Here is a 52,156-nt window from a genome sequence, read left to right as displayed (position 1 = left end):
ATGCAATTGCCAATTCAGCACTGAGGAAACTCTTCAAGTAAAAAACTTGCACTCCCTCCTGTATTCCTACTACCTACTGCAGCAAACTCAAGTAATGCTAGTTGCAAAACATTACCAACCAAAGGCAGGATTTTGTAATGCAGTTTTAAAGCACCTTACTCAAATATTAGGTTTTCTAGCAAAAAGAACATTAATGCAAACAATCCACTATTATACAGTTCTGGTTCAGTGGCCACTATTACAAATGGAAGGACTAACCGTGTCTTCAAAAGACTGAATCAGACTTCAAGAGTGTAATATTCTCCTTAATATTATGTATTTGTAAGACAAAAGTCTTCAGAGAAGTCTTCATAGAGAAATCATAAAAGTAGTAAAGTGATTCACCCTGCTTGAAATAGCTGACATTTCATTTTTGCAGTTCAGATATTCAGACTTTATCTCCCACTTATTATAAAATGTAAATTGGTATGTATCACAAAAAACTCCAGCATGGTTCCGTGGGGGGTTTCTTTATATATATACACATTAGAGAGGCACATTCTTTGTTAGAAATCAGCAGGAAATTCTTCTGTAGGAACTTGAACACTTCCCTTTCACAGAAATTTTTCCATGAAACTATGCTCTTCACATAAAGCGGTCGAATGTAGTTAAGCAAAACATTCAGTTTGCATAAAATTAGAACCACAATTAGCTTATGATGTATTTTCAAAATACATGTGTCATCAATTCCATTACAGAAAAATAAGCAAGATACCTCTTTTACAGCCTTCATTTTGACATTCTATTAAAATTTAATAAGGGCACAAATGGAATTTGTAACTTGTTAGTACAAAATGCTCTAGCTCTTCTAAGAGTATATACAGTGCAAAGACTTTCTTACAGTAACATCACAAAGTAACACCAGGTCTTTCAAAGGGACTCTAGCAATTGTTGCTCATTGCTAAGAATGGCATATATCCAACATACTCACAATTGGCAACAGAGCCTAGAGTATTACAGTTTTATTGCTGCTACTGTAATGAAAAGAGGTGAGGTTGTGATGATTAATTTTCACTTGTGATGATTAATTTTCACGTTAAGTTGTAGGGAACTCTTAATTCATTTTATCAGGTTTATTATTTCTTAGCTTTGTCATAAGCTCCAAGAAAATTAAAAATAGAGAAAAGTTACCTATTTGCATTTTCTCCTATAGAAATGGTGGATACTAAAATAAAGTATGAAATTTGCTGGCTTCAGGTTAGTTATTTAAAAACGTGTGTATCAGTTCAACTTGAGTCAAGCTGCCTTGGTTTGTACTAGCTATATGTAAAGGCTGATTGAATGAAATTCCTTTCATCATACAGGCGCTGCTACCTTTGCTGCAATAGTAGAGGCACACTTTGATAGCCAGGATAGCTTCAGCTGATAGACAGCTCCCTGGTAACTGAAAGGGAATGACAGTTTGACAGGAAACATCCTTTATTTCTCCAGAGAGAAGCTGTCCTTGAAGCAACCAGGTATTATCTGTAAAAGAACAAGAAATTTAATGATTAAGATATTTAACACCATGTCTGAAACCCATAGAACACACTAGTTTTACCTATAAGACAACATGGACTTCCCATATGCAACTTTAGGAGAAATTTTCCTCCTGATTTTTCCAGTTGTGGACAGTAACAGGAAAGTAATTTACAAATGCTTCTAGCAGTCATTTAAGGATGGAGAGATACATAGCTCTGCTTCAGAACTATAAGTATACATATAGTAGAATCACAGAAGAGTTAGGGTTACAAAGGACCTTAAGATCATCTAGTAGATCTTACTTAAAGGCACTGGATCTATAATTTCTCCTATATGTTCTTCAGAGGATATTAAAATTTATTCTGAGATATGCAAGCAAAACTCCTTAAATTAACAAGTTTCTAAACATTCGTATCAAACACTCCAGGCAAGATATCTGCCATACACGCATAAAACTGCAGGTAAATGATGGCATTTCCAAACAGAAGTGTTAGTTTTATGAGTGGGTTGCTGCAATTTAGCAGTGTTCAGGCTGTTACCACAGACTCTGAGTTTCACATTTATTTAAATATGCAAGAGTACGTGAGCTGAAAAATGAACTGCACAATAAATGTACCTAGCTCCTTGCATTGTAGTCTGTATTTTACTGTGAGTGAGATGGATGAAGTGCTCTTTTTGGCACTTTTCAGAAAATAGCTAGAATTTGGCTCTAGGATTTATGAGCTTGAAATGACTCGTTGAGGTTAGGTTGCTTATAGTCTCCAGTTTTACTAGCACTTGAAGCAATCACATATATCTTTGCTTCAACAACATTTGGAGATTCTCTAGGCCAAAAAGTGTGCTGACTCTCCTGGAAATAGACTATTTGTACTCCAAAAGCACAAATTCCGATGAGAAAATACTTTAAATCATAAGGCATATAAAAAAATTGTAATGCCTGCACAATATTTGTTGACTGCTTTTAAATATGAACATATCAATTATAACAAAGTAGGTTTAAAGTGGTTAGGTATAAATGTACCTCAAATACTTTTTTGGAAGAGACAAAAGCACAAAAAAGGAATCTCTTTTAGGAGTATGCTACAGCTTCAAGGTGAGCTTTCTGAAACATGCAGTAGGGCTGAGATAAGCTATTCATGGAGACAAAGTGAAGAGGGCAAGCCCTCACTGGCAGCTAATTCCAAGAAAGTAGAAGCAAATAAAGATGATGCAGCAGGTATTAATTCAAGCAAAAGACAGCATATCAGGTGTTTTGGCTTTTTTTAATCTTCACACTCCAGCTGTTAAATGTATCAACTCTAAATAACATGTATTGCATCACAAGGTCAAACAGGAACACAGGACTGGGAGGGACATTCAAATTCATCAGGCTGAGATCCCTGTATTGCAGGCACATCACGATATAACCCACTCTGTGTCACACCTAATCCTGTTCAACTAATAAATGAACACAGGCACTTCACCTTCTGCTGTGATAAACCAGGAGTTGGGTGCTTCTTCATTCAGTTTTGAATCTGGAGGAAGAGTCAACTTTAACAAAAACTTAATTGTCTGGCCAGGAGCTACTGTGAGTGAAGGAAGTTGAACATTTGGTGCAGACTTAGGCAGCTTTGGAAGGCTTGTCATTCTCTCCCTTTGCACAGGCAGGTTATCTGGAACATCGCCTACTTCTGGATTCAGGATAGGCAACTATCAGTGGAAATCAAACAAAGTATTCATTTGTACTGAAAGCAAAGAGGCTTTCACAATGCAATCACAGTTTCGAAGCTGATATGGACTAGGAAAGCTAACGTGATAATATGGCTACTGGACTAAAACTTTCTGACTGTTAACAATACTATGTCAACAAAGACACAGACAAAATGCTTTTTGAAAACTAGTATTAAAAACTTAGTATTAAATCCACAAAATTAAAAACTAGTAATAAATCCACAAAAAACCTAATATTGAAAACTTAGTATTAAATCCACAACTACTCTAGATAATCATTTAATTTAAAATTTTACCAGTTGAATTGTATGTTTACTTTAAATGAAATTTATAGGTATTTTCTTTTAATCTGGTGGTAAACTGCATGCTTCAGTAATAAAATCTGAGACTTTTGCCATGCAGATTGCACAGTAAGTGGTAATTTCCCAAAAAAAGCCATCAACACGTTATATGATAGGAGAATTTGAAAACACATTAAGATTTGTACTATTACACAGGATGACAGTTGAAACATTATGTCGCATACAGATGTATGTTTACATGAAAACATTAAGACACAGTGTCATTGTAAGATGAATAGGAGAACAAATTCGTTTTGCCTTCATATTTATATGCAAATACAGCACTGCTCAGTTATGACAGTGGCTTGATTTGACAATCTGGAAGCCTGCTATGTATCCCACTTCAAGTCACTGATCCCCCAAAATCATCCCCTTCAGCTTTATTACAGGACTTAGTAATCAATTTCAAACTCCACTTGTTACAAAGTGCACATGAAATCCTTTTCATACTGAGAAAGTGGGCTGCATTTTTAATAACGCACATTTCTGCACTGCTCTTTTCTAGAGGATCATTTTCTGTTTTCATGCAAAAAATGTCTTTCCAAAAACTAAGCTTTCAACAACTGTGCTATCGTAACAACAGGTAATCTTTATTTGTCAGCTCATCACAAAACATTCTGTGAATATAGTTACTGTATCCTGTATGATTTTTATTATACTACTTGCTAAAGCCTGCAATAGCAATTTGTATCAAGAAACACCACTATCAGACTGTCAAATAAGTATTACTTGCCGTGGAAAGAATTCTTGTTTCCAAATCCAGCACTTTAATCTGATGATTATTTGTGTCTGCGACATACATCAAGCGGCCACTTTCTTCAACACACAAACCTCCTGGTTCATTAAATGTTGACTGTGTAAAGCTGGAACCTATGACGTTGCTTGCTTCTCCCGTGCCTGCCAGGGTAGCACAGTTCTTCATCTTGGGATCTACAACCTTAATCTAGGATGAAAACAATAGCAAAAAAAAGTGCTCTGAAAAAACCCCACCAGGATTTAGTTCTCCATTATCTTTTGCCCCACATTTCCAGAAGCGAGCATTAACTTTCAGTACCTTAGCTACCAACAGTGCTTCCTAGAATCTAAGTTATCATACTTTCATCAAATGACATGTCCCATCATCTCCATCCCCCATTCCTTGCTGGACTCTACTTCTGCCTTTGGTCTTCATTGAGTGCTCCCTTTCATAATAATGAAAGCAAGTAATCCTCTGCTATAAAAGTACGCTGAATGGCTTGTTTTCCCAATGTGTATTGCCTTTCTGGAATCATTTCCAAAAGAGTAAGAGCATAACAAAATTGGCATGCTGTTTTTTAACCCCTAAAAATAGGCTATTTTTTTCCTTAAAACAATAGCAAAAAAGTTAATAATGCTTTATACAATACCTGAAACAAAAATTCATTTGCCATGTCATTTTCAGTAAGCACTTAGTGTTACATACTTTAGTCTTCAAATTAAAACAAATCACTTTTCTTTTAATGCATTTAATGAATATACAGTTAACATCCTGTCATGGTTTAAGCGTGGTTTAAGGACACAACCTTCTAATCATGAAAGCTTATGCCATACTGCATAAGAACAATCATGCAAAACAATCTCAGTTATCTCAGAGTTCCGCAGAGGCAACCCACAATACATCTTCTCAAAACTTGGGTGGCTTTTTTAAGGGAAAAACAAGTCTTGGTCTCCTGGTTTTACCAAACCTCCAGTATTCCTAAGCACTTCTAATTCTTTTCCTCTAGGTCAGCATCTTCAGGAGGTGGTATGTAAAGGGTCTTCAGTCCAAACTGTAACTTGAAATTCACCTCCTCCAAGAGACCATCATATCAATACAAAAACATGTGACAGCAAAATGATGGTAAAGAGAGGAACCCACAAGTGAAGGAAGAAAAGAAAAAACCCCTAAAGAAACTCGTACTCACATTGTATGAGGTATTTCTGCCCAAGGCAGGGGGTTGGAACTAAATGATATTAAGGTCTTTTTCAACCCAAACCATTCCATGATTCTATGACTTGTTTCCTCAGCTTAACTGAACCAAGCACAATCTTTTTATGTTCCTCAAATAATCTTTTGTACTGTTAATAACACAAGCTCCTATATGCTTACCTTATGATTGTAGGAATCTGCCACATACAGCAGTTTTCTTTTCTTGTCCCATGTTACTCCTAAGGGATGCTGCAGCTTTGCATTTATGCCTGCTCCATCCACATCACCAAAGGCAAACAAATTCTAGAAGAGTGTTATTTTATTAAATTAATACATTTGCTTATTCAACATTGACATGAATTTAAATGATTGTAATTAAATGGAAATTCACTGACTTAAAAAATCAAAAAAACTTCAAAACAAGGATACTGAAAACTGGGAAGTGTGGATGCTAACCATGAAAATGGAAACTCTCACATTTATTTGCAGTATGAATGCAGCTGGCTTTAGTGACCACACAATGCTGAATTGAGTCAGCTATTTAAAAATAAAAGAAGTAATTTATTATCTGAGGAGCATCAATCTGCACTACAACCCGAGTGTCACAACTGGCACACATTTGCATTCCAAGCAGTGAAGTTAAGAAATTGATGGCCATGGAAACTGATTTACCCTCTCACCCCAAAAGTGGCTCCTCCAGGTCAGGCTTGAGGAATATTAGTAGGGCAGTGTAGGGAAGTTTGAAGTGATTACCAATGGATCTCTCTCTCCTCCTACAAGGTGCTTCACTGCTCCATCTTTCAGGGAGATGGTTCGCACAGTGCTGCTCTCGCTGTCTGCTACAAAAAGGCAGTTCCATGGTTCCTCAGAAGCCAGAGAGAGACCAGAAGGCTGTGCAAAGCCTGCCTTATGTGGGTATGCGTTGTTTCTGTTCTCCTCATTCCCGCTTCCAGCAAATCGAAGGCAGACTCCTTTCTTTAAATCACTAGAGGAAAACAGCACCCAAGAACAGGAATGAGTCTGAACTACTTCAAATGTCATGCATAAACAGAAGCTACAGGACAAGCACTTGTGAGTTATGAATCCAACTTTACTGTAGCACAGGGAATTAATCAATGCCTTTCTGCTACCTTGTATTTCATCTCAGTGTATCATTCCTCGCTAGATAATTCAGCAAATGCAATGAAAAGTACCATTCAATTATATGAATGTATTCTACCAAGTCATAGTTTTATAGCAAAAGTAGCATCTTCAATTCCATCTAACGGATGTGGGGAAAAAACAGGCAGACTTTAAAGGACACACAACTTTTAAACCTAATCAGAAGCAGCAAGCTTGAAGCTATGCACAGTCAAGAAAAATTACTTTTAACTTGATTATCTCTCTCTTTGAGATTTGAAAACTGTTTACCAAGACAAACAGCAACTTCACGTGTCTCTTATTAGTTGCTTACCTTCCTTTTGGTAGTTTTCCATCTTCCAGCATCAGTGCCCATATCTGGTGAGTGCCTGCCATTGCTATCCATAAAACATCATCTTCCTGGGTCCCTGAAACTTTAAAATGAATGTGTAAAAATGGAGGAATAAACCCCAACAATACCTTGGGAATGCTTTGTAAAACAAAGAAATCAACAAATCAATCCTGCTATCACCTCTACTCCAGCTCACCTTTTCCCATGAGAAAGACAAAAAACACCCTCAATCAAAAAAACAGCAAGAGAAGGAGAGAAAATGTCTTTCTATGAAAAATTCTATTTTATTTCTGCTCTTTCCAAGATATAAAAATAGTATTTTAAATAATGCTACCTAAGGACAATACTTCAAATGGGATTTGCTGTTCACAACATTAAGTCCATGTTTCACCTATGATTTTTGGATTCATACTAGCCAACAAAGATGTACTCATCTTTGTTAAGCATGGTTTGGGCAGTGGGGGATATACGTTTTGGGTTTTTTTACTATGTTATGAGAAAATTAGATATTTCAAAAAGCTACTGGCAGTGTTGACAGGCTTGGAGAGAAATAACTGTGGCAGTACATTACATACAGAGCACATAACGTTTTTAAGATAAGGGTAACTGACGTTTGTGCATCATGTAGATTTACGCTCTGGAGCACAATTGCTGCTGTCTATTCAAACATCACATGTGATGTGGGCAATTACTCATTTCCCCTTCCACTGTCCATCCAGTTTCCAAGTTGTTCTCCCTTTGCACATGTACGTGTATTACCATAAATACAAGACACAGATCTGTGCAATAGTGACCTTTTATCAAGAAGTGTTCAACTATGCTGCAAGTAGCTATTTTTTTAAACTCAAAGTATAAAATTACTATTCACCAATCCAAATCTATAAATTACATGAAGCTTGCCCAGGTAATACTTCACAAATAAAATGATATGAACAGAAAGTGAAGAACATGTAAGTGCTCTATAGCTTTAAACACAGCACATTACAGTGTAAGGAAGAATATATGAAGACAAATTGTGAAAGAGCACTAAAACCCAAGAAACCCCAAAGAAATTTACTTCTCTTAGCCTCTTCTGAAAAGGAACAGAAAATTGACATTTAAGAACCGCATTAAAATACAGACACTTATCTAAGTGTCGATACTGTATTAGCCTACACACACTGTATACAATTGTCTGGTCTAGTCAGAGACAAGATACATTCATTTCTGAATAAATGTATCAGGTATTGGAATAACTATTAGCCACTCAAAAATACCTTCAAATTGCTCACAGAATCTTTATTCACATGAACTTTTAAAACATCTCATAGGTATTTCTGCAAACAATCTAGTGGATACCTCCCCCCCACACTATTTTGGGAGCTTCAAAATAAAAACAATTCTATGCAATACGCTTGTAAGCATTTTAAACCTGAGAAGTTAGTCCAAATCAATCTTCCTAAAATGAAATTACCACCATTCCCCCAACAGAGATCCTGCTGTTTTTCTTTTAATCCTAAACCTTTCCCACTTCACACACTGCAAGAGGGGAAAAAACCATCCTTCTTTCTCCAGAATTAATTTCCTCATACTGTGAGCCCCCTTCAGAACAGTACTGGTATGATTTTAACATTGTTTATCTTCATCCCTTTCTGTTCCCTGGATCAAGACACAAGTTTCTAAGACTGTTGTCAAAGGAACCTGTTGACTCGCTCCTGCACCTCTACGTGGCTCCATTTTTATGTAAACTAGAGCTCCAAGAATAAAAGTCCAACTTCCAAAGCATCTAAAGGTTTTTTGTTGAGCAGAAAGGTTTGCAAAATGAGTTGGAAAACACACATTTTGTGAGTCAGTCACCATAGGTGTTACCAAAATCCAAACCACCCCAATAAAAAAAACAAACCAAAACACCCCCCCTCACAGTACCACCTTTGATTAGAGGTTGCTTCTAAGAGATCTAAATTGAGAAGATGGCCTAAAAAATCATCTCACTACTTCCTATATAGTACATGTTCAACTTCAGCATTTTATGTTTCCACGATGCACACTGCACTCTTCAGATGCTATTTTGAGCACCCCAGAATGAATAATGCTAAAATCACTAGTCAATTCAGAATGTGAGTTTTTAATCTTGCTATACTGTGCAGTTTGTTATGAGGGATGTCAAAAAGTGCTTTGTTAATTATTTAATATTCACCCACCAAAGAAATGAAGGAGTAAGGCTTGAACTGAGCACTTTAGAAAGATCTATTCCATTCATCTATCCAAGTCTCTAATTCCATACACTGAAAACTCCCTTGTGACGGCTAGATGTTGAAAAATGGAAAAGGTTTCTTACTTTAGTTCTGCACACTAAAAAGCTTAAATATGAGGCACAGCAAAAAAGTATCAATATTAATTAATTCCAAACTTTACTGAAAATGTAAGAACAACAGAGAGAAAATCCTTTCTTCAACTAGAGAACAAGGCAATAAAAATAAAAGCTCCATAACCATTACAGCTTTTAGTGCAACGTAAGTATTTTCTACTAGCTGGCCATTAGAACAAAGAGAACGGATGCAAACATGGAAACAACACAAGCATAGTGACTTGTGGGAAATATGTCAGGACTTTAACAAAAAAACATTATATGAACCCTAAAAATAATGCCTGTAGTTGCACTGCTAAGGTATTTTATAAGACAATGGGCCTGACACTACAGAGTTTAATGCTTTATGTTCTGAAGCATAAGACAGAAAATCCTCTTCTTTCAGGATACAACACTTTGAGAACATGCCACCACTGTCATCCTTGCACTGTTCTCACATGAGAAGTGGGCCAGGGAGAACTAGCATCCTAAAATTATGCTAGTGCCATCATTATCATAACTCCTTATCATCCTTGAATGGAAAGAATTTATTTTTAAAGAATTTATTATAAAACAACATAAAAGAACAAAGCAATTCTTTTACATTCATTCAATTAAGCACCACATTCCAAACTATCTTGAGCTGTTTCAAAAATCCAGTGTAGTTTCTCCTTATTAGGGTATGTGCTTTCTTATCTTTAGTGCTGCCCCTATCAAAGCAAAGTATGGCTGGCAAATGTGACATACTTACATTATAAAGATTCACTAATAATGAACTAGGCGTTCCATATTATACAACACTTCAGTTACTATACAATGATTAGCTCTTCAGTCTATGTATGTGTTGTAAGATTTAACAGACCTATACACAACTTTAAACAGTTCATTAACACTGCTGACCATTAACTGTGAGTCAATCTGGACACACAGAAAAGAGTTTATTTCATAACAGCCAAAGGCAGTATCTGTTCGAAGAGATTCCATTCCCAGGACTACCCACTCTTCCCACTTCCCTGGCTGGGGACTGCATGCTTACTTCCAGTCTGGGAATTAAAAGCCTGGGAATCAGTTAGATTTTGCGGCTGGCACCACTGACATTTTCTAAATAGACTGAAGTTTGAAAATATTATTCTTGTCTACTAACTATTAAAAAAAATAACAAGGAAGAAGTCTGTTGGTACACTCATCCTCTGCAAAATCACAAGCAGTAAAAAGGGCTCCACAAAACACTTTCCAGTTTACAGACAGGCACACTGCCTATGTGCATTTGTGAGTGCAAGTCGCGCCTACGCTAAGTCAGTGGTAGTTTAGCAAATGTGACTGGCAGAACAACTAGAGAATTGTTCTTCTTCAGTGAGACAGAGAGAGCAAAGCCCCAGAGGAATGCTTTAGCACTGTCAGCCTGGACTGTTACAAGTACACATCATCCTTTTTGGAGGAGTAAAAAGTCATTTTCTTCTTTTTCCTGCACTACCTCTTTCACATAGTGTTCCATCATGCAAACAGCATAACCCTTTATGAAACAAAATGCTTCTGGAGTTTTCCTCCTTAGCTAACATACCTACCTTCTCATCAGGGGAAATCCCCGGACACAGTGGATACCAAGGGGATGTCATGCAATGGGAGGTAACAGGGAGCTAAAAATAGTTAATTTAATATTTTCTCTTTCTGACTCTGGCCTTCTGACTGTAATGTCAGTAAATACTTAAGAAAAAAAATCCAAAGTAGAAATGACAGTATCTGTTAACATGAAAGAATGGATTTAGATTATTTAGTGTTGGGATACATCACTGTAAGTACAGACAGAGCTAAGTCTGGTTATGCATTTTATTCATTCCTACTTAAGCACAGCAAACATGTACACATGAGGATATTTAGCACTGCAGTCTCCCCTGATCCCCAACACACACATTCCATATTCAGCTCTTTCAGCATCAAACGAGAACAGTTAAAAACTGTGTCTCATTCTGAGCCGTGCATGTCTCTGTTAGACTTGTAAAGGATGTTTATTGCCAGCAGCTCTGCATCTGGAATTCTGCATTAAACCCAGTTACCTCAACCAGTATTCAGAATTCTGATTTGTAGTTTTAAGTTCTTTATCATGAGCATAGATCTAATTCACAGAACAAGACTACAGACTGTAGAACAAAGAGAATGAGAAATCACGATTTCAAGTACAAATAACATAACTGAGGACAGTTTGAAGTTACGGACTTCAAAATGTTACTAAGTTTGACATCTGTTAAGATGGTAACTGCTAATTCAAATGCTTCTTTTTACTGCAGAAAGTAATCATCACCATCCATTCTGTCAAGATGTAGAGAAGTCCAATTTACTAGAAGAGTAATCTGCCAAATTAAATTGTGTGGGATTACTGCTGGATATTCAGTCACAACTCTCATTACATCATTATGTTAAGACTCTAGACTTCATATGTTTCTGTTAAAGGCATGTTTATAATAAAATACTAACAACTAATTTTTTTACCTACTTCTATAGCAAACATGTGAAATAATAATAATTTCTGTTGCTATTGCTATTAGGAATACAATAAGCTCCTTAATCTCTCAGTTTTGGCTTAGAATACAGAATTCGAGCATTCAGTCAACAGTTTAACAAGTACAAGGTTCCTGTAGAGATAAAATCTGGTGGGCTGATAGCACAGAAGGCTACTAGTTCTGAAAGTTTATCCCTCCTTAGTTTTCTCTCAAATGTTTAAAGGAAAAAATGCCAGGTTAGGAGCAGGAATGAAAGCTGCTGAGGGTTCACAGAACCCATACCTAAATTGCACATGTGAAAACCTCAGTCGCATTTAATTGTTCCTCTCTGTGATTCTGCCTACAGTATGAAGGTGGTTGACCCACTCAGATAGTATCTAGAATTAAACAGTGTGCTTCAGAAGTCCTCCCAAAGCAAGACTGGGTAATGTCCTACTTCACTGCAGTCCTTTGCGGTAACTTCTTAATGTCACATTTCCCAAAAGACTTTTTCCCCTTAAACAGTTCTCACATAGGAATAAAATGCTATAATCAGTCTTTCATTTTACTTCAGGCCTATCTTCAATGAAGAAGATACTTTTTCTTTGAAATGCCAAATATTTAAAGTAAAAATAATTACCATTTACAAGTAAATTTAAGATCTAGTTCGACAAGAGAAGTCAGGTGATGCTGTTTCATGTCAGTTATGTCTCTGACACAATTTTCTGTGGAAGTGAACTTCAAGGGCAGATGCAGCTCAAAGCTGAATGGGGTATTACTGAGTTTATACTTTGCATAGGAGACTGCTAAAGAGATGAGAAGGCCTTTTGCATTGAAATTCTCTATATTGCTATACCATGCAGTCATATTACATAACATAGAGTAACTTAAAGTTTTGAGCTGTCCACAAAAACAATACATAACTAATCTCTGATGATTACAAGAGCGGTTCTTTAATTTTCAGCTATTACCAAGGAAAATTCCTTTCACAGGATAGCAAAGGCCAGAGCCCCAGTGCCAGAATGAGACTAGCCTTGAAGGAGAAAGAAAGGCAACATGTAGAAAGCATACTTTCAAGATACAGACAGTTCAGACATAAACAGTTCATACATGGTGTGAGCTCATTCAGGAGGTAGGAACTGCTTATTGCTGAAGTAATTATTTCTTTATTCCTTTGCAAAATTGAGTAAGAATCACCGTAAGTAATTCAGAAAAAAAGGAAGTGTTTTCCTCTGGAATGCTGTGGTACCAAATAACCCTCTAGCAGAGACACTCAGAGAGAAAAAAATAATCTTACATACTTTTGCCTTTTAAGGGCTATAAAAATTGTAGCAGTATGATAAGATACAGTACTTTCATTTAAATAATAACTATGTAAAACCTAAACTGACGTAAAAATTTCCAACTAGTTTACTGAAAGCATGGTCAACACTGTTCTTGGGAGTTGCTATAAATAGATTACAATCATGCAATTTAAGACCAGATTTTGGAATGTGCATCACACAGTTATGTCACCAAGAGCAGGCCATTGTCCTGTTCCTACCAGCAAGAATGCAGCTATCAAGAACATTTCACGCTCAGATCAACTGTGCATTTAAGTATCACTTGCTTTCAACACCCACTGAATAAAAATAGAAAGGGACAACAGAGAAAGCTAAAAAAGCAGAGAGTAATTTAACGATGTATTTTTAAGCTGCTGGCCCGCCTCTGTATTTCCTGCACAATCTGTATCAGTGCAAACTTCAGCACCAACTTCAACAAAGCCAGAACTTAATCCACAGAGTTCATTCAAGAATTTTAAAAGTGAAGGGTACAACTCAAGCTCAGTGGCCACAACTAAGGAAATAAATAACAAAGAAGAATACTGTCTGCCTGAATCCTAGCATGTGTTTTATCTCCATTAACTCCCCTACCTTAAAGAGACTTGTGCCAACTTTCTTTTAAAGGGTAATTCACAGTCACTTAATCTCTTTGCCTCAGACTTCAGCATCTGTATAAAACAGGGAAACAAAAGCCTATTATCTCATGGAAATAATATAAGGATGCTTAAAAGCATGCTACTTAGTAGTATCTGTTCTGCATATTAACTTATATGAGCCTTCATAAACCTTTTTCCCTTCAATATTTTTAATTTCACAACAAACTATAAATTCACATTTTAAAATGTCTCCTCCCTGGAGATATTCAAGAGCTGTCTGGAGACAACCCTAGAGAGTCATCTGCTTTGGGTGACCCTGCTTGAGCAGGGAGGTTGGACCAGATGACCCCCAGCCTCAACCATTCTGTGATACTGGAACACATAGTCTGTGTTAGGAGCAAAACCAAGAAATGTCAAGAAATATAAATGGTACTGAATTTTCTCTTAAGAGGTAACGTTTCCCTTTGAGACTTTGAAGAAGGTCAACATAAACTGTTCAAGACTACCTAGTGTAGTACATAAACAGCTTAAACATTTAAACTTCTTTTCTTCTCCCTGTCATGTTCTGGATAACATGGCTTTTGAATGTTGAAAGGAAACTCACAAAAGCATCACTTGTTTAAAACATATAAAATCCATACATCTATCTTCTGAAAAGAAAAATATGCTTCTTGTACACTATGCAAGCTACATAGCTCTAAGGAAAACAGGAAAGTACAGTGTTATTTCCCATATGCCACACCAGTTAACACAGAAGTCAAACTTACTGTAATAACCCACCTGTGTTGCTGAAGTGTCTATTACACTCTGCAACTTGCACAGAGACACATATAAACACATGTAAAAAACGTGTCCTGCTATGTGGATATGAACCAAAGCAATTTCTGAAACTCATCAATTACTGTACCCATCCATATGCACACACAGACACTGGCATGCCAGTTTTAACAAATGACAGCAGGGTATCTACTTGTGAGACAGCACACTGAGAATCACCAACAGAAGGCTGGGTGTCTGCCCAGGAGAGTGAAGATTTCCTACAAAACTGAAGATTTCCTACATTTACTGAATAACTAATACATACTATCCATAGTATAAGGGATAGTAATGGAAGATCCTACTAGGTTCAAGCAACCTGCAGTAACAACACAACTTTGACAAACTCTGCTGCAGTGTTGACAAACTATTTTGACAGCTGGCAATACATTTAAAGAACTCACTGCAGCTCATGGCAGTATCTATGCTGCAAGACAAATCCACTGCAGACTACAAGACACAACCTTCGTTCCTCATGCTCTGAGACAGACTCCTGTCAGCATTTTAATCAGCATAATCCCCTGTTTTGACATCTCTCTCTGGTTACAGTTTTTAAAGGAATTTTATATAGCTATTACAGATATTTTCATTTTTCCTTGCTTATTTTACTCACACAAAGCCATATTAAAAAAAAGCCTTAAAAAGAATCTGAAAACACACAACCCAGCCCCATTGTATCTCTTTGGCCTACCACCCTCTCAAAAAAGGAATTTAATCTCTTTGTAAGTGACAGGTTATATTTTGTAGAGCTCTAAATAGGCAATCTACTGGTAGGTTCTAATTGAATCGGAAAGGATTTTACTGGTCTGAAGAGAGTGTGCTCAGAAGATCAGATTTTTACGTAAATGCTGATAAAAATTCAGTTGTGTTGAAGAGTGCAGATGACTAATCCTCTACAGGTGAATCATTCAGTGATTACTATGTTCATGTTGATAACAATCCTATCAATTAACATTTAACAAGCAGAGCTCTCAAAAACAGAGAGTATCAACAGAAATTCAACTACTGGCAAAAGCAGAAGAAAGCATCATGAAAAGTAAAATTATAGGCTATTTTGAATAGTTCTGTTAACCAGCTGAGGTTTCTGAAGCATCGATTAGTTACTTGTTTCCTCCTTTGCTGATCTGTGAAACAGCTCTGCAGTAACATCCCATGGAAATCAGCTTGCTGGTTCAAGTCACCTTGAAAACCATACCAGCTAGTCAAACAATAGTCTACTGGCTGACAAAAAGAAAATCAGATTGGATAAAATTCAGCTAAACTCATGCTTTCATTAACAGCAACCCACATCCAGTGAGATTCAAATACTCCTCCTTCCTCTTGCAAGTAGAAATCCGTATGCTTAACACAAATTGTAAGCGTCATTGGCAAAGCATTTGGGATAAAGTGACCTTTGTAAAATTTAATTTATTTTCATTTCATTTTTATGTGGAAGACATGCTATTAAAAGTTTTAAATCTAAAAATTAATAACAGCTGCTTATTTAAGTAGTCAAGGCTGCTGGTGGTACAATGCCTATACTGACAATCTATATGAGAAGACATCTATATGAGCTAGCTTCATGTTCCTCTAAACTTGAGTGTGTTTTCCTCTCTCAGAACTGACCCAAGATTATAACAAATGCTTCCAGGTCAGTAAAATATTCTCATTTACTGATTTTGCAAAGCATTTCTAATTTAAAACTGTTAGATTTAAATCATGCTACTTTCCCACCCCATTATCTGCAGATTCAAGAAATCCTGATTTTGGAAGTCAATTTTTATGTTTGAAATCGTGACCTAAGGGTTTTATTTCACACTAAAGCACTATTCTGTCATTGTTCAAAAACTGACAGCTGTAACCCCTGAATTATAGTTAAACGGAAACATGAAAAAAGAATCAACTCACAGTTAATATCAGTTGAAACCTGGCGGTTATGTGATGTCAAGCTCAGGTGTGTGTTATGTGAATCAGGAAAGCAAGCTACTTAAATCTTCAGAAGCTGATTCTTGCATACCATAATGCAAAGATTTCACTCTTACACACTGATGCTTGCAAGGTTTTTTCTGAGGTATTCCTCACCTATCTGATTGACTCTATCATCATCTTGAATCTAATGATTTTATGTCACCTAAACAGGAATAAACAGAGGCCCCCAACTAAAATTACTTTTATTTCCTAAACTCAAATATTTACAAGTGGTCAAACATGTCTGTATAGTCAAGGAAAGGAACTTCTAGACAATGCTCACTTCCTGTAAAATGTAGCTGCTTAAGTGATCCTGCCATAAAAAGCACTGGCTTAACAAAAGCAATCACAATTTCCTCCTGTATTTGGACCCAGTAACTATATAGCTCATTACAAAAGAATTTTTCTGCCATCAGGTAACAGTTCATGCTTCCTTCAGGATCCAAAGCAGAACTGCAAGTCTTACTTGCAAATGAAACCACTGTTTTTTAGACCCAGTTGTAAGGTGAATTTTAACTTTTTCCTATCTCAGATTATTACCAAAACAGGAAAATATTTAGCAAACTGCCATGCATGTGTAAATATGAGATGATAAAGGCTCAAGTGATACAGTACTTGAATTTCCAAAGACCACATCCCACGGAGAGCTGATAGGCTGTTCTTCTCCTTTTGCTCCACCTTCCTTATCGACACCTTGTATCCCAATGCCTGCTACAGTGGTCACCATCTCTAACTCCAGGTCAATCTACAAGGAGCAAAATTACACACACACCGAATGTACAAAATTAACTTGACTGAAGTTACAATTTGAGCTAGATGTCAAAACCAGAGTTTTTGCTGACAAATAAAAAACAAATCCTAACAAATGTAGGAAGATAATGAATTTTACCACAATGCTAGCTGATGGGGGCAGGAAGCAGCAGGAAAACCCACAAGCCTGGAATTCTCTTCAACAAAAATTAACACTGTTTTGTCAGGGTTTGCCCAACAGCTGCAGAAGCAAGCACCAAAATTTTGTAAAGAAATACTCAGATGATGGATGTGGATGTTTTACTTTAAACTTCTATAGGACTATGACATAGAAATTCAGATACTGTAACAGTATCTCCCATCTCATTTAATTTGTAGAAAGCAAATTATTTTTACAGTTCATTTCATGCCTTTGGGAAAAAAAAAGATTTAATTTCTGCACCTTAATTCCCTTTATTTTTCTTTCCCTTCTGCTTATTTTCAAAGTTACTTCCAATACTGCTCATGCATTTATAATGATGATCATGTAAAAAGGGAGTCTTCCACACTTTCTTCTAACTTTTGTAGCAGTAAATGTGCTTTTTTCAAGGCCCATGGCTTGCACAAGCATTTGAATACATGGCCTATAGCTGTTTATTCTATTAAGTCCTGGATACCCTCATGGCACATTTAGATGAAAGGGAAAAGCTAATTATCACCAAAAATGCTGATGCAGTGTGATACTGATCTTCAGATGTTTCTTTGCTGTCTTTGCTACCTGCAACACTTCATATCCTGCGGTCACCACACTGCAGTGATGAGGGTCTGTAAGATGAGGACCCTGGACCAAACTGCTAATTTTTAGTACACAATGTTTCTCTACCTACTGGGAGCCTTGGTCATTTTCAGAACAAAATCTGGTAGCCAACTCAAATGATACTGTCCAGGGAGTTCGTGGCCAAGTGCTTTGAAGTGAAACACACAATGAAACCACTTACCAATACAAAGGCACTTCAAACTGGGTAAGGATGTACTTCCTCGGATCATTAATCAGACATATTAGTGAGGATCCGAGGAGAAGTTCTTCTGAGATGCATAAAATATTTTTAATAATAAGGTAATTTACATTGCTTCAACCAATTTAACTTCTTCTTATTCTAAATTTGACCTAACCAAATGTAAGATCCAATGACTATATATAGAAAATATAATTCCTACACCCTAAAACAAGCTAAAATAAGTGTTTAATGAAAAAAATTCCACATGCAGACGATTCTGGTATTACAGCAGTTATCTGTAGGTACTTTAGAGACCCAAACAGCTAACTGAAGTTTAGAAAGTCAGTGAACCACAGTAGTACAATAACTTTAGATAAGAATCAGATACTACTGGAAGTGAAATAAAAACTATTCTGTTGTAGTACTAAGAATAGATGTTTCTCATAACAGGAAAGTAAGAGTCACTAGGAAAAACAAAATCAAATATGCTGCAGCAAGTAATGTATATCATCTTCATTTGAAAGGAAGCACAAAAGTATATGAAGCCTTTAAACAACAAACTGCACAACAGCATTTATTTGTAAGATACTATGCTGAATTTCCTTCCCAATGTGGAGGGAATTCAAAGAGTAAATAATGAGAGTAATAAACTTAGTGTAAATATTCACCTCTGTAAGTAGAATAAGGGATGAGCGATTAAATTTTGTATTTCCTTGCAGAAAATTTACCTTTCTAATGAGGTGATTTTCTGTATCCGCGACATAAATAACATCTTTCTTTATAGCAATCCCTTGTGGTGAATTGAAAGCTGCCTCTGAAAATCTTCCATCTCTTCTTCCACTGTTTGGACCTATAAATGAAACAAAGCAAAATCAAATGTAATTTTAGAAAAAAGCAAAACAAACCAAACCCCAAATTCATACATTTAACCTGTAAAAAAAATTACACATTCTAAGAGGTGCTTTCACAGCATCTTGTACATTTCACATTACTCGCCCACTGCAGTAGAGGATCAGGCTTGAGATATTCTTAGGAACCTGAATGTGCACAAGCCCATGGGACCTGATGAAATCCATCCGCGGGTCCTGAAGGAGCTGGCAAATGAAGCTGCTAAGCCACTGTCCATCATATCTGATAAATCATGGCAATTGGCTGAAGTTCCCAATGACTGGAAAAAGGGAAATATAACCCCCATTTTCAAGAAGGGGAAAATGGAAGACCCAGGGAACTACAGACCAGTCAGTCTCACCTCTGTGCCTGGCAAAATCCTGGAGCAGATTCTCCTGGAAGGCATGTTAGGGCACATGAAAAACAACAAGGTGCTTGGTGACAGCCAGCAGGGCCTCACTAAGGAGAAATCCTGCCTGACCTATTTGGTGGCCTTCTATGATGGAGCTATGGAACGGATGGACAGGGGTAGAGCAGTTGATGCCATCTACTTGGACTTGTGCAAAGCGTTCAACACTGTCCCACATGACATCCTTGTCTCTAAATTGGAGAGACATCAGTTTGATAAGATGGACCACTCGGTGGATAAAGAACTGGCTGGATGGCCACATGCAAAGAGTTGTGGTCAATGGCTCCATGTCCGGCTGGAGACCAGTAACGAGTAGTGTCCCTCAAGGATTGGTGTTGGGACCGGTCTTGTTCAACATCTTTGTCAGTGACACGGACAGTGGGGTTGAGTGCGCTCTCAGCAAGTTTGCTGACGACACCAAGCTGTGTGGTGCAGTTCATATGCTGGAGGGAAGGAATGCCATACAGAGGGACCTTGACACGCTTGTGAGGTGGGCTGATGAAAACCTCATGAAGTTCAACCAAGCCAAGTGCAAGGTCCTACACCTGGTTCAGAGCAATCCCAGGCACAGCTACAGGTCAGGCAAAGAAGAGATTCAGAGCAGCCCTGCAGAGAAGGACTTGGGGGTGTTGATCGATGAGAAAATGAACATGAGCCAGCTTCAGTGTGCGCTTGCAGCCCAGAAAGCCAACCGCATCCTGGGCTGCATCAAAAGGAGTATCTGCAGGGGGCCTATAGGGATGCTGTGGAGGGACTCTTCATTAGGGACTGTGGTGACAGGACAAGGGGTAATGGGTTAAAACTTAAACAGGGGAAGTTCAGATTGGATATAAGGAAGAAATTCTTTACTGTTAGGGTGGTGAGGTACTGGAATGGGTTGCCCAGGGAGGTTGTGAATGCTCCATCCCTGGCAGTGTTCAAGACCAGGTTGGACAGAGCCTTGGGTGACATGGTTTAGTGTGAGGTGTCCCTGCCCATGGCAGGAGGGTTGGAACTAGATGATCTTAAGGTGCTTTCCAACCCTAACTATTCTATGATTCTAAAGAGATTAAGTTTTTAAAGCTGAAATGTTACCAATATAAACTTGGTAACAAATGTAGCTAAATCTAAAAACTTCCACTATTTTCATAGCTGTTTTTACGTTACAGCTCAGTTTTGGTGACAACACAGGTCTTATCACATACACTAAAGCAACTTCATTTTCAGGTGCCTATGTATTAGTGCAATGCCACTGCCCTTAGTAATTCCTCCTTCCTCCAAAATCCTATAGAGGAATGCTCTTCATTTAAAAAAAACCCAACAACCAAGCTAAAAGTATACACCAAAAGCTTCCCTCCACACCACCACCACCAAGCATTCATGTCCTCTACTGAAAAGGGACACATTACTCTTTTCTTTTTCTCTACCTTGCTGCTGGCTGTAGATATATGTCACTTCAATCTAAAGCCATCCGCACTTTCATAAGAATACAAAATGTATTTTTTTGTAATTCATATTATACTATATATATAATTATACTAGTAGGCCCAGCAAACATCCTCTACTCCTCAACTAAAACTACTGTGACAAACTTATATACCCTTACCTCCAATAGTGTGTAAAATTTGTCCGTTTTTTCGAACCACCAATATCCTATGATGTCCAGTATCTGCTATGACCAGCCTTTCTCCTGAATGATCCACGGTCACTTTGCCAGGAAACAGCAGGGGAGAAGGCGGGAGTGAGTCTCTATATAGCTTTATTCCAATCTTGTTATCTTTGATTTGTCCTCTTTCCTTGTAGAATTTCAGTGTTATAGAAGTAAATAAAAACAACTTCTCTCTGTGTCCCTCTCCAACAAGTGAAAAGAGCATATTTCCACGAGGCCCCAGAATAACCAGAGTTGGCCAGCAGGATACTTCAAGTTCATGCCACAGTGTTGCATCTGGATCATTTACTACAGGGTGGACAATATTATACCTCAGAATGGCACTTTTAATGTTATCCAGAACTTTTTCATTTGGGAATTTTGCCGAATGGACTCCAACAATAATAAGACCATCTGAAAGGAAAAATAAAGTTGTGCACTGAAACATATTTGTAGTTGAATAAAAAGTAAAACTGAAGCACAGTTATCTCACAATGTGACTGATTGCTTTCCAGAATAAAAGGGTTTGAACAAACAAAAAGCAATTGCATCTCAGTAGGACTATAAATAGCCGTGTAGACATAATACTGAAACTCAGAAATAACATTTCAGTAAAATGACTGAACTTTAAGACCATTACTTCCCCAGCTGGTTGACATTTAATGTCAGAAATTGTTCTTAGTTTCTGAACCTCTACTTACTAAGGTAGAAAATACTTTCAAAATAATTATGGATAAGTTGTAGCAGTTCAACTCATACTTTGTTTTTTTTCAGATATTTCAAATAGCAGCATTGACAGGTTGACAAAATGACAGCACTTGGCAGAAACCTGGAAGGCTTGAATCTATTCCCTTAAAATACAATTAAAAAAGGAGTAAGAGAGGATTAAATCACTGACTTTTGCACCTCCCCTTAAAATGTTTAACTTACTTCTATATGTGATTAGGAACGACAATGAAGACTGCACTTGAAATCCTGGTATGAAGGTGTTGCATAAGCATGAAGTAATATAAGTCTGCTTCTATACAATGCATACATAATTAGCAATCCTTTAATTATTTTCATAGTTTTATGAAATTTGAACACAGAAACAAAAATCTATGCCTCAGACTTGAGCTGCTTGTCCCTTGTGATGAGAAATAAATCTGCTTCCACCTGAATGTAAACAATTATGTAAGCAGCCCCAAATTTTCCACTCCCCTATCCTACCCAACAGAAAAAGAATTAAGAGCCTTTCTTCCATCAAAAGACTTTTCAGTACTTTCTAGGAGCTAAAAAAAAGAGGAAAACAAAACCAAAACCCACTACAACCTTTTTCAGGGCTTTAAATTATGTTTTACTAGCATAATCTCCACCAAATGAAGCAAAATGTGCATTGACATCAATACCATACTTTATCTCACTTTGTACTTGAAGAATACTACTAGCTGTAAGCATAGTTATAGTTGAAGTAACTTGTCAATTCTACCTGAACTAAGAATTTACCCTCTAAGTAAAGAAGGCAACAATAGTGACCATGAAGTTGTAGAAAGCTGCAGTACAATAATTTTAAACCAGAACTGTCAATCTAGTGGAAATGCTTAGACATTAACCTTACTACTTATCCAAATATTACTCATGTTTCTGGAAAGTGTAAGCATTTTCTAACCACAAATAACACCTGACATCTTTCTATTTCTTTGTGCAAGTAAAAGTTTCAAATTTTCATGTGATCTTTTTTGTTATTTGGAGGAGTGAAATTAAATGGGAAGGGAAAATGTCCTTAGAGTTGATAGCCGACTTGAGTCATATTTTACCATAGTATAAGAAATTATATAGTCTATAACATCATTTAGCATTTGTAAACACTTTTATCAGTACCATTCAAGTATCCATGGTGTTTCCTTCCTTCACAAATGTCTATAGGTGGATTCCTTACAGTACTGCATTTTTCAGTAATACGAGTAATTCCAGAAAGCAGACTTGGAGTCCATACAAAGTGGCATGGAGGAGGAATAGCCATTATCCAATCTAATCCAATTCTGATGATGCTTATACTCTGAAATATGAGTGTAGAACCTTGAAGAACTTTATATGGTTCTTAAATCTGACTAATTTGTGCTCATACATATACTCACTGCAATTGAAAATGTATTGTGCTACAACGGACAAAATAGGTTTGGCTGAACAGCTATTACATTTAGATAAGCAGGATACAATTTGGTTATAAAGGATAAAGGCAGATATGCAATGCGCATCTCTAAGTAAGCAAGTTCTGACACTTTGTGCTTACTCTAATATTGTTATATTTATCCTGAACAGCAGCCAACAGGAACAGCCCTCCTGAAAGGACACTCATCTGGAAAAGACTAGTTTTAAAATAAATGTTTGCTCAGAAAGGTTTTAAGAAGACTTGGGAGTAAGTTTCAGTTACTTGAATTTTTAAAAGGCAATTTTTTTCTCATTCAAATATAACCATTTCTTACAACAGGAAAATAGTCTAACCAGAACACAACCTGAATATTTGCAATCACTTTGCTAACACATTTATTTCCCATCTTCTAGCTTCATACAGTGCCTAGCACATCACTCCTCCTACCCAGTTTTCATCTCTTCATTCTTCTGGTTGCAACTGTAGTTACCAAAATCTAGTAATTAGTGCTCTCAGAAGGAAAGCCACACACAAACTTTTTGAGCTTGCATAATTCAACTTTCTCCTTATAAAATAATTTTATTTATTTAGCATTCTAGCATTTTAATTTTTAATCCATCAGAAGTGTGCTTTTTTTTCTGCAATAACTCACCTATCTAATATATTTTACTCCATTTGGCATCAACTGTTATGTGTCACACAAGTAATTCTAAACTGGAAATTTATGTATCAGATCACTACTTTTATTTGGTGTTTACTACCTGATCCATTAAAGGGCTTTACTGTTTAGAAAACTTCAAGCAAATACATCAAAATAAAATGCTTTTGTAAAACAGTCCTCTAAAAGCTCTGCAGTTAAGAGCCAGTGGAGTTTGCCACTGCAAGAATAGTGAAACCAGTCCTGTGATCAGAGAGTGCTTGAACCAGGGCCCAAAAAGTTATAATTGCAAATAATTTCATCCAAGGACATGGTTTGGAACAGAATGTAGTTTTTACCTTTATGCTTTTCTCCTACCTTTAAAGTAGAGGTGGAATCTGGCTAGTTGGACATCTTTGTTTTACCTTCAACTCTGCTTTTGTGTCAGAAATGTAATAAAGGCGATTATTACAGGTCTTAAACAGTTGTATTATTTAAGCTCAGATGAGTTTGTTTCCTTCCAGAAAAACTAATCTAAAGTTGGCTTTTTATTCAGTTACAAAGAAATGGAAAATTATTTTTTTCTTTTAGCTCTTCTCTCCAACCATGAAACAGTATTAATGGAGAAGAACATAATCTTCAATGTGACAATAGAAAAGGATAAAGTGCTGCACGACGAAAGACTTAATATAAGAATTTCACAGATATAGAATTATAAGACCATTGTATAGTCTTTACCAATCCTATACACACAGCATGTTGCAGTGTCAGATAGATGAAGTTGCAGTATCATGAACTGCTGTACTCCAAAGAGTAGGTCAAATATTTTAACTGTAACAGGATCAGCAGCAGCTCTTGTATTTGTCCTTCAACAATACCATTAAAACTAGAAAGGGAATTCTATATTGAACACCTGAACAGGACAAACAAGTTATAAGAAACCTCTTCTGGAAAGTGATGGATGAGATACCGAGATGTAAGAATATGCACACCATTTAAAACACTTTATTCAAAGGATTATAACAGAGCACAATACTGGATTTAGGCCAAGCTATTTCTGAATATTAAAAAGTACTCCCTCTTATAGAAGTCATTTCTGGACTGCTGATAACATGAACTGAATATGCACTGGAGTTTAAAATAACTTCCTGAATGCCACTTGAAAAACAGAAATAGCACCACTGAAGATAGCAGCGAGAACATATCTGATAAAGATGCTAGGTGACATTTAATCCTATGGAAAGCAGTCTTCATTTTGAAGCAGTCTTCTGAAGTTCCAGACAACAGAACTATGTGCATATGTACAATGACATATATATATGCACACACACATATATATAATAGTTAGGATCACCCTAAAAATACAGTTTCTTGTGTTCAGACTTCTCATGTCTGATTATCACACTTGAAATTTCAACATATTCCACATAAGAGGGTATGTGAACAGCATGAAAAACAAAGTAATCAGAGTATCAGAAACGATCATACACAATGTACAATCAAAAAAAGACATTACATCAGTATTGAGGTTTGTTCTTAGTTATGCAGCAAAACAAAGGCAACACACCTTCAAATACTCAAACAGGCCAAATACATTATGAGATATATGCTTTGTCAGATGCTTGTTTTGATCCTGACTAGTATTGTGTGCTAGGTCAGAACCCTCTGCCACTTCCATAGCATGGTATATACATGAAATGGGTAAATAAATGCCATATTTACAGATCTAAAGTTCAGTAAAGCTGCAGTTTCACTATATATTTCATTGACTCGCTGCTTCCAAAAGAAATCACGTCACTCATCTTTTGATGAGCCAAAATCAGGTTTTTTGTTATCACAAAAAAGGTGGCAAGATTTCGGAACTAACCCAACCAAAAGTGAAGGCACTTTCATTAAATAAAGAGCAGAATAAAATAGAATGAAACTCCAGAATAAGGCTGAAGAAATTCTTAAAATACTTTGTTATGTCCAATATCCACTCTACTTTTGTTTTCTTCTTCCAGTTTTCATCTTTCTCAAGTTTCTCAAGCCAGCAACTCTTCCCTCCTCTTTCTCCTAGTAACTGCCAAATGTCATTTACCTTTGGTGAAGAAGATGCATGTTAATATAATACCATCTGCTGAAGTATTTTTCTATGGCTTAAAACCCCACAACTCTTACTACCTTGATGTATTTATAAATATTACTGTAATGCTAAAATTTACACACTTAGCACAGCAAAGATAGATTAAATAATACTGAAATTGCTGAGGATCAAAATATGAAAAGATCAGAAAAAAACCAAAAGGAAGACCTATCGTGAAAAAAAACAATGAACCTTTCTTTTTGTTTTAACCTTCAAGCACCTTAATCTCTTCCTGAATCCAACTACTATCCTCTGTTTCCTAATGGATTAAATTAAAGATTAATGTTCCACACACCTGCTCTTCTTTCCTTTTACCTCCACCTTCATCCCACGTATCTTTTTTTAATCACTCCGGCTCCTGTAATAACAGGATAGCTCAAATGCAAGAAGAATTTATCACCTATCAGCAAAGGTACTTTCCTCAAGTAATAACTCCTGTGACAGGAAGTTTAATACAAGTCAAACAAAAAAAATGTGTCTCCAAGTGGAGCTTCAGTTTGGTTCAGAGTGCTACAGCCTCTTTTGCACCAGGAAAGAGATGCTCAAATACTTTAAAGAGAAAGCTTCTGGGGACAGGTTGTTAAAATGAGTATTTTGTTATCAACTGATTTAACAGCTTGCTCTTAAAAAACAGGTTAAGGATACGACAGCTATACTAATACAGTAACACTATGCTACAAAATGTTTGTAATTTAATGATATTCTTTACTATAGGATCAATATAATCTTCTGAAATCTACACCTTCTTCCCAGCATGGCTGGTATCTCCACTGCAGTCTACTTATAATTTGCTAATCACCTTCTACTTAAAAATGCCTCCCTCCCAAAAAAATGCCATGAGTTTTCCTTATTAAAGTTTCGTATATCTGAAACACTATACCTGACCTCCAGTTTCTCCAAAGCAAGCTGCTAAGCTTTCCAAGGCATAAAATTTAGTTTGAGTCTTCTGCCAAGCACTATGCAATCCTACAGTACATAAGTGAGCTACTTAAAGAACTTGAAATTTCAAAGACATTGTAATTTCTTTTTCTAGTGAAAGAAGACAGCAATAATAAATGCTGCCAAAATTAAAACCAATCAGAAACACCAATGGAGGATCAGAAACTTAACTGCATATATATATTTAATACAGTATTTTTAGTCTGAAAGTAACACTGTTCATCTCACTGTTCAGTCTATTAAAATATCCAAGATAAGCAAGCAGCTGATACATTCTGTGTAAGACCACAGCTTATCTCTGTCAAGTCATCATGATGACAACAGACTGCATTCTAAATAGTAATTACCCTATATTTTTATTCACTCAGAGAGATAAGATTCCATTTCAGATGTGACTTTCAAAAGCTTGATTCCCTCTCCAGAACACAGGACTACTAATAGTACATAACTTGATGCTAATGCAAAAAAAACTCTTTCTAAACCAAGCTTACATATTTTGTTAGTTAGAATGGAAAAAACCTCCACGTGATCTTAACTGCATCCATCCATTCTGCCATTTATATTCTTCCCAGAGTTAGTCCTTAAGTCAAGTGCAGAGGGTTACATATTTGTATTAACTTTGAACCCATATTTTACATCCTTGTGTAGCTTTTTGCAAATAGCCTTATTTATGAGGATACCAGATTTGGGGGTTGAGGACATATCCTGTTTCTTTAATTATACAGACACAACAGGTACCTTATTTAACCCCATTTAAAAATGTAATGGGAGTACACACAGTCACCTTTTTTAGGCTACTTAAAAGATTAGAGGACATTTTTAGGCACCCCTGAAATTCTGCCAGCTGTTTAGTAACCAGCAACAAAGTGACTCAGCTACTCCACCATCAACAGTGCCAGGAAATTCTATTCCAAGCGAGCCAAAGCACTTTTACCTTTATCAGAGAACTGGTGCTCTAATGCATGGAGATCAGGCAGCAGGTGCAAGCAGTTGATGCAGCAGTAAGTAAAGAAATCCAACACCACAACTTTTCCACAAAGGTCTTTCTGAAGAGAGATAGGACCTTCAGTGTTTAACCATTGTAGATCTGGAATTCAGAGAACAGTGATAAGACAGTTAGGGGAAGGGTAGGGAAAGGCAGACACTTAGAGCAAATTTGCACACCACCACACAACATCCCTGGTGCACTTAACCTTAGAGAGATGAAAAGTTCAACATCCCTTTCTACACAGGTAGAAAAGCAAACAAAAAGTCCTATATTTATCCAAGTCATCCATATGTCCCATGATTCTTCATAGAATCACAGAATAGTTTGAGCTGGAAAGGACCTTAAGCTCAACCAGTTCCAACCCCTGCCATGGGTAGGGACACCTTCCACTAGACCAGGTTGCTCCAAGCCCCATGCAACCTGGCTTTGAACACTGCCAGGGATGGGGCAGTCACAGCTTCTCTAGGCAACCTGTGTCAGTGTCTCACCACCCTCATAGTGAAGAATCATGAGATTTAATGTAATACATTAAATGTTTTTAATGTATAAAATTAATGTAATTAGTGAAACTGCAGCGTATATATTTTAATAGATACCTTTAAAGTGAAAGAACATGCAAGCCTCAAAACCATTTTTATACATTTAAAAACATGATCTATTTTATTCAACTCCTAATAATGTCATATGGGTAACATTATTTAAAACCCACATAAATGGTAGTAAACTAAAGAACTGTTAAACTCTTAGTTATTTTCCAACATGTTTGTAAAGGACTCTGAAAAGAGATGACTGAAATATTTTTGTGGTTAGTTTTGATCTTGATTTTCAAAGTTTGACATGACAGGTATAAATTAATCCCTTTAAACGGGAAGAAATACAGCCTTTCCAGATACACCTGGCAGCAACCCTGATCATTTATTTTAACCACTTGATCTGAAGCATGAAAGCATTCTTTTCTTACAGGTAACTGCTATCACTCTGATCGTGTTAGAAACTGATCTCAACCTAAGAAATAAATATCCTGTAATAGAATCTGCCATTTTTATCTCTTAACACTTCTGAAAATAAAGGGTATAGGGAAAGACAGATGTGATGTAAGGCAAAGCTAAACTAAATTTCTGAAGGCCTACTTAAAAAAAATGTATGCTGACTAATCCAAACATCTTCAAAACTTCCAATCCTAGAGTTTCAGCACATAAAGTTCTTACTGTCCCAGGAGAGATTACTGCTGCTGAAGCCAGCCGGAGGCTTGTTTTCAGTTTCACTAGGAGGAGGATTGAGCTCTACCTCCACGTATTTATAAACAGAAACTGATGCACACACTTTCAGATTTAGTGACTATAACAATTATATGCATTACTTCCATGGTATAAGGGTTCTGCTGTTTACATTTTAAAAAAGGGGATATTTATTTTCTGGCATTGTTTCTCTTTTCACTAGAATTAAAATACTTTTCATGAAATATACTGAAAGTAAAAAGCATCAACTACCTTTGTGAGCTCTTTTCAGAGGAGAAAATAAGCTTTGGCAGAACACAGAAAGTGAAACAGTGTGAAATACAAGAGTGAAAATTCAGCTCAGATGTACAAATCTAGACAGAAAGAGCATTCACTTTGCTCAAATGTTTACAAGTCAGAATTTGTTCCCATGACACAAGCTTACTCTGAAATCTCTGCTTTGCAGACAGATGTCAGCAGAGCTGCAGAGAGCCTCACTGAGGTTAAAAGAACCTGAGCAGGGCTTGTAAGATCTTACAAGACTTAACCTTTGATTTCACATTTAGCAGAAGAAGAGATACAGAAATGTGTGAAAGGGAAATGGGCACAACAGTGAAGGATGGCATCTCTAGGGCAGTCTGTGTTAACAGGGACACAAAACCTGACAAGGACAGGTAAGTCATAGGGATTGAGAGGTGGAAAACCCAACTGGCTGCAGTGAGACCAAGGGAACTTAGGATAAGGCTGTGAGAGCTCATAAAGTTCTTGCTATGACCAGAGAAGACAGATATTATCACAGTACAGAAGGCTTTATTAAAAAACAAAAAGGAGTGCAAATTAACAAAACCAGCACAGGTTTAGAAGAAAGGCTTTAAAGAACAGGTTTTTGCAACCAGTAACAGGGGGCGCATGTATAAAGAGATTCTTTTTTCTCGTCCTTTGCTCCTGGTGCTTTCAGGACTGACATTTCCTGTAACCAGAAGTGCCATAAAAAAAAAGAAAGAAAGAAAGAAAAGAAACAACAAAGTGGCCAACAGGGACGTAATTAAACGGCCCTCACAGCCAGCAGGACTTGACAGAAAACACCACACCAGAGTGTGGTGAGCACCAGAACTCAGCCACCTCTGCTGGAAGGCCCTGCAGCCGAACCGCGCTTCACCGCGGGGCCTGCCCTGCCACCCACCTCCGCCGAGCTCGGGCACCGTCAGGTCCCGCTCCCGGCTGTCCATCTTCTTCAAGTACTGGTAGACCAAGTTCTCCTTCTCCTGGGAAGTGTCGGCGTCCAGCAGGGCGTACTCCAGCTGGGTCTGGGCGGGCAGGAGCCCAGCCAGCCCCTCCGCCGCCATGACAGCTTCTGGGCGAGCCCAGACCGGTCGCTGTTTACCAGCCTGCTTTTCATCGCCGCACATTCGGCACGGCCCTCAAAGCCAACAACGAAAGTTGTAATTAATAATAATAATAATAACAATGATAAAAGTTAAGCACAAACAAGCATACTTTGTTTATTAAAGTGGGACATTCTCATTCACGGCATGTTCTTACGTAGCTTTGATTTTCACAGAAGCATATTCGTGAAGAAAATCCCCAGCGGTGATTCCAACTCTGCAGATTCCACACAGCCCGCTTTTCCCGCCCTATTCCTTTTTTTATTTGTAAGTGGAATAGATATGAAGGCCGAGGAATATCGCGACGAATTCCAAGCAAGACACCAATAATTTAAACCGTAGGATGTTTTTTAGGGGGAGGGTGTTATGAAATATGCGGAAGACTGCGCGACAGCCCCAGTGACGAACCTGCGGAAGCGAATGTGTTGCCCCGGCGGGAAGGGCTGAGGAGGTGCTGCCGCCCGCGACCCGGTAGCGGCAAGGAGCCGAGGGGAGACGGCGGCTGCCATAGATACACACGGGAGACTCCGGGCAGGTGGTGGGACCTCAGGGCAGGAGGGGATCGCGGCCCGACCGACAGCCCCAGGCCGGTGTTGGCCTTCTCCGTCCTGTGACTCCAGACAGTGATCCCGCAGCTGAACGCTTCGTCGGTTTCGTTTAAAATCACCCCTCTTCGGGGCAGCGAGGTGGCAGTGAGGGAGCGGGTCTGGAGGGGCTTCACCTGCCTAGGGCCGGGCCTGGCTGGGTGCTTCCGTGGGGGACGCTGAGGAACATGGCTCACCCTGCGAATCGTGCTGTATCTTATTTAAGCTTCTGTTTAAAAGGAGTGATTTCAAGTACTCAAAGAGACGCTAATTAAATGATTTTTAGGACTCACCATGCTTCAGTCCCATCACGGACTGCTTTGTGGTTTGTTGCATTTTCAAAATGAATTTAGGTGCTTTTCTTCAGATAGTGAAGAGGGGACGGAAGAGAAAACGTATTAGTATAGGGAATGGTACACTTGTGAACTGTTGCTTGAAAGAAAGGAAAGTAATACCTGTGTTGCCATGTCTGATGATATTTCATTGGAAGAGGACATTTGGGAGTACAAATCTATTAGGAAGGAAAAGCATCAGAGTAATGCAGAAAGCATCTCTACACCCGTGCAGGCAGTAACTGATGGCACGTGCAGGCCAAAAAGGAAGACAAATAGAAAAAGAAAAAAGTCTGTAGAAAAAACTGATACCCTTCAGAAAACCGAGCAGGTATCAAGGCCAAACGGGGATGCAGATCCATGTAAAGATGACAATAGTGTGCACTCCCAGGAAAGCACGAACAGCCTCACGGACCAGAGCTCACAAAATGCAAAGCCCGTTTATGATGGATACTGCCCAAGCTGCCAGATGCCTTTTTCTTTGCTATTGGTCCAGACACCTCGATGGCATGTTGCTGAGTGTTTGGATACTCCAGGATCCAATGAAAAAGGTATGCACAAAGTAAGAAAAAAGCTTCAGGGAAAAGTTAAAAGGCTTCTCACATAATGTTGCTGTAAAACTTGGGTTTGCATATTTAGTTCAATGTCTGAGAGGGTCATTGATACAGGTTTTAGAATGTTGTTATTTACCAGTACTATTTTTACGTGAGATTCTCTGTTGTTTGTGAAGAACATGGAAGTCTGACATGATTATCTCTCATCATAACCCAGTCTCTAGAGCAGTGACAAAGATTTATGATTGTTCAACAAGTTAAGGTTTTAATAGTTTGTTGAGAAAATTGAAGGTGCATACCATTTCAATTACTAAGTCAGTGTCAGCAAAAATCCTCCTTCAGTTAAGAGGGTTTTATTTCTGACTGTGAATTTCTTTCTCTTTAGGTATAAATCTTATTATCCTGTATCCATGTTGCGGTATAATTTGTCCAGTTGTGTATGGATGGTTGGAAGCAGAAATCTGTCTGTTATGCTAATTTACTGGTCTATTTACGAGTATATTACTAAAATACACTGGTTCAGTATATTTTAGAAATTTTATAAAGAATTATGCATGTTCATTCCTATATCATATGACAACAAAATTTTATTCTGAGTTCTGTTCAAGAGGAATAAAATTGGTGCATTCCAGTTGCTAGTTTCCTGTGGGGAAATACCAGGTCCAAACAGATCCAGGTATCCAATTTATGTGTAGATGAGGCCCTCAGTGATATGGTTTAGTAGTAGTCTTGGGAGTCCTTGGTGTAAATGATTGGAGTCAATGATCTTAAAGGTCTTTTCCAACCTGGTTGATTTATATGATTCTGTGTTCTTAGCACACCTTGTAGCTTTTGAAACAGCATCCAGTCTGGAAACTTGAGTAAAGGCTCTTTTAGGTAACAGAATCACCTTGCTTTTTATATCTTTGTACCTTTCACTGAAGTTTCTTCTTCAAGAATGAAGAGAACATAAATTCACTTCAGTGTGAGTACTTTAACCCTGATTTTGGCAGCAGTTTAAGATAAGGCAGATAGTTAACACCTCTTTTTCACCTCTTACTCCCATAAGTAACAGATGAAAAGTCCCTCTGATTGATTGACATATTCACCTTAAAATCCTCTCACAATAGGCCAGCAAACTCTCAATAAAAAAGGCCTAGGGAATAGCCACAGATATTTTGCTGAATACTTTTTTTACTGAAGTAAAACCATGAGGTTTGGTGTTTTTTTTTTCTTTAATATGTGACCCAGAAGGCAGTTTGAAATTGAATTTCAGGCTGACTCAGAGCCAATATTTGGTTTATTTTGAAACATGTCTACTGGCCTTTTCTGGTGCTACTGCTCTGAGCTTATTACTTGCATGTGAGACAATCCGAAACTAGAAGCCATATGATTACATTAGCACAATATTGAAACAGGGTTAGGTATTCATGTTGTTAGAGAGCTGTATTAATTCAGGCATAGTGCTGTATAAACAGCAGCTGTCTGTTTTTAGGTTGGAAGCATTCTCCTTTCTAGCCAGCTCAGGCAGGAGGTCATTACTTGTGCATTCTGTTCTCCTATAGCTGCATTTATAAGAAACAGCTTTAAAATTGTCTCGTGTGTGATTTTTGTTTTAATAATTATGCAAACTATATTTGCAAAGATACTAAAATTACTTCTCTGTTTAACTCCTTTCATAGAGTGTCCTGATGGCTTACTGTGCAATTCCACCATCCCATCTCACTACAAGCGTTACAGCCATTTTCTACTTGCAGCAAGCAGGGCCGGAGATTATCTTGTGAACTCTTTGTCAAACACTTCGGAGAGGAAGATGACATGTTCTGCTGCTCCAAAGCTCAGCTGCTCCCCAGGTCAAGTAGAGCAAATCTCACAGAGTGAGAAACCATCGAAGAACATAAAAAATACCTCAGATGATGACTGTATGTTGAGGGTTCAGAGTTCACCACAGATGAAGTCTCTACATTTAATCAGTGAAAGTACTTCCTCTATTGCACATGTTCAGACGCCTCAAGAGACATTTCAGCATACAGAGACAACAGATAATACTTGTGATTTTGAATTTTATGATTTTGTATCCGCTCAGGAAGGTGGAACAGGAGAAGATCTGTGTAGTGAGAAAGATACAAGTCAGCTCAGTTTACTACAGTCAAAAGCAGACTTCAGTGAATGTGAAATTTCTTATTCTCCACTGAGCACTTTTGAGGAAAGTGAAGAGGAAACTGAGGAAGAGAAGGTGAAAATATCACAAAAGAGATTATTCAGAGACTGTAACTCTGAAGATGAAGACTGTAATTCTGTGATGTTTAAAAAATTTGATGAACATCTCTTACAGCAGAAGCCTCAGTATGAGCATACCAAACCAAGACATTCTGTAATTAAAAACAAACACTTTGAGGAAGTTAAGCCATTGGACCATCTAGATCATGGTGTAAAAACTGTTTCTCAGAGTCACAAGAACAGGAGGTTTTGTAATTCAACATGTGTAGATAATCAGCATCAGCAAGAGGCACCAGCCAGTGGGTCCTCTTCTCCTTTTAACTGGGAGGAGGCTGAAGAGCCTGAATTGATTTCCTCTGTTGCTAAATCAAGTGATACAGAGTCAGAAGATCCTGGTGCTTGTGCTTTGGATTCTGCATACCTGAGTTTTACTGAAACATCACCACTGCTAGGCAGAGAAGGTGCTAGGTCTCTTCTGACTCAGAAGAGTAATGCTTTGAGGGAGTCAAGTAATATTTTAACTAATGAAGATAAAATGCCTTCCAATGTAGTAGAAAAAACAGCTTGCCAGGAGAGTTTGCAGTCAGTAGTGGAGAAAGAAGGAAACTTTAATACAGCTGCTGTGTGTTTTCCCAGCCCCAACTCTAAAACAGTAACGTCTCTTTCTTTAGCAAGTATGAATGCCAAATCCAGTCCTGCCAAAGAACTCAAACAAATGGACATTGGTGTTTTTTTTGGGTTAAAACCCAAAGTAAAAGAGGAAAGCAAAAAAGAAATGTGTTTGAGTGAGGGAAAGCAGATACCAATTTCAGTAACTCCCAATGGAAAGAGGCCCAGACAGGCAAAAAGGAAAGCTGAAGGGTCTGTGGAAGATGTAGAAACAGTTACTGAAAGTTCAACAAAAAATGGAGCCTTTGCAGATGTAAGTTCTGGTGGCCAGCAAAGGTGGAATAAAAAGTTTAAAGTATTATCTACTGCAGGTGAAGGAACAAGAAAAAAGTACTGCCCTTTCTACAAGAAGATTCCAGGTGAGAGAGAACTGTTGCTTTTTGTAGAGGTTAATTTTGGCTTGAGTGTTGGGTTGTTGGTTTTTTTTTTTCCTAAATTTAGACTTCAATATTCTACACTCTTCATAACCATTTAGATTGCAGCTCATAATGAACTTTCTTTCCTCCATCTGAGTTGATAAAATCTGGTGTAGGTGCAGATCTCCAGAAGAAGGTGTTTCCAGTTAGCAGTGGCTGAAAACAGTGAAATAGTTGTCTCATCAAAATGAATTCAAGGACTGACTTCTGAATGTTTTTGCCACAGCAAGAAGCAGTTTGGAAAGATGGATTTACTTTCTTAAATAATTTTGAATTTATCCCTTGTTAATATTCATTCCTAATGCCTGAATTTAATCTTTCGCATTGCTTCAGTTGTTCCTGAAAACAGGGCTGTCAATAGCAATTATTTCCTTACACTAATTTAAGAGAATTGAGTTAAATTTTGTATTTGAAATTCAGTAGTATTAGCAATATGATTTACTACAACTGTGAAAGCAAAGAAATGAACACCAAGTAGATGAGTTTAGTTAAGGAAACAGAGAAGAATTTATCAGAATCTCTTTTCAAGCAGTTACATAAATTACATGCTGATGGATCAGTTGCTTAAAGAGCTTCAAATCCTCACAGTTCTGTTTACCACCAAAGAATTGTCTTAGTTGTAGGGAGATACTTGAGGAAGCCAAATAGAAATATATTAATGATCCCAAGTGCAAAGCTGCTTCTTGAAAACTGATATGTAAGTCTTTGTGGGGCTACACCAGTATCATGGTTTCTATGGGCTTAGAGAATTTTCCATATATAATAATTGTCAAGAGCATGCTCCTATGCCTACAATGCAATTTTAAAGTTGTTTTGTTATAAACTGTATTATCTTTGTTCTGAATTTTGTTACTCCATTTGAAATCTATTTGACTGTATTTTCTGGGTTGCTAATGATACATATTTATCCCAATGGCCTGGGATAGTTCAGCCTCTCTGAGGTTTTGAGTGTGGTACCTCTCAAACACTTGGGCAACTTTTGGTTTGTGATTTTTAATTAGCAGACTGCTAATTGTTTTTGGAGTTGCTAATCCATGGAGCTCTAACCTCAAGTAAGTAGAGCTTTAGCTAGTTCAGAAGATCTAGAAAAATTATGTTACATAAAATGAAAAAATATTTGAGTGCCGCCAGATGATTTAGTTCTATGCACTATTTGGTGGGCTTAAGAAGGTGTGAAAGGACCATCTGTCAGTATGTTTGCATTTGAAACAAATATATTTGCAGAGAAAAGGTCTGTCTTCTATCCATCTCTCTTTATGCAGTGTCTTTATACAAACAACCTCACTGAAAGCGTACAATGGCAAATCAGTCACGTTTCATCTCAGCAGATAGATTGGAAGCCCCCACATTGCCTGCTTCATAATTACATTGGTCGATGGGAAACTGAACATGAGCCACTTCAGTGTGTGCTCACAGCCCAGAAATCAGCAGTGTCCTGGGCTACATCAAATGAAGCATGACCAGCAGGTCAAAGGAGGTGATCCTGCCCTTCTGTTCCTGTGAGACCTCACTCGGAATACTGTGTGTAATTCTGGTGTCCTCAGCATAAGAAGGGCATGGAGCTGTTGGAACAAGTCCAGAGGAGGCCACGAGGATGGTCAGGGGACTGGAGCACTTCCTATTTGAAGACAGGCTGAGAAAGTTGGGGCTGTTCAGCCTGGAGAAGAGAAAGCTGCGTGGAGACCTCATAGCAGCCTTCCAGTATCTGAAGGGGGCCTACAGGGATGCTGGGGAGGGACTCTTCATTAGGGACTGTAGTGATAGGACAAGGGATAACAGGTTAAACCTTAAACAGGGGAAGTTTAAATTTGATATAAGGAGGAAATTCTTTACTGTTAGGGTGGTGAGGCACTGGAATGGGTTGCCCAAAGAAGTTGTGAATGCTCCATCCCTGGCAGTGTTCAAGGCCAGGTTGGACAGAGACTTAAATGACATGGTCTAGGGTGAGGTGTCCCTGCTCATGGCAGGGGTGTTTGGAACTAGATGATCTTAAGTTCCTTTCCAACCCAAGCCATTCTATGATTCTACATGCTAGCATGTTTTAAGAGGATTATTAAATGTAGCATAATTGCATGATTGCAATTTGATTGCAAAATGTATTTTGTTAAGCTGCAGTTATCTGTTTTATTTTGTGTGAAGATATTGGTATTAGATTTTAATCTATGTGAACTTTTAGAAATGCCAGCAGACTGCAGGTAAATATGTTTCGTTTGCTTCAGCAGTTGCCATCTGTGTAGGGTGCCAGCTGAACAACAGGTATTTGGGAGGCTTGTGAAAGTCTGTGTGTGGACACTTTGTTAAATTTTTATTTAGTCAGTGAAAATCTTTTTTGTGACTGACTCATACACAAACCATGCTCATGCTTAAATGGTTCCTCTAACTGTGTGCAGTGTAGCTGTGTTACCTTTCTATTTGGAAGAAAAAGAAAAAAGGAACATTTAGTTAGAAACTAGTTCTGAACTGTTCAAGTTTGCTGACTGGCTTCACTTCCTTTTTTGCTTTAGGAACTGGTTTTACAGTTGATGCCTTCCAGTATGGAGAAATTGAAGGCTGCACAGCTTATTTCCTTACTCATTTTCACTCCGATCACTATTGTGGGCTAACAAAAAACTTCATGTTTCCAATCTACTGTAACAAGGTATGCTTTTCCAAGATTACTGGGTATTAAGAAATCCCTATGCAACTATAAGCACTTTTATACTGATGAAAATAAATAGATCAGAGCAGAGGTTCCTGTGTGTCCTGTGCTTCAGGCTGCTGAATGGCCAAGACTGCTGTTAGCTGTCATAGGTCCAACCAACTCTTCTTTACTTTTAACATGGTAGGGCACTTTGCCTCATCAGCCTATCCAGAACATGCATCAAAAAACTGTTTCTGATTTACTTTGGAAGTCTCCTGGAATGCCTGTGTTCTCTGTTGCCCTTCCAGTAGGTGTTCAGGTGACTGCAGTCCGCTGTGATAAGATCCAGGGCCTGTGACATGGAAACTTCTGTTGTTTAAAGGCTTTACCAGCCCCTCTCTTTGACTTGACAGTCTGTAACAGATATTATTCCCCCTTGTTTGCCTCCTTTCTGATTCCAGTCCATAACCTGTTTGTGGGCTTTTAAAAGTTTGCTTTTTTTAAGACAAGCTTTCTTTCAGTTTGCTTTTTGAGAAGGGAAATGCTACCAAAAGGCTCGATTGTACCCAGAATCTCATAGTTTCTCTGTAAGCCAAACAGTCTGGCTTTGAGAGCTTTTGTTTCTAAAATAAACAAAGGCTTTTTTTAGATTTTGCTCCTATTCCATATTAAATCCTTTCCCTGTTGCAGATAACTGGCAATCTGGTGAAGAGCAAACTTCGAGTCAAAGAGGAGTACGTCCACATACTGCCAATGGACACGGAATGTATAGTGGATGGGATCAAAGTGGTGCTGCTCGATGCCAATCAGTATGTATGATTTCATTTGTTGTGCGATATTTGTATGTGTAGAATATTAAGGAACTGTACAGACAGTTTATATTTTTAGGATTTTTAGTTTTTAGGGGATTTGAAAAAATAAGGGTGAAAACACATTCCTTAGTTGACTTAGTAACATGCATTTTCACTTCGGAAATGAATTAGGCATGTAGGAGCCTAAATTTCTTGCAAGTAATTAGCTTCTGAAAGAGGTGAACTTTGAAGGAGAATAGGCTTTTTTATCATTTTAGTTTAACTTCATTTTGTTTTCTTGTAATGAGTACCTAGTATTAACCACACACAGCTCCATAACTGTCAAGTTTGTTGAGAGGTTAAATGATTTTTCTAGTGGTCTGCATGCTTTAATTTTTGGTCTCTACTTGGCAGCATCCTACATTTGATTATCAGATACATTAGGTTCCTGTAGATTCAACGGAATGTAGTGAAATCCTCAGTAAAAGAAAAACGAGGTACTTTGGAATCCCAGGAGAGACAAAACCTAACCAACATTTCAAAAATTGAACTTTAAAGATAAACATGTTTAAATCTGGAGCAAAATTTCTCCTGGATTTGGTGATAAAGGGTGAGACTTTTGTCCGTTATGCTGGCAAAGAGTCATTCAGTAGCACCAGGCTTACAGCACTGTGCTGTCGCTGTGCTGCCTCTTGGTACCTTATTTGCCTGTGGGTTAGGGGAAGTCCTTTTCCTAAAGTATATATTGCCACACAGGACTGTATCATGGCTGGTTTGAATATTGCTTATTGTATGATTTGTTTATAGTTAGAGAGATAAGATTCCATGAAGTCCTTTGAAAACCGTTTCTGGGAATGGAGGAAACCTTGTTGCTTATGTAATTGGGACACTTCTCATTTTTCCTGTTTGTGTCTCTGATCCTCTGCTTCAATTTAAAAGGCATAGAAACCTTAGGTACAAAGTTCAGCTTCTTGGAGAGGTCACCACTTCTGTTATTTGAGCTGTGATTCATGCCATTTTTTTTGAGATTTCACTTGTCCTTTACAGATGATTCATGTCCAGAATAGTCCCACTCTGGTTTTCTAGTCTGAGTGCTTGCCCTTCAGACAGCTTTGACAAGGAACTGCAAAAGGTGCAGTGTATGCACTGTGGCCAGTAACAAAATTGTGTTTATAACCAGAGAATTCTGGATGGTGGATAGTGGCTAAAATCTGCAGATAGAATTTGAAAGGAAATGGTTCAGTAGGTGCTGCAGGACTGAAGATGTATCTGCAACAATACAATTCTCTTTCTCCCGAATGAGAATGCTGTTTGCCCTTTGAATCAAGTATAGAACCTCAGGGACTGCAGCAGAGGCTATGTCTTTGTTGTACTTAGAAGACAGAGGTTCCCAAAAGGGCAGTTAATGCTTGGTTACTGTTGGAGTTTTCTCCTTTTTTTCATCTCAGCTGAGAACTCGAGTCCAGCTTTTATCTATGGCCATAAGATTAACTTCAGAATTCCTTTAGAAACCAGGAACTTCTAGTTAAATTAGGCTGCATAGTAGGTGTAATTTAAAATGCTGTTCTGCACTGCTTCCTGCTGCTGAACGTAGTGTGGTATATTTCTTATGGTGGTTTATCAGTCCAGAGAACTAACACAATTTGTATGGGATTTTTTGTCTGTTACAGTTGTCCAGGTGCAACAATGATCCTTTTCTGCCTACCCAGTGGAACTGTTATTCTGCACACAGGAGACTTCAGGGCAGATCCATCTATGGAGCGCTCCCCTGCTTTGAATGGTCAGCAGGTTCACACCCTTTACCTTGATACCACGTAAGTTGTGTTAAATTCCTAGGTTTGTTTTTTTTTTCAGTATAACCCTCTTTTCAATTTAATAAGGTGTTATATGAACCCAATAAATGTAAGTGTAAATGACTGACATAACTGTTTTAACACCTGTTAGCTCTATCTAGTGCTGAATAAAATGAGGGATTTATTTAAAGTCCATGTATGTCTAGCTTGTTCATCTGTTATGCTGTGTTATATGAGAGAATAAAAGTGGGTAGTAGAAAAGATGTTAAAGCATTTACTGAAATGACATTGAGTGGTATAAATTGTGGGTGGCAAAACTCAGAGCTGAACATTTTGTGTATGAAATAAGAGGTTCATGGAACACTGTTTTTATGTGGATTCAACTCCATTGTGAAAAAGGGTGTGGGGGAATTCAAAGAGTGAAAGAATGCCAAATAATTCAACCAGTTGTCCAAGTTTTCATTAGACCTTTCTCTGACTCATATATATAAAATTGTTTTTCTGTGCATGGTGACTAAAGCCCAGCTGCAGACTTTCATTTCAGCTCCATATGTTTCTGCCAATGAATAATACGTTATGGTATGGTTTGTGTGCATGACAAAAAATAGGCATGAGGATGTAATTAGTAAGTGATACAAATATCTAACTTGAAAGAGCACTTGGTATTTATAGAGAAAAAAACTGCAGAACTGAGTGTCAGTGGCAGACAAGTGAATAGTTATAGAGAAAAAACTGATACACTCAGTGTGGATTTTATTGCAGCAATTTCATCTGAGCTTCTCAGTTTCTAATAAATAGATTGCATGTAGACTAAAATGCTGTAGAAGGTGACATCTTTCTCATTACTTTGTTACTGTGTGCATGCTGTTTTGAGGGCCTTCTTGGTGAATTTACGTCCTTTATTTTGTGTAATGAAGTGGTGTTTCTTGTTTCCATGCTCCAGATACTGTAGTCCTGAATACACTTTTCCTTCTCAACAAGAGGTTATCCAGTTTGCTGTTAATACTGCCTTTGAGACAGTGACTTTAAACCCACGTACTCTAGTTGTCTGTGGCACCTATTCCATTGGAAAAGAAAAAGTTTTTTTAGGTATGTAAAAAAGTGTACTGGATCCAAAAACTAAATATCTAAGTGTATTTTCTTAAAGATATAAAGGGTCTTTTAGTCATGATGGTCAGGCTTTGTGTAAAGGAATTAAATATATTTAATCATCCTACTGCTAGTATTTTAGTTTTCTAATCAGTAAGTTTTAGCTTTCTGAAAGAAATCTTTCTGCCATGTTTACAACCCTCCTTGAATATACACAAGGCCAGTCTGGAACCTATTTTATTTTGAAAACTGCTAATGGAAATTAAATAATAATAATAAACCCAGAAAACAAGGTCTTTATGACACTTATGTTGTTAATAACTTCATGTAGTCAAGAAAAAGCAGAAGGATGTAATTATTCTTAAACTTCTATTTTGATCACAGTTTTTCCTTCTAGTTTTCTATTACATATTTTCCTGTTTATTTAGAGTCATCAGTTTTAATGAAAAACATTTTCACAAAGCATTCCCCAAACCAAAGCACTTATTTTCTGATTTAATGAAAAACTTGTGTGCTATGCTTCGCTTGGTTACAGCATTACAGAATCATAGAATCATAGAATGGTTTGGGTTGGAAAGGACCTTAAGATCATCTAGTTCCAAGCACCCCTGCCATGAGCAGGGATGCCTCGCCCTAGACCTTGTCACTTAAGGCTCTGTCCAACCTGGCCTTGAGCACCACCAGGGATGGAGCATTCACAACTTCCTTGGACAACCCATTCCAGTGCCTCACCACCCTTTACAGTAAAGAACTTCTTCCCTATATCTAACATGAACTTCCCCTGTTTTAGTTTAAACCCATCACTTTGTATCCTGTCACTACAGTCCCTGATGAAGAGTCCCTCTCCAGCATCCATTAGGAAATGACAAAATTGCCCAAGTATATACTCAAGAGCAGGCAGGTATTTTTCAGTAGTAAAAGTGATCCGGTAATCCAAGCAAAAAAGTTAATTCTTGCCATTTTCTTTATCTGATTTCTTCCCAATTGATCTCAAAGCAATTGCTGAAGTTCTGGGCACAAAAGCAAGCATGTCCCGTGACAAGTACAAAACACTGCAGTGTTTGGAGTCAGCAACTGTGAATTCCCTCATCAGTGTGGACTGGAATGGAACTTTGCTTCATATCCTTCCCATGATGCAAATTAATTTTAAGGTAAGTTCAGAACATACACTCCGTGCATTATCCTGGTGGTTAACCTTACTCTTGGTTCCTCTCAACCAGCGTTGTTTGTTGCTTCGCAACCTCTTGTCAGATCGTGTTTATTTAGCAGAGTTTTGACATGTAGCAATACATTGAAAATGAAATGCAATTAAACATTAATAACTGTCTCCAAACATGAGGTACAGAAAGTGTAATTTCACTTCAATGAGGTGCTTGTACAAGATAAGACGAGGGTTGTTCAAAGGCTTGCTCTTTGCAGGCCTTTTTGAAGTAGGTTTATGTAATGACTGCAGGATCTGTCCTATTAGCAATTAATATATTGTGACATGGAGTCCCTGTTTTCAGCCTGTCTTTTACCTGGTATGATGTAGGAAAAGACTAAAAGGATTTTCTGCCTGTCAGCCTCTGTTTTGAGGCAGCCTCTGAACATGGCCACCTTTGGTGTTTCGTAAAGGAATAAGGTTCTTCATGTTCTTCTCAGTTAAATTTCCATGCATTTATAATCATATTTTCATCTTTTAAAAGAATAATTCTCCTTATTCTAGAATAATATGATAGAATGATAGAATGCTTTGGGTTGGAAAGGATCTTAACATCATCTATTTCCAACCCCCTGCCATGGGCAGGAATGCCTCTCACTAGACCATGTTGCCCAAGTCTCTGTCCAAGCTGGCCTTGAACACTGCTAGGGATGGAGCATTTAGCACTTCTTTGGGCAGCCTGTTCCAGTACCTCACCACCCTCACTGTGAAGAAATTCTTTCTCTATAGGGAAGAATTTCTTTCTTTTTCTTCTAAAAGAATAATTCTCTCTCCTTCTCTGCTGATGGTTCACATGGGAGTAAGGATATTTGAAAATCAGTGCAAATTTGCACATAAACAAATGCACACATTAAGAGAGTTGAAGGACCCTTCATATAAACAAACATGCTTTAGCTTTTTCCACACACAATCTTCTCTGATATTTGTAGCAAGAGCAAGTAAATCAGTTTATTTGAAGACACTGTTTCATGTAAGTTGACTTCAAATGCACATTTCAGTTGAGATTTGAGACAGTGGCTTTTTGGTGAGATTTTTCTGTGGGAATTTCTTCCCACAAAAGTAAGTAGTTAGGAAAGGTGAGTAATTCCTGGAGGGAAACAGTTTTCCTATAAAGGCTGCAAAATACTGAATGGCATTAAGGCGAAGCAGGAGGCTGGAGATTAAAGGTAACCTGGAAGAAAAACAGTGGTTGCTTACACCTTATGGACTTGGATTAATTTTCCTGCTTTGCTTCAGGCCTGCTGTGCCATCTCAAGCAAATCCTTCAGAGCAAGATGGTATTTAGCTGCAGGACCAGTCAATGTCTGAGCTGACCTAAAAAGGAGAAAAAGAGGCTTTATGATTTGGATGGGAGCTGCAGGAGATGGAACTTAGTATCTCAATGTTTTAACATTGTTCTATAATCTTTTCCATGGTGGAGCAGAAAATGAGTAATGGCAACGTGTATGGATTTATTTTTAACTTGTTGTGTTGTCTTAAACAGGAATGTATTTGAGTTTCTTCTGCAGATTTTGGGTTGTTACGTGATTCTGCTGTTATGTCTCCCACCACGTACGGTGTACTCTCATAGCTGGGCTTTTATGCAGAGGGTGTGATTATACCATGAGGATGCCTGAACAGCCTGGCTTCTCGGAGGCAATTGTATCATGCAGGGTCTTACCTCTGAGAATAGGAGGTTGTAGGCAAACCTAGAGCATGCTGGAAGTGATACCTGGACCACAGAAAGGACCAGGAAAGATTAAAAGGCACAGTCATCTAGTGGAAAATGTGGAGGATGTTAAATGCTTAAAGATGAGTTCCTATCTTATTTCTACTCAGCATCAGTAAATAGGAATGTAGAAAAGGCAATATTTTTAAGAATGCATCATCTGATCTCTTGCAATCTCATCCTAGTTAAAGAATGATGAATGATATCGTTCTGTTTGTACAGACCATGTAACTTTTGGTGCCAGTCCCATGGAACTGGCTGGATTACACTGGGTGTTTTTTCTTGAATTACTGGCCTATTACTGGGAAAGGCAAAATTTTTTAGCAATCCTCATTACTAAATGCCAATAGCTTCATTATCTTCTGGGTCTCTCCTCCCTCTTCTGTTTTATTTGATCCCATAGCCCTCCTCAAAACCACAATTTACTTCTTAATTTGGGCTAATTTCCTGTCTGTGTAGATTTGCAGCTGAAACTACAAATCCATTAAACCCTTATGGGACGATTCTCAGTTGAAAGCTCAGATTCAGCCCTTATTTAGTAAACTGAGTACCTCTGTGATCTTGTAGAATGCAAATAGCCAAGCCCTGATGGTATATTATATTATCCCCCAGAAGCCACAGTTTTATGCCCTATTTTTCTTTGTCATGCTCTTTGCTAATGGAAAACCCACCAAACTTGTCTGTGCTCCATGTTTGACAGTTCTAATAACTATGAACATGATAGTACCAGCATTGAGGTGAGCTTTTCAGAAGTGCCTGTGATTGAAATGCACAAACCAATTTTTTATGACATTGAAATTGCATCTTTAACATACATGTTGCACACTTGATTTATAGCAAAATGTGAAAGCAGATCAGCATTGGTTAATATAATAATTATAGTATTTGAAGTGTTATATTTAGATTTCATTAGAGCAAGGGGAGCAAATACTTCAATTATTACCTAAAGTTATATTAATATTTCAAAACATTGGAATTATTACCTGAAGTTATGTTAATGTTGAAATTATGTTAACATTCAATTATTACCCAAAGTTATGTTACTTTTCCAAAAATGAAGGAGAATTTGGCTGCTGCAGTTACATCTGTCATCTAGTGAGGGCTGAACATTTTCAGTGTATTGAGAGTCATGGCAACCAGCCACAATTCCTGCTGCTGAATGAAACACATTGTGATTGGGTCCTTTGTGGTTTATGTGCCTAGTCTGATGGATTCTGTATGTTGCTACTGGATGTTATACTGAAGATGCCACCAAATGTGACAGTGTTACAGGAAGCTTTCTGCTTCCCTGCTTAAGTTTTCAAGTGTCTGGCAGGTCAGTGACATGGTTTAGGAGTGGTCTTGGCAGTGCTGGGGTAATGGTTGGACTTGATGACCTTAAAGTTCATTACCAACCTAGTTGGTTCTGTGATTCTATGACTCTATCACAGCCTGCCTATCCCCACCTTTTGTTAGCCAGTCTTTATTTTGTATTTCTCTTCTGGCTGCTGATACAAAGTTTATGATTTTGAGTTTTATAATCTTGTAGGGCTTTCAGATGGAGGCTGTGCCTTTAAGGTTTTGTACAGGACACATGCAACCGATTTTCTCTTTTTATAATAATACTGAAATAATACTGTTTGAAATAATACTGACCTCACTTTATCCAGGAATAGGACTGTACGTTCCTTATGCTTCTATTTCATCCTTTTCCAATCCTAGCTTAACATTGAAGGCTAACTTAACCAATTTGGAAACTAAATTTAAAGTCCACTTGTTTTTTAGAGGTAGTTTCGTTCTTATGCTGCATGGGATGTGGTAAAACATGGTTGAGTGCTCAGAGCCATGCACTGTACTCAAGTAATGCACAGCTTGCAGTGACTTTTTGGAGTAGCTTAATTAACTGAGCACTTCTGGGCATAAGCAGATGTCAGGATCTCTGTGGCACTTTAACTAGGTGGTTCTGCACTGAAGCAGACTTTCACCATCTTTTATCACCACTCAGCTGCCATAGTGCTGACCTCCAGTTGAGAGGAAGAAATGGATGATTTGGGTAGCAGAGTCTATAAGAGGATGTGATTATGCCTTACATATTCTGATCTGTAATACATGGCTGTTAACATGGGCTTATTCAGATGAAGCAGTTGAGATCTTAAGGTACAAGGTGCTCTGCAGTTGTAAACATTTATCACTAATAATTCCAAAGTAGATGATATTCATGTTAAAACGAGAAAATAAAGTTTAGTCTGAAGTCTCCATCATGAAATTTCCAACCTTTAGACTAAAGAGCTATTTAATGGCATTCAGTTTATGCTGTGTTCTTTTCACAGGGCTTGCAAGATCACTTGAGTAAGTTTTCTGAGAATTTTGATCACATTCTGGCTTTCAAACCTACTGGATGGACCTACTCTGATTCATGTCTTTCTCTGGTGGATATCAAACCTCAGACAAGAGGAAACATCACCATATACGGTATAAGTGTGGTAAAGATTCACTTTGTGTGGCTGCTATTTGTATTTTTATTCTGGAAGCTCCAACTGTTCTTTGTAATCAATGCTTTTTCTGATAACTCCTTAGGAAGCTGAACAGATGGTCTCTTCAGGAGAGAGCCATAAATGGAGTAATAGGGAATGCAGTAAATGTAGCTTTTTGCATGTATTTTGCTCCTGTCCTCCTCATGCAGATAAAGGCTTTTATCTGACATAGGTAGAGACTTTCAGGTGTAAAGTCTTGGTCTGGCTGATGCTGGTGGCAGTGCAGCTCCAGAGCCAAGATTTCATTCTATACCTTACTCATCTGTGGGAGGCTGTGGGTCTTCCTCTCAGATCACCCACCTCTCAGTTGGTGGAGTTAAATGACAGTCATTTAACTAAGTGCATTTGGTGTCGCTCAGTTTGCACTGATAAAGAACTCAGTAACTTAACTTAATGCAAGGAAGGTTTTCCAGAAGGAAAATCTGGGGTTTCTTTTTACTTTAGCTATAAACTTTAAATCTCAAATAGGAATTAAAATATATATATATTATCTAAAGTATTTCTTAGCTGGAAGGCTTGCAACAGTATTCTGGCAAGGAGCTAAGCAGACTGACAGATTGCTGTGATATGTTTCATTTCAGGGATTCCTTACAGTGAGCACAGCAATTACCTGGAAATTAAGCGGTTTGTGCAATGGCTGAAGCCACAGAAAATCATCCCCACTGTAAATGCTGGTAACTGGAGAGCAAGAAGCTTGATGCAGAAGCATTTTAGAGACTGGATGGTTGAGGACAGTGGGCATGAATAGATATAAGGAAGAATGTGTATTTCAGAGGAGGTGGGCTGGAGTGGTAGCTGTGAGTTCCTGTGTGTTTTATTTAACTCTTTTTTCCATGGAGCTTTCTTTAGAGAGGATGAAGCTGCCATTCTCCTGAGAAAGCTGAATTTGCATTAAAAAACAAAAAAGGCACTTTGCTTCCTCATGTACCTACTACTTATTTTAATATAACATAATAATTTTTTTACAACTACATTTTTCAGGTTAGTTTTATCTTACTCTCTTCTCCCAGTCCTTCGTTTTCCTCACATTTTGGAGATGCTCAGATGCAAATGCTGGGGAAGAAACCACCTCCAGGTTAATCATTCTTGGAAAGGTGTCATTATAATGAGACTATACTAAGCTTATGCCACATGCTGTCAGTTCAAGCTTCACAGAAGCTGGTTTCATGAGGCAGAACTAGCTGTTGCAATTCAAATCTTGTAAACAATCTGTACCTTGTGAAAGGACTGGCTCAGCTTTTTCAGCGTGTGTACTTCAGATAATGCTTTTTATAAGAAGATATTGGTACCTACTCAAGATTTTTATGATCTTATTTAATAAAGAACTCCCATGAAGCTTGTGTGTTCTTTGTGAGCAAAATGCGTTTCTTTTCAGTTGCTACTCTTGAGAAACCTGTCCTGTAGTATCTGGTGGTTGTACTGTATGGGTCACTCTTGCATCCTGGTAGTACTAGTTCTCAGCATGTGCTCCAAGCACAGAAGAGGTTCTCTGTGTAAGTGCCAATGGCGCGTTTGGGTTTGCAGGGCTGTATACACAGGTTTCTTCACAGAATCCAAAGGGTTGGAAGGGACCTCGAAAGATCATCTAGTCCAACCCCCCTGCAAGAGCAGGGAAACCTAGAGTACATCACACAGGAACTTGTCCAGGCGGGCCTTGAATATCTCCAACGTAGGAGACTCCACAACCCCCCTGGGCAACCTGTTCCAGTGCTCTGTCACTCTTACAGTAAAGAAGTTCTTCCTGATGTTAACGTGGAACCTCCTATGCTCCAGTTTACACCCATTGCCCCTTGTCCTATCACTGGATATCACTGAAAAAAGCCTAGCTCCATCATCCTGACACCCACTCTTTACATATTTGTAAACACTGATGAGGTCACCCCTCAGTCTCCTCCAAGCTAAAGAGACCCAGCTCCCTCCTCATAAGGGAAGTGTTCCACTCCATCATCTCTGTGGCTCTGCACTAAAAGAAACAAGGTAAATACAGTTTGGCAGCAGAAAGGTAAGTTTCACTTTGTATTTTTTCCTCCTGAACCCTACCAGGTAATCAGTGCAACTCTTTCTGTATCTTATCAGTATTTATGATGCTTAAGTATGTGGTTGCATGCAGGCATACTAGTGTAATTTAAAACACTAAATTAATAACTGCCCCAAACTTCCAGGACTTAGAAAAGTTCCATCATGCATAAAGTCATCCCCAGCCCCCAGGAACAGCTCATCTGAAGTCTTTGATGCTGTTTTGTGTTGGGAAAACATTTCTTTCATGATCAGTGTAAGTATAAACAGCTCCTTGTCTCTGAGTGATGAGCTCTGTAACGTGAAGTCTCTTTGGGGTTTTTCTATCTTCTGAGAGAAATAGCTGCTAAACTCTATGGGAAAAAGTTCTTACACTGATTCACAATTCTTCCAGTGCATTTGCTCAGCTATGGCATTGTTAAATGCTTCTGTTTAAATTAATCAGTTAAAGGTATCCTGAAGTTTTTCTTTTGCATCAGGCATTATACTAGTTAGCTGTTACAAGTACTGTTGGCTGTCTTGGGTTGGCATGTTCATTCCTAGGATTCCACTCTTTTTTGGAAGAGATTTGTGAAAACCTCTCTTTTACAGCCCTTGCAAATACCAAACCTGAATTAATGCCTTGTATGAGTCAGAGCAAATTTGGGGATTATATTTGGCAGGCAAAAGCTTTTAGCAGTTGAACAGTTAAGGAGTTATGGGGGGCTCTGGCCTTCCAAGTCTTTTTCCTGACTAACTTTGCACCAAGTATGAGGGCCTGGAATAAGCACCTTGAAGTCAAAACCTTAATCACAGCTCTGATACCAGCTTGCTTCCTTCCATAGGTGTATTTTCAAGAATGGGTATTCCTGAAGGGCTGAGCATGTGTATGGGATCCCAATGTGCTGCTGCTGTTGCTGGTTTAGTAGGTACATGCAGGACACCTGCTGCCTCTATGGCTCTTTGTGCTGTTGGTTTCTACCCTGTTACCCTGTTTAAAGGGTTGGTTGGGTTTTATTTCTTCTAAAAGCAAACTTATTTCTGCAGCTAACCACAAAAATGATGTATCTTGGCAGACACCAACATTGGCATCTGCTGGAGTGACCCAGTTAATCCTACCCTGATGTGGAGCAGATGGTGATAGGCTCACTTCAGCCAGCAAAGCAGAATGGCTTTTGTGCTGCGGTCTGTTTCCAGTTGCCTGCTCTGCTGTAGGTATTCCTGCATCAGCCTGCTGGTTCCTTTCATTCTTCCCTCCTCCTGGTTTGTATTTGCACTTCTACCAGCTGTTTTTTGTGGGCAGGCTTGAATTCTGCAGCTTCATGTTAGGAGATCTCCATGTTACCCAGGTACTTGGCCTCCTTTGTGTGGAAAAAGTCTGTTCAGAATCCAAACCCAGGAAGATATTATTATTTTTATTTTCTTTATTATAAAGGAAGAAGATCAGTAACAGGATTAGATTGCTTAGATTGCCTAGGATGACACGTAAACATGTGGAAAACCATTTAACTGAACAAGGAGTTTGGGAAGGTCTGTAGCAAAACCTTTCCTGTTCACTTGCCTGGGCTGTTCCAAGGGAGGTATCTCTGATCACAGCAGGTCAAGCCTTTTAGGGAACAGAGATCTATGATCTTAGAACCATAGAATGGCTTAAGTTGGAAGAGACCTTAAAGCTCATCCAGTTCCAACCCCCTGCCATAGGCAGGGACACCTTCCACTAGAGCAGGTTGCTCCAAGCTCCTGTGTCCAACCTGGCCTTGAGCACTGCCAGGGATGGGGCAGCCACAGCTTCTCTGGGCTCCCTGTGCCAGCGCCTCAGCACCCTCACAGGGAAGAATTTCCTCCCAATATCTAAATCTCCCCTCTTTCAGTTCAAACCCACTCTGTATCGCTGTCCTATCACTTCATGTCCTTGCCCAAAGCCCCTCTCTGGGTTTCTTGTAGCACCTTTAGGCATTGGGAGCTGCTCTAAGGCCTCCCTGGAGTCTTCTCCAGGCTGAACCAGCCCAGCTCTCAGCCTGACTCCAGAGCAGAGCTGCTCCAGCCTTCAGACAATCTTCTTTGCTAAAGCAGGTCCATGTCCCTCTTTTTGTGGGCGTCCCAAGAGCAGGATGCTCCACATGGATGAATCTGATTTCAGCATTACTGCTCAGGTGTAATTAATTGGGACTTGGAGAGTGGCTCCACTTTTCCTAAGGAGTGAATATTTTTTCAGACTTTGGCACTGTTGCCACTATAGCTGTGTGGGTGAAGCATTTGTGACTTTGATTCACCAGAGTGGCTCTAACTACAGCAAAAGTACCTTTTTTGTTAAAGTCAATGGACAGGAATTAGTGGTCTCTGTTCAGGGAATCAGGATAGGGTTGGAAGGGACCTTCAGAGGTCATCTGGTCCAATCCCCTTGCAATGAGCAGAGATGTTTTGAGATAGATCAGATGGCCCAGAACCACATCCAGCCTGGCCTTGAAAGCTGACTAGACCAGAGGCCTTTGGACAGCGGGGTCAAGAGTCAGTCTGTGTCCTTACCGTCACATCAAATGAGAGTCACATACTGAGAAATAATACCAGGTTTTACTAAAGCAGGATGGGCCTCTGAACATCCCAGAAGCTCTTCCAGTTTGTCTGGTGCTGACAGACTCGGGGCAGAAGGCAAAGCAAACAAAAGGGGCAGCTGTAACACTCGCTTGATCAGTGCACAGAACAGTTTTCAAAGCCAACCACTCCAAAGAATCACTTTGTATTTCCCATCAGGGCTCCTGCTCTGATTACATATCACCCCAACAGGCAGATAAATGAGCTAAAAGCAGCCCCAGTTGAAAGGGGGAGGGGGGGAATGGGGAGAGGAGGAAAGCTGTGCTGATTCAGGCAATGGGTTTCAGGCTGGCTGCAGTAAATGAAAGCAGCTTCCTGCAGCCACGGCCTATGGTCACCCCTGAGGAGGCTTCTGCAAGGGGATCTTCAAGGTGTTGGGCATCGTTTTAAACCATGATGTGAAATAAGGATTGGCAGTAGCTTGGAGTGGAGAAAGGAGCTGAGATATCATGGGGATGGTTAAAGCATTTCTCTGATTTCATCAAACTCACCTACTACATGCTTCATAAGGCTGCTGAGATAAACTGCCTTTCTAGTTTAAGAGCATGTGATTTCAGATGCACCATTCAAGCACTCAGAGTTTGATTTTTACTG

General features: G+C 38.4%; 2 protein-coding genes across 3 annotated transcripts; one reads left to right on the top strand and one right to left on the bottom strand.

Annotated features, from left to right (window-relative positions):
• Positions 1-394: 394 nt before the first annotated feature.
• On the bottom strand, positions 395-30,529 carry NHLRC2 (NHL repeat containing 2). The gene is made up of 11 exons (XM_031053904.2): positions 30,305-30,529; positions 27,851-28,003; positions 21,043-21,498; positions 18,889-19,010; positions 17,049-17,178; positions 6,932-7,031; positions 6,232-6,463; positions 5,659-5,781; positions 4,285-4,494; positions 2,964-3,189; positions 395-1,503 (listed from the first exon to the last, which is right to left on the bottom strand). The coding sequence occupies exons 1-11, from the start codon at positions 30,465-30,467 to the stop codon at positions 1,238-1,240; spliced, it is 2,181 nt and encodes a 726-aa protein (XP_030909764.2). The 5' UTR covers positions 30,468-30,529; the 3' UTR covers positions 395-1,237.
• A 419-nt stretch (positions 30,530-30,948) lies between these two features.
• Positions 30,949-48,310, top strand: DCLRE1A (DNA cross-link repair 1A). 2 transcript variants are annotated; one of them, XM_005154517.3, is made up of 9 exons: positions 30,949-31,973; positions 33,638-35,203; positions 37,765-37,898; positions 38,571-38,689; positions 40,342-40,485; positions 41,408-41,553; positions 42,550-42,704; positions 46,772-46,913; positions 47,557-48,310. In XM_005154517.3, exons 1-9 carry the CDS (start codon positions 31,556-31,558, stop codon positions 47,721-47,723), a joined length of 2,991 nt encoding a protein of 996 aa, XP_005154574.2. In that variant the 5' UTR covers positions 30,949-31,555; the 3' UTR covers positions 47,724-48,310. The 2 variants fall into 2 exon arrangements, with proteins under 2 accessions (XP_005154574.2, XP_033918452.1); XM_034062561.1 differs by having other exon boundaries at positions 46,772-46,924.
• Positions 48,311-52,156: the final 3,846 nt, after the last annotated feature.

Source organism: Melopsittacus undulatus, chromosome 4 (genome assembly GCF_012275295.1).
Source record: "Melopsittacus undulatus isolate bMelUnd1 chromosome 4, bMelUnd1.mat.Z, whole genome shotgun sequence".
NCBI classification, from domain to species: Eukaryota; Metazoa; Chordata; class Aves; order Psittaciformes; family Psittaculidae; genus Melopsittacus; species Melopsittacus undulatus.
This window is presented reverse-complemented; position numbering and strand designations above follow the sequence as displayed.

Excerpts from the sequence above, each read along its gene's own strand:
- NHLRC2 (XM_031053904.2), bottom strand. The coding sequence starts at position 30,467 with ATGGCGGCGGAGGGGCTGGCTGGGCTCCTGCCCGCCCAGACCCAGCTG. Across the intron at positions 7,032-17,048 it reads TGTGGTCTTTGGAAATTCAA|TTTCAGGGACCCAGGAAGAT; the intron begins GTACTGTATCAC and ends TTCATTTTAAAG. Across the intron at positions 4,495-5,658 it reads CAGATTCCTACAATCATAAG|ATTAAGGTTGTAGATCCCAA; the intron begins GTAAGCATATAG and ends TTTTCATCCTAG.
- DCLRE1A (XM_005154517.3), top strand. The coding sequence starts at position 31,556 with ATGTCTGATGATATTTCATTGGAAGAGGACATTTGGGAGTACAAATCT. Across the intron at positions 31,974-33,637 it reads TCCAGGATCCAATGAAAAAG|AGTGTCCTGATGGCTTACTG; the intron begins GTATGCACAAAG and ends CTCCTTTCATAG. Across the intron at positions 46,914-47,556 it reads AGGAAACATCACCATATACG|GGATTCCTTACAGTGAGCAC; the intron begins GTATAAGTGTGG and ends GTTTCATTTCAG.